At 56.1% G+C, this 67,206-nt stretch overlaps 5 protein-coding genes across 10 annotated transcripts in view; 2 read left to right on the top strand and 3 right to left on the bottom strand.

The window, feature by feature from the left end:
* Positions 1-3,054, bottom strand: part of TMEM151B (transmembrane protein 151B) — an 8,468-nt gene extending 5,414 nt beyond the window's left edge. Inside the window, exon 1 of the mRNA XM_061990766.1 lies at positions 2,962-3,054. Within this exon, the coding sequence (XP_061846750.1) occupies positions 2,962-3,054 (93 nt within the window). The remainder of the gene's footprint in view (positions 1-2,961) is intronic.
* Positions 3,055-13,176: 10,122 nt separating this feature from the next.
* On the top strand, positions 13,177-27,776 carry NFKBIE (NFKB inhibitor epsilon). The gene is made up of 6 exons (XM_061991253.1): positions 13,177-13,645; positions 24,453-24,555; positions 25,012-25,249; positions 25,389-25,477; positions 25,667-25,915; positions 26,191-27,776. Exons 1-6 carry the CDS (start codon positions 13,320-13,322, stop codon positions 26,254-26,256), a joined length of 1,071 nt encoding a protein of 356 aa, XP_061847237.1. The 5' UTR covers positions 13,177-13,319; the 3' UTR covers positions 26,257-27,776.
* Positions 27,777-28,244: 468 nt separating this feature from the next.
* Positions 28,245-34,963, top strand: SLC35B2 (solute carrier family 35 member B2). The gene is made up of 4 exons (XM_061991252.1): positions 28,245-28,328; positions 30,794-30,987; positions 31,279-31,439; positions 32,709-34,963. The coding sequence occupies exons 2-4, from the start codon at positions 30,828-30,830 to the stop codon at positions 33,645-33,647; spliced, it is 1,260 nt and encodes a 419-aa protein (XP_061847236.1). The 5' UTR covers positions 28,245-28,328; positions 30,794-30,827; the 3' UTR covers positions 33,648-34,963.
* Positions 34,964-36,820: 1,857 nt separating this feature from the next.
* HSP90AB1 (heat shock protein 90 alpha family class B member 1) lies at positions 36,821-43,079 on the bottom strand. 2 transcript variants are annotated; one of them, XM_061991242.1, is made up of 12 exons: positions 42,801-43,079; positions 42,563-42,709; positions 42,205-42,411; positions 41,768-41,927; positions 41,441-41,574; positions 40,662-40,979; positions 40,076-40,241; positions 39,689-39,879; positions 39,284-39,431; positions 38,732-39,000; positions 37,969-38,302; positions 36,821-37,414 (listed from the first exon to the last, which is right to left on the bottom strand). In XM_061991242.1, exons 1-12 carry the CDS (start codon positions 42,810-42,812, stop codon positions 37,305-37,307), a joined length of 2,196 nt encoding a protein of 731 aa, XP_061847226.1. In that variant the 5' UTR covers positions 42,813-43,079; the 3' UTR covers positions 36,821-37,304. The 2 variants fall into 2 exon arrangements, 1 of the variants encoding a protein (XP_061847226.1); XR_009818291.1 differs by lacking the exon at positions 36,821-37,414 and adding an exon at positions 38,558-38,623 and having other exon boundaries at positions 38,224-38,302.
* A 675-nt stretch (positions 43,080-43,754) lies between these two features.
* On the bottom strand, positions 43,755-66,970 carry SLC29A1 (solute carrier family 29 member 1 (Augustine blood group)). Of its 5 annotated transcripts, none has more exons than XM_061991245.1 (14): positions 66,903-66,958; positions 53,472-53,687; positions 51,768-51,850; positions 51,193-51,274; positions 50,780-50,952; positions 50,418-50,557; positions 50,075-50,209; positions 49,803-49,900; positions 49,324-49,414; positions 49,131-49,222; positions 48,878-48,986; positions 47,280-47,365; positions 45,376-45,575; positions 43,755-44,794 (listed from the first exon to the last, which is right to left on the bottom strand). In XM_061991245.1, the coding sequence occupies exons 3-14, from the start codon at positions 51,794-51,796 to the stop codon at positions 44,683-44,685; spliced, it is 1,347 nt and encodes a 448-aa protein (XP_061847229.1). In that variant the 5' UTR covers positions 51,797-51,850; positions 53,472-53,687; positions 66,903-66,958; the 3' UTR covers positions 43,755-44,682. The 5 variants fall into 5 exon arrangements, with proteins under 5 accessions (XP_061847229.1, XP_061847227.1, XP_061847228.1 ...); XM_061991243.1 differs by lacking the exon at positions 66,903-66,958 and adding an exon at positions 57,176-57,283; XM_061991244.1 differs by lacking the exon at positions 53,472-53,687 and having other exon boundaries at positions 66,903-66,970.
* Between the last annotated feature and the right edge of the window lie 236 nt (positions 66,971-67,206).

Genomic DNA, 67,206 nt, shown 5'->3' with positions numbered 1-67,206 from the left:
AGATTCATCCCTAGAATGCTAAGCTCTCACTTTATAAGAAGCCCTGGGGCTCGCAGGGTTAGGTGTCCTAGAGACAGACTTCTATGGATTCAAAAAAAGTCCCAGAGCAGCAGCCCAAGGGCCCAGGTAGCTCGCAAGGGTAAGGCTGTGGCAGCAGCTTGCAGGGCACTCCAGTGGGGCTGCTGAGCATCAGTTTCCATGGCTCTGCCTCGCCAATTTGCTTACATCATGCAACAAATTAATAAGCCCTCTTCCCTTTGACCTCAGATTCCCCAGAACAAGGCAGGCAGGGAGGATCAGGTCATTTCTAGGAACTGCCACCATCCCCCAAGGCCCTGAAAAGGCATTGGCAACTTCTGGTCAGGATGGTCCCGGCAAACACCCACATCACATCCCACAGGCCTACAGCCCAGATTAAGGAACTACCTGCCCAGAAGAGCGAGCTGGCTCAGCCCCAGCCTGGCAGGGATGCCAACTGCAGAGGAAAGGGGAAGGCTGAGCATCTAGGAGCCAGGGAACCCTGCCAGCAGCCAGCTCCTGCAATGGTACCAAGGTCTCCATTTTACACAGAAACTTGAAGGAGGACTGGTTCCTTCCATCAGATCCTACCTGAGTGGCAGAACAAGGACATTTCTCCACTTGTTCCAAGGCTGCAGAGCTTGTCCCTTGCCGTTTCCTGACCTCCAAGGTGGAAACACACTGCTAAGTGAGATTCAGCGCACCACTATTAAGTGGAGGTATATGCACATGATGCCCATAGGGAACAAGGGCTCAGCCAGCTCTGGTCAGTTGCTCTTGCTGCTTGCCTTGCTGGGACAAGCTGAGCAGCACCTGAAGCCCTGCCTGGCTCCAGTACATCAAGATGAGGCACCTTCAAACAGGACAAAGCATGTTTCCTGTTTTCCAGCCCTCCAGCTCCCTCCCAGCCCTGGCCAACGGACCCTTACAGGTGGGATTCAGCCACACTCATGGGATGCTCAGCAATGCTGGCAACAACAGTTGGTCCTGATGTAAATGAGGACGTCACACTGCCAGTACAGCCTTACATAGGCACTATGGGGGAGCAGGAACACCCTCCCCTCCACATATTTCTGAAGACTCTTAAGAGGTTTTCCCTAGGTCAGTCCATGAATCCAAGCTCCCTGCTAAGGTCTCTCCTCACTGCATCAGACGAGACACCAGCAGGCATGGCACTGTCAGAGGAGGCTGCAGCTTCCCTCTCCTCCACCAGCTGCTTCGTGCAAGTGTGTGATAGCTTCTGGCTGCGGGAAACGTGCCCTCAGTGTAAACGGTGGTGGTCATGGATTGCAACCCTTCTGCCTGCTCCCACAGGGTAAGATCATACTGACACCCTAGTTGGCAGCCACCGCGGAGCAATCAAAGCCCAGACAATCTTCTCATAATCCCTGTGAGCCAGGGGACACCGTAGGCAAGGGAACCCGGGCACTGCCCCTGCTGTGCTTCTTTCATCCAACCAGCTCTCGCTTTGGCATCTCTCAAAAGCTGCTATGCTCTCTCGAATGCAGTGGCACCAGCATTGCCAGGGCACTGGGGCAAGAGACCACATCCCTGCATGGCACAGGCATGTCCTCACAGTTAAAAAGAGGCACTTCATGGTTCAGCTACACCGCTCAGGATCTGTCTGGAGAGCCTGAGCTCAGCGCACCAGGGGCTGTTGAATGGGAGCAGGAAGAGAGGAACAGCCGCAGAGCAGAGTATACGGTATTTGTACAGCTTCCCAGTCCTTGAACTTCAGCATTCGTCTCCCACAATTATTTACATCTAAATATAAGACAGTATATATAGAATAACCGTGGACGAGCATGCACGTTCTTCCTAAGCCAAGGAGACAGAGAATACCAGGATTATGCAGCACTTGCTAACCGCAGCTCACCATGGGCAGAGGACGAGTGACGCGCCAGGTTCTGAGCACCCCCCAAGCTGCCCTTTGAGCTGTGGTCTCACCAACGAGGACATTTCACCACCCTAGGAGAACGCAGCTCTTCCTATGCTGCCTTGCTGCCCTCCAAGGGGCATAAGGTGGGTCTTGCCAGTCAGCGTGGTTGCTTTCTCTCCTCTTGAGAAGCCTAAGCTGCAAGCAGGAGCTGTGGGAAGCAAAAGGGCTCACACACCTGCTTCCCAGTGCTGCTGCCTGTGCACAGAGCACTTTGCTCCTGACCCTTTTTGGCATCTGCTGCCTGGACTCCAGGAAAGTCATCAGCCGGGGGCGGGGGGGGGGGGGGGGGTTACAGCAGCATACCTGGAGGCAAGGCTGTGCTGGTACCCGGCCTGCCCTAGTCTGCACCTTCTGCTCTGCCCTGCCAACCTCCAGCTGACAGCAGCCACCAGAAACAACCGCAGGCTTTGCCATGTCCCCGAGCCTTCTCCCTTGCTGCCCACCCCCTTTTCCCTCGCAGAGAGAACCCCAGGCAGTTGTGCTCCCTCCCGGCAGACCCCTCTCAAGCCAGAGCACAGAAAGGATTGGGGGGGTGGGGGTTCCTCCATACCCATTTCTCCCAGGCCTATCAACCTCTTCCCATTGCGGTGAGCCCAAGCAGCATCCCGCGCTTCTCTTGTGTAATTGACTGCCTCCTTCCTACACCTCAGCCACCAGAGCCCCCCGGCCTCGGCCGCTGCACCCCTTCCAGCCCCGGGGAGGCACCGCGGCGAGCCCGAGGGGCCGGGCAGGCGCCGACGAGTGGGGCCGGGGCGACGGGCACGCGGACGGCAGCGGGGTCCGACGTGCGGGTTTCCTCGCCATTCCTCCCGCCCCCGGGGTCGGAGGAGGGGAGAGGGGCTCCCGGTGAGGGGGTCCGTACCTGCGAGAGCAAAGCCCGTCCCGGCCCTCGTCGGGGCGGTCCGCGAGCGCGCCATGCAAAGCGGGAGGGCAGGGAGGGAGGGAAGGAGGGAAGGGTGGTTGGGGGCAGCCCCGGACCGGGGGGGGGCGGCCGCTCTCCTCACCTCCTCTCGGGCCCCCTCCGCCTCCTCCTCCGGAGGCACCGGCGTACTGCTGCCTCCCTCGCTGGCGGCGGCCGCCGAGGCCGGGGGGGACATGGCGGCGGCGGGGGCACCCCGTTGGCGGTGCCTGCGGGCCGGGCAGCCGCATTATCCCGCCCGCCGCCGGGCGCTGCCCCGCGGCTCTCCGGGCGGCCGGCGGGGCGGCGCGGCGGGCGGGCGGCGCGGCCGCATGGCCCCCAGCGCGACCCGGCCACGGCCGCCGCACGGCCACAGCGCTGAGGCGCCCGCCGGCCCCGGGCCCGGCCCCGCCGCAGCGCAGCCCCGCGCCCGCGCCCGAGCCCGCGCCCGGCGCGCCGGAGGGCGGGCAGAGCCGCGGTGGGAGGGCCACGGCGGAGGCGGGCGGGGACGGACGGGATGGGATGGGATGGGATGGGATGGGATGGGATGGGATGGGATGGGATGGGATGGGATGGGATGGGATGGGGTGGGATGGGATGGAGATGGGGTGGGGTGGGGTGGGGTAGAGGCGCGGCGGGATCTGCGCCCGCACGAGCGGGGCTGCGGATGACCTTGAGGAGCCGGGGAGGTGGCGGGTGGTGAGACACGGACCGGGGCGGCCGCCCCGCGGGAGCCACGCCGGGAGCGGAGTTGCCGTCCAGGTGAGGGCTCCCGCTCCCAGCGCCACCGAGGGGGCGCCGGGCTGGTCGAGGCGGCTGCCGATGGGGAGGTGAGGAGGGCCGTGGGTTTTCCTCCCCTCGAGATGAGGCGCGAGAGCTCGGAGGAGGACCAGGAGCATTTTGCGTGAGCTATCGTTGTTTTTCTGATCAGTGGGCAGCCCCAGCAGGTCTGGGGAGGGGATGAGGCTGACCGTCAGCATTAATGCCAGCACTCGAGGGAAAAACAGAGTTGAGGCAGTGTCCTATGATCTCCACCAACCGAAGGATTCTCAGCTAGCTAGCACAGAGCTGACTGCAGCATATTTCACCCATAGACCTAGCCTGATTGGTTGAAGGGACAAATGGTAAAGTCTCCTTGGACCCTCAATCTAAACTCACAGTCGCATCCTCAGTGGATACACACAAGCAGAGCTCAGGAAGGGTCCAGATCCATCGAGGTCCAGACATTGCAGGTAAAGCCCAGCTTCCTTTACAGTCTTGGAAATCAGGTGTCTCTGCAGGTACTTCCCCAGATCCAAACTGGGGAAAAGCATGAGCCCTGGAATTTGCTGGAAATTGCTTCACCTTTTCTGAGCTCTGAGGCTCAGCGTTGCTTTTGGGATGAGTGGCTTGCTCTTTCCCACTCTGTTGCCTGGGATGGAGGAGGAAGAGTACATAGGCCTGATGGTCTCACTCAGGGAGGCACATCAGAGGGGAAATGCCAGCCGCTGCTTCTTGTAGGAATAAGTGTGCTGAGGAAGGAGCTGATTTTCCAAAGAGACTGGGGATATGTTTCCTCTTGCCTTTCCCCTGTTTCCATGGGAACAGCAGCAAGCTGGAGCAGCCTGCTCTGAATTTCACTGCCTACTGCTCAGGCACCCCCTGCCCAATCCCCTAGGCAAGCTTTGGCACTCAGGGTTTCAGGCCCATCCTCACGTGATGGATCCCATGCCTCCAAGGCATGTGTGTACTATGGTGGAGAAAGGCAAAGAGGTACAAGCCCAGAGCTGCCAGCATTTCTGCAGCAGCACTCTATGCTACTGCATGCACACTACCAGATAGTAGCAAATAATTTGAGTCTGTATACACATTTCTGCTTTCCATAGTGCTAGGGACTACAGGAAGAAGCTCCCTCAGCTACACAGAATCACAGAATGGTAGGGGTTGGAAGGGACCCCCAGAGATCATCCAGTCCAACCCTCCTACAGAAGCAGGTCCACCTAGATCAGGTCGCACAGGAACATGTCCAGGCAGGTTTTGAAGACCTCTGAAGAAAGAGACTCCACAACTCGTCTGGGCAGCCTGTGCCAGGACTGCCTCACCTGAACAGTGAAATAGTTTTTCCTTATGTTTAAATAGAATTTTCTGTGCTCCATTTTTTTTCCATTACCCCTTGTCCTGTCACTGGAGTTAGACAAAAAGGTGCCTGTAGGATCATCACCCTCCAGGAACAACTCTAGTTCTCTCTCAAAGATAGGAACATCACCCAACAAGAGCGAAGTAGAATGGTGGAGGGGAAAAAAACCATTGATACGAGTTTACATCTTTGTATTTAATAGATCTCAGTGGCTTCTTCTCCAGGGAATTTGTCCATTCGCTTTTGAATTTGTGTTCACTTTGGACTTGTAGATGCTACGTGCATCCTGTGGCAAGGAGTTCCATAGCACACTCACAGACTCGAGGAGCAGCTTCTTTCAGTGTGCCCATTTTGGGCTTGCTGGCTGCCAGGACTAACCCTTGGGAAGTGGACTGCTGCCACTCCAATGGAGCCACCCACACCATGGGACCCACCTGCAATTTATCCTCCATCAGCACATTCAGTAGCTACTGGTGAGACAGAAGTAGGGGTTTTTGTATCAGACATCTTTGATAATAATCCTGGCAGCATGTGTTCTGTGTCATGGAGACAACACTGCCAAACATATCACTGGCTACATTGTTCTTGAGCTAAGGAGTCACAAAGAAATCCTGTACCCAGGTCTGCCCGAATGCAAGTTGCATAGCTTCCCAGCCATTCCAGAAACAGGCACAGGGCAAGTTTCAACCCTCGAGCCTGAGGAATCCCAGACCTTGGCTGATAATGTATTACAAAGAGCACAGGATCTCCCCCGAGGTGGGAGAAATAAATTTGTACAATGCATATGTCATTTGGAAACTGAAGCAAGATTGCGTTCTGTGTCACCATCAGAGGGAGAACCCAGAAGTCCTAATTATAACACACTGCCCTAACCACTCACCCCTCCTTCTTCCGAGGGCAAGAGACAAAAATATCTGCTCTAATATAAGAGAGTCGCCCTCTGTTATTCCTGTAGGTTTCAGGATGCTCTACTATTAGGCCATGTTGGAGAGCGGGACATTTCTGGTACAGGGACATTTCTGATGTGACAAAATGGTTGAAAGAAGCAGGAAGGCTTTTAAGAAGATGGCAAGTAAAGCAGAGGTGGTGACTTTACTGGGATATCAATAAGTTTATTCTCCAGAAACCCTGTATCTTACACCATGCAGAGGTATTCATATCTATTCCAAGCAGACATAAAGCACTAGGTCATATTAGCAGTATTCATTCACTTTCCATAATGCATCAAGCCAGAAAGAGTCTCACACTTCTGCCTCTGGTAGTTGCAGAAAATGGCCTTTTCACTCCTGGTTAAACATGGTTTTAGTTGTTACCCATGCGGTAAATTTGCATTTAATTTCTGGAAAAATTTTGCCAGCAGCTGCATTTTAAATCAGATGACCATAGATACCTATCCTTGTGCTGGTATTTGTAGCCTAAATATAAAATTGGATTTTGTAGCATCAGGTGTATATAGATATATATAAAACAGTATAAAACATTGGATTCAGCTTTATTTTGTCTAATACGCCAAGTGTGATCAAAACTGAGTGTTTTGTTCTGAAGCAATCAGTGGTTCGTAGCGGTCTGTTGCTTTTTTGTCCCTTAAGAAGATGTGTTAGGATGCAGGATTTTTCTAAGCTCAGGAACTAATGCCTATTAAATTTAGAAATTTCAAGGATATTTTACGCTGGCTGCCTGAGCCTTCCAGAAACGTGTCACTCCAATTAAATTACTCCTTAATAATGCAACAAGGGAAGCGTGGGCGAAGGAATGCGCCTCTTGCTCCAGTTAAACAACATCCCATTGCCATTGCTAGTCAGTGGTGTGGACTGTGTGGGTGCCATCTGTCTCTGCAATCACTGTCCCCAAGGAAATCTGTGCCATGACTTACATTTTCCTCAGCTGCACTCAGATTTGGTGTCTGCTGGGAGGACAGCCAGGTGTGCCCTTTTTGACTGTGGGAAGGAAGCTCATAGGGACTGGGGAACCAATTTCTGTTCGGCATCACTAGAGAGGGGCCCGCATCTCCATGGGCAAGGTGCCAGCAGTCTGCACGCGCACAGAGTCCCAAACCTCATGAAGCAGATGGGTTTGTAGCTCCTGCTCTGGGGTGCATTTCACAGATGGGAATTGCTGTTGTTGGAAACTCTTTGATCCCTGCTCCAATCCTTCCCTTTCCAACAGGCTGCTGGCATGCAGTTGGCTGATTTTCGAATCAGCTCCACGAGAGTCTATTTCTTCATCACCACAATTGTTTGTGAGGCTCCTCAGGGGCTTCTGTATCAGGTTAAATCACTTTCTTCTCTGCAGCAGATCAGCAGAATACCCAGTGGCCTCCCGCACGTGACCTCTAGGAATGAAAAGCAGATTTAGAGCTGCCCAGATGCTGTTTGATGGTCCTCAGGACATCTTGCCCAATATAACTCTGCAGCTGCAATGACCACCCCAAGTGCCTGGAAAATGGAGTCAAATCCTCTCCTAGCAGATATTTTGTTCTGCCTGAGTTTTTTGGCCCATTACCCTGAGAAAGCAATAAGCTATGGAAACTAATGGCTCAGAGCATTTAGATTACCCCTAGTTACAGTCCTGGGAGAAGCAGAAAACAGGCTTCTGTTGCCATTTGTCTTCCCCATGCTGAGTGGTTGGAGCTGACACATCCTGGTCTGGGGTAGCATCTCTTCTCCACCCAGCTGGTGGAGATCTCCATTCCTACGGACCTGGGTGGGTGGGGGAGGTGAGGCCATTCTAGGAAGGGGCTAAGAACCCACGGCTACAACTGCATTACTGAGGAGTGATTATGTGGGCTGAGGCTGGCCATGAGGCCAACATCCTGGGGCATGGCTGCCATCCCAGCTTTGGTGTGCCTTGGGCACCAGTTACCTGGGCAACACTGACTTAATCTTCAGTTATCCATGGCACAGGGGCTCCTCTGGCCACCTGCCTTCTGTGTGTCTTGCGCTACTGCTCAGCACCTGAATATTTCAAATGGCTTGCCCACCCCCACCTCTCCACTCTGCTGTCCTGAGCCAGCTGTCATGCTCACCCCCTAACTGCTGCCTGGGCTCCTCACTTGCTTACAGTAGTGTGGCTTCACCAAGCCTGTTCCCAAATTACTCTGATGCAAGCATGGAGAGACACAAGCTCTAATTCAGTCTGGCAGCTGGGAGGTTTAGCTCTCCTGAGAGCAAGGCTGAGCTTGCATGAGTAATACCTCTGGCAGCACTGCGCAGCTTGCCAGGGAACAGCAGAGGAGTCACCATTAGGAGGCAAGGACTGGGCTAGTGTGGGGCTACAGGGCTGCAGTGAGGGGCTGAGGTGAAGCAGGAAGCAACTCGAGCAGAAGCAACTCAAAAATGGAAGTTAAGCCATCCTCCTTTCTAAGGGCCATCTGGCCCAGCATGGTGATGCTGAAGCCCAGGGTGCAGTGCCTGGTAGCATCTGTCCTGCCCTCTCTGGCAAGGTGAGCCAAGGGATGGTTGAGTGAGTTGAGGCTTTAGTTCAGTCTGGGATAGTCTCTGCCAGATAAACTGTGCTTAGAGAGTCATGAATAAATGATAGCCCAGTGATGGAGCACTGTCCTCCACAGCTATTCCCTGGGCAGGGAGGAGTGCTCTTTGCTACAGCAGCATGGCAAGGCAGAGGTTATCAGAGTCACCCTCTGCAAGTGAGTCTAAAGGGAGCCCCAGGTGATGAGATTTCTCACCTAGGGCACAGTTCCACCATCTATTTAAGCATGGTTTTATTATCAGTTCTTCAAGACCATCTGCCATCTCCTCCCCATTCATAAGCACATCTGCCATCTCCTTTGGGAGAGCTCTGAGCACACCCAGCTGCACACACACACATAAATAAATACATACCGAGGCCTTATCAGCCATGCACTAACCCAGATGCGAGCAGAGCGTGTTGCTGCTGCAGCCGCTGCGCTGACAGGAGTTACACACAAAGGTTCTAATTTAGAGTTATATTTTGTTGAGATACCTGGGAGGTTTGTTCATTCTCTTTGTAAGCTCGTGAGGTTTTAGCGCATTTTTAATCAACCCCATTCTGCTTGTGGAAGTGAAAGCCAAGAGCGGGGTGAGCTGGGTGTGATCCCCATTCAAATAACAAATTAATCCTTTTTGTCTGGCTTCCTACGCATCATACACACATATAGACACAGTGAACAGCCCAAGGAGCTAGAAACTGCCATGTCCACCGCAGGACTCTGGGCAAGACTGGGAACTATGTGTCCTTCTGAGGGAGGGCATCAGCTGGCCACTTGCCAACCACCCACCACACGTAGACAAACCTGATCTGCTCCAGGCTGCATCACTATATTGGCACAATGGGTCCCGTAATGCTAGGGGAAGGCAGAGCAGAAAGGCGAGAGGCACCCAACATGGGCTGCAAGGAGGGAAACTCCCACTGCAGATAATCCCTTACTGCAAAAAGCAAGCAAGTACCCAGAGCAGTATCCTTGGGGAGATTCAAAACCACTCTGTGATTTCAGCCAGACTCACCACAGGAGGGCAGCCGGCATTTTCTAGGCTGATTTCTCCCCCCAAAGAAAACCCAAACCAGGTATTTGAGGATTATTTGTTTTGCCCTGGTCTGTTAGAAAGCTTGGCCTCACTTCTGGGCATCAAATCCTTAAAAGACATGTTCCTGCTTACTCTGTTAGCCCAGAAAGTGAAGTGACCCAGTTTGGTGCACCGTGGAGCTCACTTGCTGTCAGATATATGGAACACCAGTCAGAGGAGAGAGCCTGTCATCTTTCCTGCAGCTTTCCTTGCTCTCCCAGGGCCTCTGCTCCAAGAGCCCAGAACGTGCAGCTTTTGGGCTATGCTTCCTGAACTGGAGCTGTAACCTCAGGCAAAGGTCTAGGTTATTGCTCGGGGTTCCCAGAGTCATCTCTGGTACGGAAAATGCCATGGTAGCTTCCTCAGATGGGGACCTAGCACCTTCCCAATGGGCTCAGGGCTCTCGATGCTGGGGATGGGGAAAAGGGCTGCAGCTGAAGGAGACAGGGCAGCCCAGTGCTTGTGTGAGGCCACAGCTGTGCAGTGGATCATCTGCATGGGGGGAATCCAGCACCAGTCACATTGCCTGGCAGGAATCACTGTAGCAGCAACTGCTTTGAACAATTTCAGGTAACCTACGCTACTCAAAAGTGGCAGAGGACCATGGTCAGCAATTAAAATACCCCTATTTTTCCTCAAACCAGACACAGAGTTGACATAAACTGCCCTTCACCGTCTCTCTCAGTCACATCTCACCTCACCCGGTTAACAGCTTGAGGAACAGTGGAGAAGGTGCTGATGCCAGGCCAAGCTGCAACTGAGATGGGCAGAAGTTTGGATTCAAGAAGTTGTTTACAGAGAGCTGAGTTTCACTTAGGACATCAGAAGGCTGTGCTTGGGGACAGGACATTATCTGGGACAGTACCGAGGGTTACGGGTCGCCTGGGGAGTCCTTCCCATGGCAAGGCTCTGCCCTGGTGCTCCTGGCAACGTGGTGGGGTGGGAGAGCCTTTCTGAGCCGCTTCTTGCCAGAGAGGTTATTTTGAGTAGCGCTGGGTGCCTTTGAGTATCGTGTGTTGGCACTGACCTCTAGCGGGAACGGAGCCCTGCCTCTTTAGCTTTTCCCTGCAATTTTAACCGTTTTCAGTGACACGTCTTAAGGGGGACTGGAGAGAACCCGGGGTTCGAGCTTCTGTTTTTAAATCCTCAAAAGCCAATCAGAACATCGAGATTATTCTCCTATTGTATTTAAATGCCTTTACCAACTCTACCACTACCTGCCTATACATTTTATATAGATATTATGTACGTGGCATGTGCATACATATATGTATATCTCTGTATTTAAAGCCCCCGAAAACAATGCAAGTCCAAAACACACGTGGCCAGGCAGAAAAGCTTTCCGTTTGGAAGTCAGCATGAAATGGAGCCCAAGCCTTGGGCTTGGCAGAAGGCAAACAGCAGGGCAGAGTGGTCAAGTTCATCTCTCAGACTTTCCAGTCAAATCGTCCAAAGGGTTAATGCAAGCACACCCAGCCAACACGGAGATGGGAAGGAGGTGGTGCCTGAGCTGGGTATTACTGGGTGTAGTTGGAAGGTCAGACTAGAGACTCGCTGGACCTGAGTGCCTGGGTGGCATCGCTGCTTTTACTGGGGAGGTGTCTGGTTTCTGCAGCTCAGCTGTAGCACACTGCTGCAGCACAGCCCTGGGAGAGCACTAGACAGCTCAAGAAAGTTCAAGGCTTACCTTAGGGAAGCTGCAAGATTACTAGCTCCAGATAAACACATAATCAGCAGAGATAGGCCACCTCCAGGGTGGCAGACAGAAGCGTAGACAGCTTGCCGAGGACCCGACTGTAAAGGATCAGGTGGTGGATGTGGAGTTCCCTCCCTGTAGAGCTGGCTCAGGCTCTGTGCTTTGGCTGAACTGCTCCTAGACCTGTGCTAGCCCTGGAAGGAGGCTCCAAACCTGTGTCCCACCTGGAACAGGACATCACAAGATAATCAAAGGATGTCTGACACTTGCTGCAAAGCCAAGCAGCAACTAGTACACAGAAAAGTGAAACCTTTGTGCATCACTGCACAAGTTTGTGCTGGTTTGACCAAAGTGAGTTTCTCCCAATACCTGATTTAATCTGTGCAAAAGTGTGTAAGAAACCATTCCATTGTGGAGCTGCATCTTTAGTAACATCTAGTATGTCACTAGAGAAAAAAAGCAAAGGCGTTTTGGAAAGTACTTGATTGGTAACCTGGTAGCAGTGGGGTACAGAAAGCTGAAAGGGGGGAAATTCTGGTGGGGGTCATGAACCTCAGCAACTGATGCACATGAAGCGGTGATGCAGCCACTGCCAGGGCGTGAGAGGGAGTGACATGGATGTTCCTGATCCCTGTCCTGCATTGAACAGCTGGTAATATGTGGGAGAAGCTCCTTTCCCTTAGCAATGGCAATCTCACAGACAGGCAGTGCCAGGGACACAACTGGTGATAACTGAAACGGATAATGAGTGTGGGAGGAAAACTTGTGACTTGAAGTTATTGATGCCAACAGAGACTTCCCCTGCCTGTCTCCTGCTGCCCACACACCCCAAAACCTTTCTTCCTGCCTGGCTGAAGGCACTTTTTGTGGGCAGCTCGCCTGCAGCAGGCTGTGGTTAAAGGCCTGGTGGCCCATTGTTGGTGGGGTGACGCAAATCCCAGGCGGCAGCTGCAGCATTGGAGGGGGAAGTCATTGGCACTTTGCATGTGATTGGTGTGAGCTTGGTCTCGTAGCCACCACCAAGCTCTTTCTAAGTGAGCTCCCTTGCAGGTGTGTGGCACAAAGAGATCTTTCCCCTCCCTCCAGGCTGAACTGGAAAGATGGGTACCCTGTGGAGGCAGAGAGGCACACCGAGCACCAAAGGAAACTGATTTTAAAGTGTCACCTACATTGAGAGCTATCTAGCTTGCCTTCTAATGAAAGGCCACTGCCTGGGATGCTGGAAAGCAACTAGATAAGGAACAAAACCGGGTAGTTTTGATATTGAGAAGGGAGCACTGAAACTCTGGGCCTTCATTTGAGCTTCTGTTTTCAGCTTTGATCTCTGTGTCCTGGCTGCTCTTGTGTCAGCCTCGGCAGCCACTCTAGGCTTTCTATTTGCATCACAAGAAAGGCAGTGGTAAAACCGCTGAACCGAGTGAATTGTACAGCCAGCTCTAGTGACCACCTCGCCTCTCCCTTTGCCTGTACCGACAGGACAGACAAGAAGGTGCCTCAAGGGGCGAAACGGGTTAATCCCGGCACATGGGAAAAGCAAAATATGTCTTTCGCACCTGTCTCCACTGCCACCCGCAAGTGGCATCCACCATATCCTTTCCCACTGAGCCTGCAGCTTCAGTCAGCACCTGAGCACACAACGCCATCCTCACCCACACCCCGCCTGGTTTGACAAGGTCCCACTCCGGGAACACCTGCCTGCTATTTAAAGAACCCAGACAAACAGAGCAGGGGAGTAGGCAGGTTCAGGGTGCATCGGGACGTATTGCGCGCCGTGGGGAAGGATGGCCCCCGGCCGCCCGGGCTGCCGGGCCTCGCCCGCGGGTGGGTTTGCTCCCTCCCAGTCCTCCCGCGGCGACGTAGCGGGCGGGGAGCGGCACCCCCCGTTCCGCGGGGTGCCGGGGCGGCGGCTGGGGAATCCCGGGCGGGCGGGGCCGGGCGCGGCTGAGTCACAGCGGGCAGGGGCAGGACGAGGAGGAGGAGGAGCCGCGGCGCCTCGGCCTCCGCGCCGACCGCCGCTCGCTGGCTTTCCGGCCATGAACCCCCCGGCGCCGGAGCTGGGGTCGGGGCCGGGGCCTGGGCCGGGGCGGGCGGGTGGCTGGCGCTGAGCGATGTCGCGGGCCGGGGGCGGCGAGTGCCGCAAGGAGCCGGCGGGCTGGGAGGGCGAGGACGGGCAGTGCGACTCGGGCATCGAGTCCCTGCGCTCGCTGCCGGGCGGGAGGGAGACCCCCGCCGAGATTCCCCCCGCCGCCGCCACCGAGACCCCGGTCGATACCGTTGCCGAGGAGCGGCTGGACTCCAGCTACGGCTCCGGGGCACTTCCCGAGCCCCTGCCGGGGCTGCCGGCCGCCTGCCGCGCCGAGGAGCCGTCGTCACCCCAGGGGCTCAGCCGCCAGCAGCTGGAGGCCCTCACCTACCTTTCAGAGGACGGAGATACGTGAGTGACCGCGGCCCCTGCCCTCCCTCCATCACCTCCTCCCTCTGTCCCCGGGAACGGCCTGCGAGCTCCGGGCCCCCCCACAGCCCCGGGCTTGGCCCCTCGCAGCCGGCCGGCAGCGGGGAGCCGGTGGCTACAGATAAAACCGGGCTTTATCTGCAGCGGTCCCCGGCCCTCTTCTGCCGAGGAGCAGCCGTTCGGACGGGCTGCGAAGGGCTCCCCGAGAGCCTCTCGCCTTCTGCTGCGCCAGGGGTGCATGGCACCTTGGCATAGGTTTGGGTGGGTGACCAGAGGGGACCGGAGCCAGGTCCTGCAGTGCGAGCAGGGAGAGGCAGCCCAGGCAACGTGGCACAAAGCAGACCCGCTGTAGGAAGTCAACTTTTCACTTGCTATGAGGCTGCCAGTAACTAGAAAATGGGGGGAAACAAATCAAGTCGTCGTGTGTGTGTCCCCTCCCTGTCCCTCCCCGCTGTCCCTTGGAAGCGGGGATGGGGAAGGTTTGGCTGTGTATGCAAGACCCAAAATGAGGTTGGCTGTGCAGGGCAAGACCTTGAGATGGCTGTGTTAAGGCCACGGATGCTGCTCAGGCGAGCAGCTCAGGAACTGTTTGTTCTCAGGTGGGAACGGCCGTGCTTTGCCAGCCCGCCTGCACGCCACAGTTGTGACGCACACTCTGCCACGGGGCTGCCCTCCTCAGCCTCTGTGACGGAGGCCAGCATGTCTCTTAATGAGAGGGGGCTTTCCACATCTGTAATGCCCTCTGAGGGGCAGAGGCATCACTCTGGAGATATTTGTTTTGGCTTCTGGTAACTGCCTTCAGCTAATCACAGCGCTTTCCAGTTGTACATTCCCTCAATAGAAGTTTTTCATCATGAGTGCAAACACCGAGCATGAGCAAAGTGAGCTCGCAGCTGAGAAGGCTGAAGCTTTGCCCCAAACCTGAGCTGGAGTTCAACACTGAGTGCAAGAGGAAGAGAAACTCGGGGGCACTGCCACCGGCAAGCAAATATCTTCAATAGCAGGAGCAGCCAGGAGGCTCTGTCCTTGCCTGGCAGAGCACAGCTGGCTCTGAGGCTGAAGATGAGCTGGGAGGCAGCCCAAGTGTTTACTTCCCAGATAGGAAGGAGTCTGTGCATCTGCTAATTAGTTCATTAATGCTCACTGTGATATCTGCTCTGAGGATTGTCTGGAAGTCTCGTGGCAAGCAAGGTTAGACAAAATCCAGCCTCCCACGTTCCCCGGGCGGGTGCCTGGATAGTGCTTTCCAGACCTGCTCTTTCTTCAAGCTGACTCTGGGGCTTCTCAGCATGGAGGAGCTTTGCCACCTTTCCCAGTCACCCAGCCAAGGTGCCCACAGAGAGACCCGGGGGGGGGGGAGGGAGCGCTGTGGAAACAACACCTCAGAGCCCCCTGGGCTAGTCCTTTGCAGTGTGCCTAGGCCCCTCCCTCCTCCAGCTTGCTATTCTTTAGTGAGCGTGATGGATGCAGCTCTTTGCATCTTTGGAGATGCTTTTGTTGCTTGAGGCTGTCCTTTAAGGTGACTGAGCCCTTTGCTTGTCAGACTTGCTCAGAGAGACCTATTGCAAGCATCTCATTAACTAGGGAAACATTAATCTGTGCTGCCCTGGTTCCTGTAGATGGGAGAGGCTCTCAGAGAGCTCTCCAAACGGTTGCAGTCGCTCTTCTGTTTTCTCTCACGGTGCAGTTCAGAACAGGAAATCTGTAAAGAGCAAGGCAGGGAGGGAGGGAGCAAAAAGTCTGCCCATATTGCAGCTTACACAGCTCCAAGCTGGCCGTGTCTGCACAGCAGTCAGCCGTCCTGGGATCTGCTCCCAGCACTGAGGAAAGAACCTATTGCTGAGGTCAGACCGACGAGGCTGTGGGTTTCTGCCTGTGCTGTTCCTGTTTCTCCTGCTGACCCTGCGGCAGAGGTAGGTGGCATTTATATTTAGCAATGCTGAACATCCACTGCCTCGATCGATGTAAATGGGACCGTGAGCACCCAGCAACTCACGGAGCCGACGCCAGTTCTGTATGCAAAACCCAGTTGGGGCTGATAGCAACACAAAAGTCTGTGGAGAAATTGCTCATCTGGTGACAGAAGGTCCCCAGAGAAAAGGGATCAGGTGGCCACAGGCTGCATCCCTTTCCCTTTCATCCAGCCAGACATACCCATCGACTTCTTTTCATCTCCGTCAGCAGCGTGTTTCCTTGTCTGCCTTGCTGTAATGTCTGCCGCAAAACAGCTCCAGGCCAAGAATTAAAGTCATACTATCGTTATATTTCAGAAGGCTTGGGCAACAACACTTTCCTGTAATTGTAATTCGGAAAATACAAAACATTCACGGGTTTTGGCCCAGTAGTTCCTGTTTCCCAAGGTGCCCTGGCTGGTACCAAGCAGAGAGGAGCACCAGGCTTGCACAAAGGAAGCTGGCAAAAGCCTTGGCTCTCCATCTAACAAAAATCTTGGCTGGCTGTAGCTTCCCCCCAGGCTTGCCCACCTCTGCTGCCACAAGGGGTGCCTGCGAGGGGGCTGTGTCAGCCTGGCACTTGGGGCAGGGGGAAGTAGAGGAGGTGGAGGCAGAGGCGAGGGAGCGTGGGTGGTTGGCACGTCAGCAGGATCCTCCTTGGATACCTTCCTGCCCACCTCTGCCGGAAAGGAGATTTAAGCCAGGCAGGGTGAAGCAGTGGGGCTAAATCTGTCTCTTCCCAAGGCCAAAATTAGAAGGGGTCCCACTTCTGCAGGAAGGAAGTTGATCAACAGGAGAGATGTGGGTGTAATGGCCAGTGACATGTGTGGGTGCTGTCTTCCAGTAGTCATTTGGCCAAGCGTCTCTACTCCCCCCCCTCCAAGTGCCACTAGCAATCCCTCTGCCTCAGGAAAGTCAGAGCTGCAGTAGTTGGGCACTGGCAGATCAGTCCCAGAGAGCAACAGAACTGGTGTGACAGGGTGAGAAATGGGGCAACAGGCAGAAAATGGGTGCACTTAGAGCACTGTTACATATCCTGCTTATTCCATGGCCGTGTAGACAGCAAGTCCTGGATGCTCAAACTCAGGCAGTCTCCTCCAAGCATCTGGCTTTTCCTTGTGAACCATCTTTTCTCCTGCTGAATTGAGTCCCAGTGGGACTGCTGTGTGTTTAAGTGAAGAGAGGAGCTTTCCAGCTGCAGGCCTAGCTAGCTCTGAGCAGGCTGCAGGTGGCTTTATTGTTGTGCCCTGGCCTCCAGACAAGCTCAAGCTTTCTTAGGATTCACCTAGGAAACTCTCTCCTTCCCATCTCACCAGGCAGATGCATAAGTCCAGCACTCTGGCAAAAAAAAAAAAAAAAAGACTGCAGGACCAACTCCTTCAGGGTGGGATGGTATCACCTGTCACAGTCCAGCACAGAGGGAAAACCTTTCGCTCTGTGAAATCTGTAGAGGCAGAGTCAATGCATCAGTGTGTGAAGTTAAGCAGGGCTTCCTCTCTCTAAGACTGTCTTAAAAACATGTTTCCCATTCTGCCCGTGCTGGTCCTTGTGCCACATACCAGCTTATGCCACCTGATGGGCCCCTGGGGCAGCGGGGTAGAGGTAGAGCACATGCAGTCTCGCTGTGGCCATGCTGGCCATGCTGTGCTGCAACAGGCTGGGGGTGGCTCACAGGCCCTCTGCATGCAAAGCAGCATGGCTCCTCTCCGGGGATGAAGGCCGGGAGTCCCCAGTTCAGTCACAGGAGAGAGAGCTCGGCCTCCTTCAGACGGAAAATGAGACCCAGCGGTTTTGGTTGCCTGCGTGTTTTGGGGAGGGAGGGAGGGCAGTGGAAGAAGCCTGACTTCCTCCTTCCACCAGAGACAAGTGCTGCCCCGTCTGCTGATAAGAAATCACGTGCTGGTGACTCTGTGGGCTGAGATGCCTTCAGAAAGGTTTGTGGACAGTAGATTGAGTAAAAATGGGGCCCCATGGGAGCTGATGTTCTGAGCTCTCCTTCACGTGATGGCAGCAAAGGGGCCTTCCAGGCTGAGCCATTGCCTGCATGGATAGGCACTGGGCGCAGAGGCTCATCTCATGGGGCCAAGAGCCACTTCTAACCATTCCCTGATGTGTGTCAGTCCCAACCCTCCCATCTCATGTAGCCCTGTGCTAGAGATCTTCCCCATGCAGGGGAAAAGAGGTTGTCCCCATTCACTGGGCTGCCTCCTCAGTGCTTGCCCTGCTGAACAGGGGTGCTGCTGACCCCCAGTACCCCTGGATCCCAGCAAGATCTTGACTGGCTTGAGAGTTGGGCAGAGAGGAACTCAAGAGGTTCAACAAGGGCAAGTGCAGAATCCTGCATCTGGGAAGGAACAACCCCATGCACCAGTACAGGCTGGGGGTTGACCTGCTGGAGAGCAGCTCTGCAGAGAGAGACCTGGGAGTCCTGGTTGATGATAAACTAAACATGAGCCAGAAATGTGCCCTCATGGCCAAGAGGGCCAATGGCATCCTGAGATGCATCAAGAAGAGTGTGGCCAGCAGATCAAGGAAGGTTCTTCTCCCTCTCTACTCTGCCCTGGTGAGGCCTCATCTGGAGTCCTGTGTCCAGTTCTGGGCTCCTCAGCTCAAGAGGGACAGGGAACTTCTGGACACAGTCTAGCGCAGGGCCACCAAGATGATCAGGGGACTGGAGCATCTTCCTTGTGAGGAAAGGCTGCGGGAACTGGGGTTGTTCAGCCTGGAGGAGACTGAGGGGGGACCTGATCAATATTTGCAAGTATTTAAAAGGAGGTGTATGTCAAGAAGATGGGGCAACACTTTTTTCTGTAGTGTGCAGTAATAGGACAAGGGGTAATTGACAAAAGCTGGAACACAGAAATTTCCATTTAAACACAAGGAGAAACTTCTTTCCTGTGAGGGTGAGGGAGCCCTGGCACAGGCTGCCTGGGGAGGGTGTGGAGTCTCCTTCTCTAGGGGTTTTCAAAACCTGCCCAGACATGTTCCTGTGTGATCTGATCAAGGTGGATCTGTTTTGGCAGGGGGTTGGACTGGCTGATCTCTGGGGATCCCTTCCAACCCCTACCATTCTGTGACTCTGTCATGGGAGGTAGAGATGCTCTTGTTTTGGTTTTTTTTTTCCAGATGGAATTTGGAAAGCTCCTTGTGCAATTGAATTGCACGGAAATTCAAGTTCATCCCAGTTTTCTCCCCAAAACACTGGTGTTCTGGGGTAGAGAATAAAATGAGTCCTAAAGTGGGGCTGGCCAGAGGGAGAAGGGAACCCTCTGTGTCCAGCTTGCTGTGCCTAGACTCTCAGCTTTTTCTCTGTATGTGCTTAGGAGTTTGGTAGCATGGCAGAGCTTGTTGTCCCTCCAAGCAAGGGCAGGCATCTCTGCACGGGCTCTTTCAGGATGCTGCAGAAATTACTGGCTGCCGCGGGGGTCACAGGCTTGGCGTAAGGTGGGTAACTCCTGGCAGCCCTCTCAGATTGTGCAGGCAAAAAGACAATTATTTTGTTTTTCGCTGTTCAAATGACTTCAGCCTGGCCTGGAGGAAGCTTCTTCAGACTTTCCGCCTGCATAGGTTTGCCTCGGAGCAGGGGAGAGGCATAGGGAACTTCAACACTGGGGAAGGGAAGGAATGGAAATTTCCATGTCCTGGGATGCAGAAGCCTGATGCCTGGTGTCACAGATCAGTGTTGTTGGGGAGGGCTTTGGGTCCTTGTGCTCTGCAGGCAGGCTTGGCCAGCCTCTGCTGAGCTCAGCTAAATTAACAAAGAAAGTTTTGATTTTTGTTGGTTCAGGGTTTTTTTAATAGAATGTGGATAAAAGAGGAGTCAGACGTGACTGGGTAGGAAGAGAGGCTGTGGTGTTTGAGCTATGAGAATGGTTACCAGACACCTCTCAGTGAGCTGCCCTGGATGCTCTCTGCCTCCTGGAGATGGGAAGCCTCTCTGACTGGGGGAGATGAAGGGCTGAAGGAGGGCCCTGAGATACTCTAGACCTACGGCTGGTGCCTCTTTAAAAGAAAATCCTGAGGCAGTGAGGGTACATGTGGAGCTGTAAATGATTGCTAGGATGTGTTGTACGGGCTCTGGCAAAGTCCAGGCACTGTCCTCTTGTAAGAGACTGTTCTGACCTCGGGATATCTCTGTGGGTACAGAAACTGTGTAACATATTTGGCTCCTGATGAGGGAGAATGGGAATTTGCTGCATTTGAAATGGAGTTGCCACGGCAAATGGACCTCTTGAGATGCTTGCTGCTTTTATTGCAATTGTTCCTCTTGCTTCTCTGCCTGTGACTGGGCCCTGCTGGGGTGGGCTAACCTGCTCTTTGGCTCGGCCTATCCCCGAAGTGATAGTAGTGCAGGACAGACCCCTCATTTTCCAGGGAGCAGTATCTGCAACCCCAGACCCACCATCAGCTCAGAAACAGAGTAATTTGTTCAAATGTGTGGGTTGAGAGTCCAGAGAATATGAGGCCAGAGGTGCTGTATATGGGTGAACAAGGGCACCTTTATCACCCCACCTTCTCCCTCCCCCAGCACTGCAAAATGAGGCACCCACAGCCCTCTTACAATGCTTTCCTTTCCAGTCAGCCTCCAGCACCCCTCATCTGCCAGACTCTCTGCAGAGCCCCACAGTACAGGCAGGGGCTGTCTCCCTTGCTTGACCATTGCTCCTCACCCCTGCCTTTGGCTGCACAAGCTGCAGGCTGAGAAGCATCTGCTGCCCAGGCTGGAGATCAGGGGGACTGAACCCAACGTGGCTGAAGGGGCTCCACATTCAACTAGCCACAGTGTCCTTCCAGTCGTGCCCCTCCCCCGTCAAATTCAAACTGTGCCGTGCCCAGGGAAGGGGAGAAGAAACCAGCGGAACAGGAGACCCAGGGCAGGAGCAGAGGTTATGGGGATGAGTCTACAGCTGGCTGGGATCTGCTGCTCCCTTGGAGCTGCCAGAGGGCATTTGGAACAGCTTCATGGAGCAGGGCAGCATCGCAGTTGGTGTGCGGTGAGGAGGGGAGCTGGGCCAGGCTGTCAGGGGGCTGCAGGCCAGGCCTGAGCTGTGCTTGCTGAGCCTGTGCTGGTGGCTGAGGAAGCGGTTAGCAGTGCAGGTTACAGGGCTGGAACAGGAGAGCAGGGTGAGCGTGGAATTCCCCTGCTGTTTTCCTCCTCCCTCGCTCTCTGTTGCTGCTGGGGCCATTTCCTCCCCTGAAACAAGTTTCTCTTGTGCGAGTTGTTTGCGTGATTTCCTACCGCTCTGCTCAGCCAAAACGGAGCCGGGAGTAAACTGTTCTTGCTGCAGACAGGGGCCTTATCTAGAGAGGGAGAAAAACCTGGCAAAGCAAATTCTACTGAATGTTGAATTCCCTTCTAGTCCTAGGTGCTTCTGGGGTGAGATGGTGAAGGTAGAGGCTGCTTTGAGGTTAAGGGACGTTGTTCCACAAATGGAGTGATCAGTCCCTGGTCACCCCCTTTTCTAGAGAAGAAGAGGGAAGAAGGTAGCCACAGAACAGGTAGGACTTCATCACTTCTGCTTGTGTGTCAGAGCTGGGTGTCACCGTTACCCTTACTCCGTGCTCCAATTGCAGGCATCTTCAGACATGACACTTTTCTTACCAGGTGCTTGAGGTTTCTCAGAAGCCTGGGAGATGGACTGCACTGTGGGAATGGTTGTTCTTCTAAACTAGGACTACCTTGGGCACAGCAGTGCTGTGTGTTCAGACCCAGGGATGACCCCAGGGACGGCCCTGACCTGCCTGCTCCAGGATTGTTATCTCTCTGGTGATCGGCAGATCACCTCTTGCCAGGGATGCCCCTGGACCTTTGCAATTCACAGCATTGACTTGTGCCTGGATGGAGCTGACGAGCAAGTCGAAAAGCTGAGAACAAGCCCAGCAGTCTATCCAACTGGATTGGCCACGTTTCCCCTGCCCACACTTCCTTCATCCCCTGCCCTTTCCAAAACTCCCTGTTGCCCATTCCAAAAGTCCCCCCTGGGCATCCACACAGGCATGAGTGTGGGGAGGGAGAGCGAGCAGGCAAACAGGAAGGCAGAGGAGAGGTGTGCAGGAGACTGAGGGACAGGCAAAGATCTGAGCATGGCAGGATGGAGGACTTGTTCTGGCAAAGGCACAGGGCTGGGTGAGGAAGGGTATCTGACAGCACAGCAGGTATCTCTCCATCACTGTGCCCTGGCTCTAGGGCTCTGGAGTAAAGTGGAGAGTTGGACAGTGCCTGCACCTCAGGTGTCCCGGGCCTAGGATGTCTCCCAGGTTAGCAAGAGACAATCCTCATTCCTGGTTGGCATCCCTGCCTGTGCCTTGGTGCAGACTTGTTCTTGGTGGGCTAGTCGCTCTGCTGCAATTCCCCTGAGTAGCTCACAGGGCCGTTTCAGGAAGTTGAGGACTGGCAACGAGGAAAAAGGGCAACAAATGCAGAAATGAAAGCGCAGGAGAAGGCTGTTCCCCGGGTGGAGAAGGAAGAGGGAAGGGAGGAAGCAGTCCTTCAAAGCAGTCATGTTCCAGCTTTGAGGTGAAAGCCTGGGCCTCTGGCTGGGTGGGGACGGTCACCCCATCACATCTGCAGCACAGGCACCCAAACTGACTCAGCATGAGCTGAGTCCCGAGTGGCTCTGCGGCCTTGTTAAGCTGCAAAGCCACTCAAGCCAGGAAGAGCAAGGGCTGCCCGGGGTTTCCAGCTCCCCTGGGTGACTGCCTCGCTTGTCCCCACGTGACGGTGCAGCCACGGGCTGTGGCGGAGGAGCCGGGGGATTCCTGGGGGCTTGCTGCAGTGAGGCACAACCCCAAGCGCTGCTCTCTCCCCTGGGAGCCCAGCCTGACTCTGGAAAGTGAAAGCAGCAGAGGTTTAAAGTTCAAGCCGAATTGCCTTGGAAATTCCCCATGTGAGTGGTGTTATCTCTGCTGTACCTGGAAAAAGGCAGATTCTGTGGCCCTCTCCCGCACGTGGTGCCTGGGAGCATGGTTGGAGAAACAGGGGCTGTCCCTGCAAGCAGGCAAAGGACACCGCGCCCCAGGGACCAGGTGCAAAACCCAGCGGGGGATCTCCCTGCCTGGTTCACATCCAGGCTGGAGCCAGCCTGAGCCCACAAGGGTAGGGGTATTCTTGCAGCTGGTCCCCTAGCTGTGCTCCTGCCCCGAGCTCGCCTGGCCTGAGCCCCTTGGCCCTTGCCACGTGGCACACCAAGGGTGGTTGGCCGCAGCCCACGGGGTTGCCGTGCCCCAGGCCGCAGACCCTGGGGAGCAGCGGCAGTAAGGGGCTACCCTGTGGTGATGCAGAGGCAAAGGTGGGTGGCCTCTCCTTCCAGTGGGGACTTCCCTGCCGCTCATGACCTGGGGCTTCCCCGGGGACAGAGCTCTCCTCTTGGGCACAGCTTCTCCCCTGGCAGCAGGGCAAAGAGGAAACGGTCTTGTTCAGTCTGGCTGAGGATGCCCAGGGTCTCAGGTGCTGCCTCAACCTTGGGAGGAGGTGGACAGGGGCCATTTTGGAGGACTGACCTCAGGGCTCCTCAGCACACCCGTGTCCCCGCTGCAGCTGGCGAGAAGGCTGCCCCAGCCCTGCTGCTTTGCTGGAGTGCGTTAGGGCCAGGCCTTGCCTTCCCGCCTGTGCGGGGATGCTGTCCATACCCCATGTTGCAGGTGGCAACCCGAAGCTGGGCTATCTGGCAAGCGGGGTGTCTCGCTGGGGCTGGCACAGCTCCATCCTGCAGTCCTGCCCGCCTCCACCAAGCAGCGTGGGCAGCGAGGGCCCGCTCAGAGTCTGACCTTCACTTTGGAGCTGATCCCTGCTGGAGATAAGGCAACTCGAAGACCTCAGCACAGCAGCGAGGAGATGGCAGGAGACTCAGCTCATGCCCATCACGCTTCGCAGATCAGGAGCTGCTGCCTGCTCCTCGCTGCTGCCCACCATGGCCAGGACTGGCCCAGGGGGCTGCCCTGCAGCAGGGTGCCTGGGAGCACGGCAGGTCGGCACAGGGGACTGGAAATTCCCTCTCGGCTCTGCCCCCGTCACGTTCTCACTTCTGTTCTGACTGTACTGAGGCCAGTTTCAGACATTTCTGGAAGGAAAACCTCTCCTTGAGCTGGGGGACTCCGGGCTTCCTGCGCACCCGAATGCTGTCCTTTGGACATGGGCTCCCTTGCTGGCTTCTGGGCTCCACGGTGTCCGTCTGTGCCAGCGGGCTGTGTGCCAGCCCTGCACGGCACTGCCGAAAGGGAAGGATGTGGGGGAGAGAAGAGGAAATTGGTGTGGGCTGGTGTATCAGCTGGCATGGGGACTGTGCTGTGCAGGTGATCTTGGCCCAGCGCCGGGCTCCTGCCCAGCTTTGGCTGCCTGCCTTGGCGGAGGGGAAAGCAGAAGTGTGGTGTGCAGCCAGCAGCGAGGAATTGGAATTCCCCAGGCAGCCGCCAGAGCCCAAACCTCCTTCCGCAGGCACCAAACACGGCCCTTGGGCTCTCTGAAATGCATCCAAGGCTCTTTGGACCTTCCCCAGATGAAATCTTGGCTTTGGGCAGGGCAGTGCTGCACATGCTGTGGAGGTCTAAGGGAACACCCTGTTTAGCAGGGTCAGAAGGGTCCATTCCTCTCAGGGATCAGTGAAGGACTGCCCTGGGGAGCTTCAGGCCATGTTCCTGCTTTGTCCTGCTACTGAGCTTCCCCAGGGAGAGGGCAGGATGGAGGGGCTCTGAGCTGGTGGGAAGGGAAGGAAAGTGGACTGGGGGAGGCAAGGAGGTTATTCTTCCATGCAGCAGTGTAGAATATCTGTGCCTGAGCATGGCACTCAGGACTCATTTTTCTTATTTTTTCTCCCCTGTTCCCTTTATCCTTTCTGTAGGTTGGTTCACCTGGCCATTATCCACTGTGTTCCCACTGTGGCACTCTGCTGCATCGCTCAGCTGCCCAGGGAGGTGCTGGAGATCCAAAATGATCTTTTCCAGGTATGCAGAAGTGATAGACAGGAGATGGGAGGAAGGCAGGTGCTGCAGGCTGCTCGTTGAATAAATGCCCCATCCACCTGTCTGAGGACCTGCTTCTTCCAGAGAGTAGTGAAGATGCCATGTGAGCAGCCCCTTTTCAGGGAAGGGATTTGGGATATACCCTGAGAGAGAGGTGTGATGGCTCCCAGCACCGCAGGGTGAAGAGGTCCTTTAGGAGGCCCCAGGACACTGCAGACAGCCCTGGATCGGGTAACAGGCATGGCTTGAATATAGCAGGGCAGATAACCTGGGAGAGTGAGGTCTGCCCCCACGGCTGAAGTGCAGGGGAGCAGCGAGCCATTTGCACCCCCCTGTGTCAGCCACAGGACAGGAACAGGCTCCTGTAGGCTGATGCGGCTTGTCACACCTGGTGTCCTGACAGATCTCCCCCTCTTTCCATCCTCACCTCTTCTCTAGACCCCACTGCACCTGGCGGTGTACCTGGAGCAGCCCAGTGTGATCCAGGCGCTGATCCACAAGGGAGTGAACCCTGGGCTGCAGGACCGCAACGGCAACACCCCGCTGCACCTGGCCTGTGAGCAGCAGCGCCTGCACTGCGCCCAGCAGCTGCTGCAGGGCACAGGCATGGCTCTGGCAGATGGCACAGTGCAGTCCCATGGCCACCACCACGACCTGCAACTCCAGAACTGGCAAGGTGAGACCTAGGGGCAGCCCACCGCAAAATGGGTGGCCGGGCTGGGGCAGAGATGCAGGAGCACAGCAGAGCAGGTGCGGGGCCGAGGTTGGTGTGCCCCAGGGTGACGGTGGCTCTCTGTCCTGCCTCCCCATCCCAGGCTTGGCCTGTCTGCACATCAGCACCTTGAAGGGGAACATCCCGATGATGTCTCTGCTGCTGGAGAGCGGGGCCAACATCGACGTTCGGGTAAGGCTGGGCATGGCGCGTGGCTCCCTTGGGTGCTGCCCTTGCCTCGGGGCCAGCACTGCTGTGAGGCTTCGGAGTCACTGAAGGAAGGGTCCCTTTTGCAGCCTGTCATGGGGCTGTGTGGGTGGGTGCTACTAGGCTCATCTGAGGGAACCCAGCACCCACGCTCTTGTGGTCTGTGGGTGGCAGGAGGGCACGAGCGGGAAGACCCCACTGCACCTGGCCGTGGAGTGCCACAACCGTAAGGCTGTCCAGTTCCTGCTGCGCAACGGGGCCTACGTGGATGCCCAGATGTACAACGGGTGCACCCCACTGCACCTGGCCGTGGGCCGCAAGGACGCTGCCATTGCCGCCATCCTCTCGCACTCCGGAGCTGACACCCTGCTGAGGAACATGGAGAACGAGACAGCCCAGGACCTGGCTGACGGCAACGATGACGTGAGTCTGTGGAATGGGAGAGTGCAGGAGTCGCACGGTTTGGGGGGAGCTCCTAAGCGTTTCCAGCAGTACTTGTCCTCCTTCACGGGGCACAGGCGTTGGCTCAGGGGGTGCATGGGTGCCAGTTGCCTTGAGCCCCAGGGACAGTCCAGCTGGGAGTTTCTTGGCACTTCCCCATGGAGGTGGGAGGCTGCAGGGTAGGGGGAGATTGGGCAGGTCTGGGCCCCTACCCCAGCTCGATGAAGCCATGACATCCACACCTCTGGCCTTTGCAGCTCCTCGCCTTGCTGCCCTTCGATGACCTGAAGATCTCGGGGAAGCCTGTTGTGTGCTCCGAATGAGCGGACAGACTCCTTGGACCCGTGGGGCTGCCCCCACGCTCTGCCCTGATGCCCACCAGCCCGCCGGGACCTTGCCTGCCTCCAGTCCAGTGGGAGCAGAGACGCTTTGGGACACTTATCCTCCCGCCTTCACTGTCCTCTTTGGAAAAGCTTTGTTGGCCTCAGGCTGCCCTCCTGGAAGGAAGAAGGTGGCACAATGAGCACTACACAGGGCGGGTTTTTCTTTTAGTATTTGTGCCCAGCAGCAGGATGGAATTTCCCCTCCCTGCCATGGGTCTGACTCGTGGGGGTCTCCAGCTTACCCTGGGAAGGAGCAGGAGCAGACTCCTCTTCATACTGTATGAACGGAGCATCCTCTGGCACCCTCACATGCCACCAGAATAAGCGTGGGGCAAGGCAAGTTAACGCTCACTCTAATAAACATTTGTTCTTGCTGTGGGCACCTGAGGTCTCATGTGATGTAACCCATCCCACTGCCCACAGCAGCAGGAGGCTGAGCGTTACCCCAGGCAGGTGAGGGCTGCAGGGGCTTCCCCAGCCCGCCTGCCCACTCCCACTTCCTGGGGCAGAAGGTGAGTGGGAGCGCAGGGGCTTCCCTGCTCGCAGAGCTCGTCCAATTCTGAAGGCCAAGGCTGAGGGATGCCAGCCCGGTGCTCTGCTCCACGAGCACGTGGTGGTGGGGTTGAAGGGGGAGTGGAGGAGCCAGAAGACTAGGTTCTGGATCCCTGTTTCTCCTGTCACACCTGACACCACTCTGCCTACCTGTGCTGTGGTTTTTGCTTTCGTACAGGGCATAGAAACATCCTGCCCCATCTCTGACAGAGGGGGATGTTACAAAACATGTGTCTTCCCTGGCTTTTCAGTTCCCTCAGGATGAAAGTGGAAGAGGTAGCAGGGTTATCTCTGCTGTTCAGCTCGCCACCCTTCCCTGCCCCCTCTCCAAGCCAGAGCAGCACATGGCAGCGTGTTAAGGAACCAGGAGCCAAAGATGTTATGGGTTGCCCATCTCAGCTGGGGAAAATCCCCCCTTCCTGCCTGTGAGCAGTTGCTATTGTTTGGGGCAAATCCTGGATGGCGCAAACACCCGAGATCCTCTGGAGCATGCTGTTGTCTTTCTTCTCTCTTCTTGGGAATACTGCTACGTAAGCAGCACAAGCTTCCCCCGGGCCTCTGGAGTGTGCCTGGTCGCTTCAGCAGCCCTGGACTGGACTGCTCTGTTTCTTTTGAATCTTTGCCTTGCGCCGTCTGGCGGGGCCTCAGCCCTGTTGCAGACAAGCCATAAGCTTCTGCTTCTGGGCCTTGGCCAGCACCTGCCAGGGTGGATGTGCCGTGGGGCTGATCCGGTGCCAGCTTCACAGGGAATGACATGGGGCACTCCCAGGTATCCCAGAGCAGGAGCAAGGCAGAACAGCTCGGTGGGGTGAGGGCTGCAGCGGGGTGGGAAGGGGAGGAAAAAGGCAGAAGCGGGTGATCTGCACAATTTTTAAAAAAACAGAAATGAATAAAATACTTTTTTTTAACGAAGACGACTTGTAAAACGTTCCTGTGCGGCCACCAGCCGGCTGCAGCCGGGCCTACTGCCTCGCCGAGGGCCGGGACGGGGTGCAGCGCGGGGCCGGGCCCGGGCAAGGCCTCATCCTGGCGCGCCCGAGCTCCGGGGCAAGGACAGGCCAGGCGTGAGGACCGAGGCTTTCCACACCGCAGGCGGGTTTCCAGCCAGCGTCAGGCTCGGCTGGGTCTGAGCGGCGAGCGCGGGGGCATCATGCCCGGGGCCGAGGCGGCGGCGAGGGCCGGGCCCCGCTCGCGGGCATGGAAACCTGTGCCTGTGCCTGTCCCGGAGCCGGCGCCTCATGGGGCCGCTGATCTCCTCGCCCCGCCTCAGCGCTTTACCCGCCGGTGCAGGGGCGAAGCGATCCGAGCTCCTTCCCCTCACGCCGCAGCCTCGGCCGCCCCTCCGGAGCAGCAGGGGGCGCTGTGGGGCGGGCCCGCCGGGCGGGGGTTCCGCGGCCGCGAGCGGAGCCGCCGGGAGCCGACCGGCGCCGGCACGGGCACGGAGACGGGAGGGGCCGCAGGTGGGTAGCGGGGCCGGGGTGGGCGCGGAGGGCGAGGCGAGCCGCGCCGCGGACGGCAGCCGCCCCTCTCGGCACGGGTAGGCGAGGGCCGCCGCCGCGCTGCCGGGGCCCGCTGCCTGTGTACGTGGCCGCCGGGCGTGGGATGGCGCCGGTGCCCCGCTCTCCCCGCGCCCAGCCGGGCGCTGCCTCTCCCCGCGGGGCCGGTCCCCGCGCAGAGGCCGGCTGGCGCCCGGAGCAAGAAAGCGCTCGGGCGGGCAGCGGACTCCCCGCACGCCTCACTCCCGCCCGGGGACCCGGCGCGGCCCGCCTGGCTCTGCCCGCGGCAGGGGCTGCCCCAACGGGCGGCCGGGAGGACTCGGGAAGGACTCGGGGAGCCCGGCCGGTCCTGCAAGCAGCGCCTGGGATGAGGCAGCGCGAGCCCTGGTGGGACAATGGCAAGCTGTCCCTGCGCCTCGGCTGTGGGCCGGCCGCGGGGCGGAGGGGAGACGTAAGGTCCCCGGCTGTGGGAGGCCATGGACTTCCGAGCTCCGGGGTCGCATTTGAGCTCAGTCCTTCGAGCTGCCCGAGAAGCACCCACGAGCTGCAGCCCTGCAGGCAGGGATCTTCTTCTTCTTTTTTTTTTTCTCTAGACTTGCGGCCCAGCCTGGCCCCGAAGCGGTGCACTTGAGAGCTGCCCGTCCCGTGCCGAGGGGAACAGGAGCCGGGTCTGTTGTCTCGGCTCCCTGGCTGCTTTGCAGGCCCCAGACTGAGGCTACTTTCATGCCTTGGTGTGCCGCTTGCTTGCCCTGCGCGACCCCCCCTCTTTCTACCTGTAACACTGGTGTCCCTGTTCCTTCCCAGCCTTGGCGGGGAGGGCAGGGCCTGCCGCACTGAGTCAGCTCTCAGGGCCTGGGAATTGCTAGCGCAGGCACATAGAGAGCCATTGTCCCTCCATAGCCTCCTCTTCGCAGCCACTGTGGGAGAGCAGAGCTGGTTCTCCCCCCGTGGTGGCACAGAGGGGGCTGGCCGGGCAGCAGCAGGCACGCTGATTGGAGATGGCTGCTTTTCAGTCTCCGTGAAGTCAAAGGGAGACGTGGCCCACAAGTGTATCAACTGACCTCGCCATTTATATCTGACTTCTGCAAAAGCTAATGGTATTTCTGCACTCTTCTCAGGAAGAGTGTCATCAACAAGGGTTACTTCATACAAGCAAGCCCAGGAGCACACGGGGAGTTTCAGCCCCACGTGCCTGCAGCAAGCCCTGATCTTGCATCTCCAGCTTGTGATGACTGCCCCAGCAGCAGGAGAGGTGACAGGGTGGAGCTGTCAAACTGCCTTGTCTACGGGACAGAATAGGAAGCAGGCACAGAACCCCACCCCCAGCTGTTTGTGCTTCTCGGTGGGCTGGGAATTTCTGTGTCCTTTAACTCACAGAAGGGAGATTTCAGGGTGAAAGCCAAGCCTTGGCTTCGGTCAGGGCATTGGACTCCAGGGGCCTGGCCACAGCAACTGAGGATAAGAAAAGCCCCTCAGGCCTTTCCCAAGGGGAGAAGAGGTTGATTGGGTAGGACTTGTTCAGGAAATGACAGGGGACTTTCTTGCCTTTAAAGCCTTAAGTTTGTAAGTCTCTGAGTTTCATGTGAGGGCTACTAGAAGTCACAGCTGTATTATTTTGGGGCCAGGTACACCTCACAGGGCCTAAATTCCTGTGACCCAGAATGGCAGAGAGAAGAATTACTAGGACTCCAGTTCCTAGTATTCAAAAACTCCTTTGGGGACTATTAAAGATGTTTTAAAGCTGGCTGGGTCACCACCTGGGGCTATAGATGAAAAATATCAGCTCTATCATCTCGGATAATCCTGGTAAAGTCCCAACCAGCCAGCTGGTAGGAAAGATCCTTCCCAGCCTTGCTCATTGGCTGGGTCTTGCCAAGCGGGTGAACCCTGGTAATTTCCTCTGAGCTGTGGGGAGTGCTTTGGCATGTTCCCTGAGCCTTCCTCACCGCTCCTGCACTCACCTGGTGCAGCCCAAGGGGGCAGCTCTGAACCCGTTGCTCTCAGAGGAAGGCTGCTCTGGCCACAGGCTTGAAACAAGAGCTACTAGGTTGGAGTCCTTTTTTTTTTTTTTTCTTATTCAGTGACCTTTTTCTCCCCAGGAGGTGTGCTAAAGTTTAACCTAAAACGGCGAGGTGCTCCTTGCCTTTGGAGTAAGGGCGTTGTCAAAATACAACAGTGTTCAAACATTCTCTCCGATCCTGGATCCAGATTTCTAAATCCACATGTCTCTAAGCCAGAGCAAACACCCTTAACAGAAGCAAACAAATGTCTGGCATATGTTCTTCAACTCCAGAGGGCTTTTCCTGCTCCATGTGCTGGGGTGGGAGCTGCCTGCTGCCTGCTGCTGGGGAGCAGGCTGGGTGGCAGGTGATGCAGGCACACGGAGCAGAGCTGGCTGTGTACGTAGGCCACCCTTCCCCTCTCTGCAGGTTTTGCCTTCCCCTCGTGCTGGCTCCCTTCCCTATGATGGCTACTGGTGAAGAGATCCTCCCTGCCCTGCAGGACTCGTGGGGGGACTTCTGGCTCTTCCGTTTCTTTGTTAATGCTGCTGGCTACGCGAGTATCGTGGTGCCGGGATTCCTCCTCATCCAGTACTTCAAGAGAAGGAATTACCTGGAGACAGGTAAGGCCAGGAGTTTGCCTTCCACATCCTGTGAGCTTTCTGCATCCCTTCAGTTAACCCTGTTCAGGGCTGATGGGTTGTTTCCCCAAGCTGCTTTGTCAGGCCAGGCTTGAGCAGCTCGCAGAGCCATATCCCAGAGCTGTCTAGGTGCTACCCTGAAACACATTTCTTGGAGGCCCTCACCCCAGCAGACATGGAGGCTCAGTAAGGAGGAGAGGTTTCACCGCTGGTGTGGTTTGTGGTGTCCAGGCTGTGCTTAATTGTGTCTCTGTGTTCTCTTACCTCGTTCAGGCCGAGGCATTTGCTTCCCTGTCATCAAATCGTGCGTGTTTGGCTCTGAGGTAAAGTCTGTACACCAGGAGGATGGCTCCCTGCCACCCCGAGCGGAGCCCACAGAGACCTCTACAGCCCGACAAGTCTTCAAGCTGCTCTTCTGTGCTGCTGGCCTACAGGTAGGGGCCCCGTGTGTGTGGCCATCCCACTCTGGGAGGAGGAAGTAGGCAGGAGGCCCCTGGCCATCAGTTCCTTGAAGACCAAGGATGCAGTGCTGTCCTTGATCGGGGCAGAGTTGGAGGCTGGGACACAGCCTCTCAATGGGGACAGTCCACCAGAGCTGCTGTGTCACCTCTAATGGCTGTGGAGGTCTGTTTAGCTGGTATCATCTGGATTGGACCTCCTTTCCATCTGATCACTGTCCTCTGCAGCCATGGACAGGGAAAATCCCGTGATTCAGCACATTGTTAGGACTGCTCTTATTCTGACCCTCATGTCAGATCAGCAGATAGTTTGAGCCCTCTAATCTCCCAGGCTCTCCTGGATCACTTTCTGGGGCTCATGTGTCCTGCCTTGATGGATTTGATTGGAATGCTAGAGAGAAATACTGAATTCGGCTACAGATAAACAGAAATTTTTAATCTTTGTTTCCCTCAGTCTCAGCTGCAGCCTGAGCATCATAAAGAAGGGCAGCTTTTGGGGTCTGTGAGGACTAAAAATAGAAACGTGGGCATTGTGATAGAAAAACCCATGCATCCCATGGTCAGCAGAAAATACCCACTCTGGCTACTGTCCCAGCCCATCCAGCGTTGCTGCGGGTCACCAACAAATCCTTCCAGCTCTCTGTGCCTCAGTTTCTTGGGAGGGGATGTGTGGTGAGGGAAGGCTGTGTTGCTTCTGTGAGGGGCTTGGTACTGCTGCACCAGAGCTACTGGAGGTGACAGCAGGGCAGCGATCATCCTCAGAGGACAATTTCCTCTGCTGGGTTTGAAACTAGAATTGATCTGGGTGGAAGAATTGGGCTCAGAGAGCTGGAAGTGAAAACCAATGCAGAGGCCGACGGGAGCAGTGCCAGGACCTGCTGCAGGGAGCTGGCAGCACAACTGCAGCTGCGCATCAGTAACGCTCCCTGGCGCTGTCGCAGCGGGCAGCTCAGAGCGCAACCGCTTCCTGCCACGATGTTTGCCCTGCGGACTCCTCTCCCTTGCAGAGGCTGCAGGCCCTTGTTTGGGACAGGGTGTTCCTGGTCATGAGCCTGTGGGACAAGGGGTTCCCTCACAAGCGGTTCAGGGGTGGCCCCATTTCCCAGTGTCTGGGGGAAGCGTTGCTGTGCAGAGGACGGGGCGATGCTGGGGCAAGCCAGAGTCTCCTGAAGCCTGTTCTTCCCTTGGTGGCTTTCAGCTGCCGTCATGGGTCCTGACTCCCCCCATGCTCCTCCTGCTTTACAGGTCTCCTACCTCACCTGGGGCGTGCTCCAGGAGCGCGTCATGACAAGAACATATGGTGCCACTGAGACAGACCCTGGTGAGAAGTTCAAGGACTCACAGTTCCTGGTGTTCATGAACCGCATCCTGGCCTTCACGGTGGCCGGTCTGTACTGCGCCCTGACCAAGCAGCCGCGCCATGGGGCTCCTATGTACAAATACTCCTTTGCCTCCCTCTCCAACATCCTCAGCAGCTGGTGCCAGTATGAGGCACTCAAATATGTCAGCTTCCCCACCCAAGTGCTGGCCAAGGCCTCCAAAGTGATCCCAGTGATGATGATGGGCAAACTGGTGTCACGCAAGAGTTACGAGTACTGGGAGTACCTGACGGCTGCCCTCATTTCCGTGGGGGTCAGCATGTTCCTGCTCTCCAGCGCTCCCAACAGGCACGTGTCCACCGTCACCACCTTCTCAGGCATAGTCCTCCTAGCCGGCTACATCATCTTTGACAGCTTCACCTCCAACTGGCAGGATGCCCTCTTCACCTACAAGATGTCTCCGGTGCAGATGATGTTTGGCGTCAACGTCTTCTCCTGCCTGTTCACGGTGGGCTCGCTGCTGGAGCAGGGGGCCCTGCTGGAGTCGCTGCGCTTCATGGCCCGCCACTCGGAGTTCACAGCCCACGCTGTGCTGCTCTCCGTGTGCTCTGCCTGCGGCCAGCTCTTCATCTTCTACACCATCAACCACTTTGGGGCAGCCGTCTTCACCATCATCATGACGCTCCGCCAGGCCTTCGCCATCCTGCTCTCTTGCCTCATCTACGGGCACACTGTCACAGTGGTGGGCGGGCTGGGCGTAGCCGTTGTCTTCGTGGCCCTCTTCCTGCGCGTCTATGCCCGCAGCCGCATGAAGAAGCGCAGCAAGAAGCTCCCGCCCGGTGAGCCCCCTGTACAGAAGGTCTAAGGAGCCAGGGCCGTGGCATCGAGGCCGTGCCTGCTGTCCTGCCTCTGGGTGGGAGGACTTGCTTCATTTCTCAGAACCTGCTGAGGAGCAGGGCAGGGTATGGATAGACTGGACCAGTGACTCGCTTTTCCACCTGCTTTGCCTGGGGAATGGGCTGGAACAAGCCCAGGGCATAACCGGGGCTGCCCCACCTCCAAACCTTTCCATTTGCCTTAAAAAGGTCAAAGACTTCCAGCCAAGGCATGAGCCTGGGGGCTCCCATCCTGGGGGAGAACTAGCGTGGGGCTGCTAGTGCTCCTGCCCCACCTGTCTGTGGCTTGTCTCCAAAGTCACTGACGAACCACAGGTCTCTTCCCTGGCACTGCCTTGCCTCTGGATAATGCTCCTCCACTTCTGCCAGTACTGCAGAGTGTGAGGAGGAAAGGGCAAGCAAAACACTAGCTTTCTTTTTGAAACACTTCCATGTGAGGCAAGTCCCAAGCTGAGCCTGTCCTGAGGGGCATGAGTGCTTGTCCCCAGTCCTGAGAGGTGCTCCGGGCAGTAAGGACTCCCAGCCTGCGTGTCCCTGGCCTGGGCTCTGCTGTGGGAGGGCACGCTGCAGTGAAAGCTGCTACCTCCCCCTTTGGTTAATCAATTCCTTGCCCCTGCCCCGAGACATTTTTCTTTGCCAGGCCAAGGCTGATTTTTTTGCAGAGGCTGGCCATTGTGGTTCCCAAGACTTGCTGAGTTGTTGTAGGTTGCTTTTTGGTTACATCCGCTGCTGTCACAGGCCAAAGGCTGTGCTGCCCAGCAGCCCCAGCCTGGCCTCAGGCCATCTCAGTGCCACAGGTTCTGGGCTTTGTAGTTGCCATTCAGAGAAGCACAAACAACCCCTCTTCTTCCTGCCAACTGGAGGCCTTGGCCTTGCTTTCCTGGGGCCTGGCCAGAGCCTCCCAGTGCCTGTAGAACTGAGAGATGGGGCAGAGCTCCACAGGCAGCAGGGAGAGGAGGGAGCAGGCAGCTGTGTCCCAGGCAGCAGGGGAAGGAGCAGGGAAAGCTGCTCTTCCCCCCTCAGCCTGGGTTTTACTGGTTAACCCTTTTCTCCTCAACACAACCTGACTGACAAAGCAGCAGGTTTTGGTACTTTTGAAAGGCAACTTTTTTTCTCTCTTTTTATTTTATTAAATTAAAAACATGCTGCATATAGTGCCCTGGGGCTACTTTTTTGAGATTTGGGGGTTTTTTTCCACATACGTGGAAGGAGGAGAGAGACATCCTAAGCTTTCCTGTGTCTCTGCTCTCTACAGGACATTAAAGCTGTCTCACCTTTCCAAACACAGGTGTCTCTGCCTTTGCCCTGAGACAGACCCAAAGCTGCAAGGCCTGACATGAGGTCTTTGCACACACAGCTGGGGACCAGGGAAGCCTGGACTGCTGGTTATGCTGGTGGGCAGGTGGAGGAACCAGGAGCCTGATTCTGTTTTGGCTCCCGGGTTCTCTGCATGGTACAGCTTGGGCAGCCCTGTGGGTGTAGCTACAGCTCATAGAGCTAGAGGGGAGTAGTGCAGAGGCCTGCTGAGCACCTGCCAGCCAGGGCCACCAGTGCTGTGGCAAGGTCCTTGGAGGAGAAGCCCATCCATTATAGGGTGCATCTGCACCAACAAGAGCTGCACCGGGGAGGCTTGGGGCAGGGATGGTACATCCTACTGGTACAGATGGAGGCCTGGTGAAAAACCTTGTCTGTAGTCCTGTGCAGTCTACTCATGGTGAGGTCTGGGGTCAGAGACAGGACTTAAGCCTAAGAGAGCTGGACAAAGGGGAGACTGGGGTGAGGACTGCAAGAGAAACAGAGGAAGCAACTATGCAGAGGAGGTGCTTACACAGTGCTGAGTTAGCATAGTCCAGGCTTCAGAGCACTTGGCTCTCCATCATTTTTACCTGTGCTCCCTTCCTAACTCTGAGCTCTTCAAAGTGCCTGTGCAACCTCCCAGCCTTTCATCCTGACCCTACAAATTCCCCCAGCTGTCTCCATGAGCTGCTGACAGACTCAACATGGAATGGATTTTTTCTTTGGTCATTATGAAAAAAACATCTATCTGCCAGGTTCAGAAAGGGAGACTTTTTTCCAATGTAAATGTAGACTGAAAGACAAAAATAGTGGAAAAGAAAGCCCAAAACATTTTAAGTGAAGAATTGCCTTTACAGGAATTTACTGACCCATTCCTTGGCAAAACCTTCCCGTCCAGAGGGAAATCTCACTTTTAAACAATTTTTTTGTCTCAGAGAAGAAGATACTTTTTAAAAGCATTTGCTAGCTCAGCTGCAGCACTGCCCTTGCAGCTTGCACAGGAACAGGTGCTACAATAGCAGCACAGTGCCTCGGTTTGCAGGAAGTGACTCCAGCAGACTCTTGACCTCTCCTCCCTGCTGAAGATTGCTACAGTCCACTCCCATCGTTGCTGGCCACTAGGCAGCAAGAGAACTTGGTGTCACTTTTCCCTGACAAACCCCCAGGGCCACTGCAGACAAGGGTGACAAACCCCCATGTTCAGGGTGTATGAGCCCAGTGCAAGAGGCAGATGAAATCAGAGGTGATTCCAGGCTTCTGTCATCCGAGACCCAGGCAGAAGCTGGGGGGTGGCCAGATCCTGCCAACCTCCCCAGGGCTGCAGAAGTCCAGAAAGGGTAAGCTGAAGGCAGGAGGAAGGGAGTCAAGTACAGAGCTTAAAAGCTGATGAGAGGTGGCTCTCAGTCTTGAGCAGGCTCCCCCTACCCTGGTCTGCCCTACAAAGGAAGAGGCAGATGGCTCCTGCCACAGCTCCCTCTTGCAGGGCCGCTCAGAGCCGAGCAGAGAAGCCAGCAGCAGGGCAGGCTTGGGCCCTGGCACAGCTCACCCAGCTGACAAGTGCAGGCTGGAAAGGTTTGTTCCCAGGCTGCAGGACTCTGGGTGGGCCCTACAGCTGTAGGACTATGCTGACAGTGTTCTGGGTGCTGAGAGAATGACCCACCTGCACAGCAGGTCCTGTGTCTCACCTCACTCCGCGGTGCCTGGACAGGGAAGCGGTAGAGAAAACAAAGCAGAGCTCTGAAAACCAGCCCAGGCAAGGGAAAGACCAGCAGCACAATACCCTCAGGCCGAGGCTGAGATATTTTCCTCTGTATGACAGGCATGAAACACAAGGGACTCCACCATGTAAGTGACATTCTTCCATACTTTAATTCCAGTAGAACAAAACAACAGGAAAATAACCAAACAGAAAATAATGAAGGCAACTGAAATACAATATCCTGCCCTGGGGGTTCAGGGAGGTAGAGACTCAGAGGAGGGGCTCTCCCACCCCGATGGAATCAGGGCAGTGTTTGATGCCTACTGGGAGAACCCACGGGGGAGGGGAGAAGGAGGAAGGCCAATGCCTCACCTCTGCTCCCCATCAGCTGTTTCCACACAAGCAGAAAGACACAGAACAGGTAGGCCTCAGACTGCCTCAGTCACTCACTACTGACAAACGGGGACTCGTGCCCTCCCATACCCCACCAAAACCAACGCCAACTAAACAAATCCAAAAAAATAGCACCAATAAATCAAGTAGCAGCTGGTGGGAGCAGGCTCCCCTTTCTAAGCAGGCATGAGATAGGGCAGAGGCCTGGCAGGTGAGGGAAGAGGCTTCTTCTCCTACTTCAGTCTACCTCTTCCATGCGGGATGCATCTTCATCTCCTTCCAGGGGAGGGACTTCATCAGCGACAGCTGCACTGGGCTCCTCTGCAGGGACCTCATCTTCATCAATGCCTGAGTGAGGGGAGGAAAGGAAAGATGACGCCTCCAAGTGACACCTGATCCCAGAGGTACAGCCTCTACAAGAGCAGAGGCTGGCTCGTGCCTACAGCTTGAGGGACAGGGCTATCAGCATCCAGTAGCTATGCCACACCACAGCACCTCTTGGTTTACATTTTTAGCTAAATGGCCAATTTGGAAAAAAAACAAGTTGGGTGCAAGCACAAGCTGTTTCACCAGATGGGTCACATCTCTCATTACAAGGTTTGGACATTCACTCTGAAGAAATAAAAAGCCTCAACTTGTCACCTGAGCAGGCTGGTTGCAGCTCCTGGCCTGGTGGAGGGCTGGACAAGCCGACTCAGAGCCCTGAGCCCTCCTGATGTACCTTGTTGCAGGTTCCCATTTGCCCCATGCCACCTTATGTACACAGCCAGCCCTGCACATCACACCAGCACGGCTTGCTCACTGGCCTCCCTGTGTCCCAGGACAGTTACACACTAGCCTGACCAGTTAATAACCTGCTCTTGGGACCTGCTCCAGAGCCGAGAAGATGCACAGACACCTACCAAGCCCCAGTTTGATCATTCTGTAGATACGGTTGGAGTGAGTCTGGGGGTCTTCCAGGGAGAAACCAGAGGACAGCAGAGCAGTCTCAAAGAGCAACACCACCAGATCTTTGACAGCTTTGTCATTCTTGTCAGCATCAGCCTTCTGGCGGAGGGTTTCCACAATCGGGTGGTCAGGGTTGATCTCCAGGTGCTTCTTGGCCATCATATAGCCCATGGTAGAGTTGTCCCGCAGCGCCTGAGCTTTCATGATGCGCTCCATGTTGGCCGTCCAACCATAGGTGCTGGTGACAATGCAGCAAGGAGAGGAGACCAACCGGTTTGAGATGGTGACCTGCCAATGCAGCCAAGGGTTAGCTGAGCAAGGGCCCCACAATCCCCGAGCTGGGTCCAGTCACAGTGCACACGACACCCCAGGTCTCTGCCTCTTGTTCACCTGAGGACACCCCAAAGAGAGATCCTCTAAGCAGCTCCAGGACTGCTGCCCACACTAGTCTGGGCAGCTCAGCCAGCACCTTCAGCACCTGCTGCACGCTTCCCACATTTACCCTCTCCCCTCAATGCACGCATTTGGGTCAGTGCCCCTCACCTGCAGCCCAGCTGCTTAGAGCAAGACGGTGCATGCTGGGCCCTCCAGTCTCCTCTAGTGGCTCCTCTGCAGGAGATGAGAGGCACGCATTGAGCTGGAGCCTTGGCTGCATCACGGAGGACTCAGCCCTCCTTCCTCCGGCCCAGGACTGAGCTCCCTCCCCGCCCATCTCACCTTCTCCACCTTCTTGTCCAAGATCTCCTTCATGAGTTTGCAGAGGGTCTCAAACTTGGCCTTGCTCTCCTCCATCTTTTTTTTCTCCTCCTCATCCTCAGGCAGCTCCAGCCCCTCTTTGGTGACCGATACCAGGGTCTTGCCATCAAACTCCTTGAGCTGCTGCACGCAGTACTCATCAATGGGCTCCGTCATGTACACCACCTCAAAGCCACGCTTCCGCACGCGCTCCACAAAGGCCGAGTTGGCAACCTGCTCCTTGCTCTCCCCTGCATTTGTGGGGTTGGAAAGGAGATGTCAACCAGGTGTAAGAGCTGGTTACAGCACGACAGATAGCACCAGGCACTCGGAACCCTGAGCACAACACCGGCTGCAGCCAGAGCTCCAGGCCAGGTCCTTCCCCAGCCCCTGGGGACGGGCTGTGATTCAGCAGGGGTCACTTCAGAGCTTACTGAAGGCAGACAGACCCACTGGGAAAATTTGCTTTACATTAGGGCTGGCAGGCAGGTAGCCTGCCTGCACCTCTCTAGGGCACAGGGGGCTGTGACTCACCTGTGATATAGTAGATGCTTTTCTGGGTGTCCTTCATGCGGGACACATACTCAGAGAGTGAAGTCATCTCCTCGCCTGACTGCGAGGTGTGGTAACGCAGCAGCTCCGAGAGGCGCTTGCGGTTGGTCGAGTCCTCGTGGATGCCCAGCTGAGGGGAGAAGAGATGCATGAAGCCTCCAGGAGGGGACCCACATGCACTTGGCTACCCTGAGGCACTGCCATCTCTGCCCACTCCCTGATCCCTTGAGTGCTGGGGCTAGGGCAGAGAGACCAGCTGCCCACAGAAGCTCTCTGGGGCATTTGTGAGGTATCTCCCCCAACAGCCAAGCACAGTGACAAGACTGCAACTCAGGCTGATGTGTCACAGGCCTTTCCCTCCTCCAGGTGCAGGATGCCCAGGCTCACCTTCAGATTCTTGGAAAAGGCCTCGTAAAATTTCTTGTAGTTCTCTTTGTCCTCTGCCAGCTCAGAGAAGAGCTCCAAGCATTTCTTCACAATGTTTTTGCGGATCACCTTGAGGATCTTGCTCTGCTGGAGCATCTCACGGGAGATGTTCAGAGGCAGGTCCTCTGAGTCTACAACACCCCGAATGAAATCTGAGCAGGGGAAGTGAAAGGAGGAGGCAGGTTAAGAGCTCTGAGCTTCATTACAGAACAAAAAGTGCTAAAACATTGAGTGCTGCACACCCAACATCAGCTAGTGCCTCATCCAGCTGCCCTGTAGTGGCAGCAGTACCAGAGGCTGTGGGGGTGCCAGCTCTGCACTGGGAGGCTGACGCATGGGGTCTCTTACTGAGATACTCTGGGATGAGCTCGTCGCAGCTGTCCATGATGAAGACACGCCTCACATACAGCTTAATGTTATTCTTCTTCTTCTTGTTCTCAAAGAGGTCAAAAGGGGCACGGCGCGGGATGAAGAGCAGGGCCCTGAACTCCAGCTGTCCTTCCACGGAAAAGTGCTGTGGAGCCAGGAAGGAAAGACAGCTGCCAGGTGCTTCCCTTCTACCCTTTCCCCAAGGATGTGCTGTGAGGAGGCTGAACTGCCACTCCTCAGTGCTGGGGCTGGCAGGGCCTCTAGCATCCCAGGAGCTTGCATTTCCCCCTCCTCAACACCACTGCCATGTGCCAGAGCTCTCTGGCATCCAGCAGGCCCGTAGTGAAAGTTGTGCTTCTCTGAGGACCAACACCCTCCTATCCTGCTTCTGAGCTAGCACAACCAGCTCCTCCCCCTGCATGGGAGTCACAGCACAGTCCAGGTCACCACAAAGTGATCCGAGAGCCTTCATTCCCACTGAGGCTCAGCCATATAGTGGCTCAAGGTATGGACTGGAAAGGGGCCCTCTGTCTCTCCTTGGAAGCCTGGGTGGTCCAGCACTCACCTTGACAGCCAAGTGGTCCTCCCAGTCATTGGTGAGGCTTTTGTAGAACTCCCCATACTCCTCCTGGGTGATGTCGTCGGGGTTGCGGGTCCATATAGGCTTGGTCTTGTTCAGCTCCTCCTGGTCAATATATTTCTCTTTGATTTTCTTCGTCTTCTTTTTCTTGCCTTTGCCTCCCTCCTCCTCCTCCTCATCAGAACCAACATCCTCAATTTTGGGTTTTTCTTCATCTTTGGAGGCTGAATCTTCGTCTTCCTTCTCACTTTTCTCCTCCTCTACCTCATCATCACTGATCTCTTTCTCACGCTCCTTCTCCAGCTGTGAAGAAAGGGATAAGCAAGAGTCAGGTTTAGCCCCAGGCAACTGTTACCAGCAATCCTTTAGTTCCAGATGAGAAAAAAACGGGTGTCCTCCAAATCCCAACAAATGCAACATCTGGAACCAGGGCTTCTCCTGAAATCAGCCCTCAGAATCCCTCCACAGCTCATAAAACCAAAAGCTGCATCTCAGAATATGAGACAAAGGGCAGGAAACCCTTGTCCTTCCACGGCTGGTTTAGATGACCTTCAGCTGCACTAATCAAGTACAGCTGTATATGCAGCATCTGTACCTCCAATAAGCCCCTAGACTCAAGTCGCCTCTGGCTACAGAAGCTCTGAATACCAGTGCTGAACACCCAACAGTCAGGAGCTATGTAAGCTTTTCTGTGCTCCTGCTCCAAACACCACCCACCCATCCCCAGCTTTCCAAGGAGTCCCCATAGCACCCCCCTTACATACATAGAGTGTGATGGGGTAGCCAATGAATTGGGAGTGCTTCTTCACCACCTCTTTGACCCGCCGCTCCTCCAAGTACTCTGTCTGGTCCTCCTTCAAATAGAGGATCACTTTGGTGCCCCGTCCAATGGGCTCACCTATAGTGTGGGAAGATATCAGTGTTTCAGGTCACAGCATTAAGGGCAAAGAGCAATCAGGATCAGCTCTTTGGGTCTAAACACTACTTGATACCTAACACGAATGACTAAATGCAGCAGAGCTCTAGGGAAGACCAAGAAAAGAGATGCTTCTAAGCAGAGGAATGCACTTATTTTTTGACACGATACATACCACGGTCAATTCGGACAGTGAAGGAGCCACCAGCTGACGACTCCCACGCATACTGCTCATCGTCATTGTGCTTGGTAATGACAACCACCTTCTCAGCCACTAGATACGCAGAATAGAAACCCACACCAAACTGCCCAATCATGGAGATGTCTGCACCAGCCTGTGAAATCAGAGAATGTCTGATGTATCAGCAAAGAAAGAGGAGATACCTACAACTTATCCACAGCAACAAGGAATTGGGTCAGCATGTAGAGAAAGAGAGGCAAGTGCCAACAGGCAGCCAGCCCTGCCCTTAGCTCCTCCCTGTTGCTGGAAAGGTGGGGAAGCAAACTCCCGTATGTCACCAGCTCTCACAGCAGAAAAAGGGCTGTGGTTATACTTTAGTGAAGGTCTGGGGCCCAGGACTTACGGAACCTACGTAGCCAAAGGCAACCCACCTGAAGAGCTTCCATAAAGGCTTTGGTACCAGATTTGGCAATGGTGCCCAGGTTGTTGATGAGGTCTGCTTTTGTCATCCCAATGCCGGTATCCACCAGGGTGAGCGTGCGGTCTCTGGGGTTGGGGACTATGTCAATCTTGAGGTCTTTGCCGCTGTCGAGCTTCGAGGGGTCAGTCAGGCTCTCATAACGGATCTTGTCCAGTGCCTAGGAGAGAGGGGGATGCTCTCACCACAGCCTCCCTCCCTCCCCCCAGATGAGCACCAGGCTCTCCCTGGAGGGGACATAAGCCTCTCCTCACGCCCCTGGGCAGAGGAAGGAGACCGCCCTCTGAGAGGCGCGCAGGGCCCGAGCTCACGTCGGAGGCGTTGGAGATGAGCTCCCGCAAGAAGATTTCCTTGTTGGAGTAGAAAGTGTTGATGATCAGCGACATGAGCTGGGCGATCTCCGCCTGGAAAGCGAAGGTCTCCGCATCCTCCTCCTCGCGCTGCACTTCCTCGGGCATCTGCAAGACAAAAAGACAATCACCAGCTGCCAGCGCCAGGCAAGCGGCGGTACCAGCCCCAGCCCGGCCCGGCCCAGCGCGGCGGCCTCACCGCTGCGGGCATGAGGGACCGGCGAAAGAACTACAGCCGCCACCAGCCGAGTTTTATATCTCTGGCGTCTCACTTCCCACCGTGTCCTTCCGCCTTAAAACAGCCATGGCCCCTGACGCTCCGTCCCGGTCCCCACCACCCTTGTAAACACGCTTTCCCCTCCTTCACTGGCCCTGCCTCTCTTCTCCGACCTCTCTAAAGCCGCTGTGCGTTGGCTTCACTGTGGCTTCCCATGCCCCGGCATCGCGACAGATCTTCGGGGCGGGGGGGGGCACAGCAACTTTACCCGTTTAACAAGGGCGGCCACGGTGGAGGCAGGCGCTCAGCTCTCGGCCGCACGCCGCTCCCAGGCCTGCTCCCGCCCGGCACTCCCCGCCGCCCCTCGCCGCCGAGAGCAGCTCTCCGAGCGCGGCGGCCAGCCCCGGCGAGGGACTGCTTTTCACCCCCGGCAGCGGAGGAGCACTGCTGTGTGTAGGGAGGAGAGAAGCAGCGCAACGGCTGTTCCAGCGCAACGGCTGTTCCAGAGGTTTCCGCTGGGGTCAGGGCGCTGTCCTCAGCGCGGCTCCTTTTATTCCCTCAGGTTCGGGCGGGGAAGGGCGACTGTGCGCATCGCGGCTCCGCGTTGCGGCTTTCCCGCGCCCGCTGGCAGCGTGGTGTAGTTCCCCCCCAGGAGCAGGAGGGGGCACTCGGGCCGTTCCCAGGCACCGGGAAAGCTCCCGGGTGCGTCCAGGCTCCATAGCGGAGGTGCCGGTGGTCCCTTGGGGGTACCCGAGAGCAACACTGGCTTCCCGTGCTGGCAGCGAGAGGCGTAGAGAGCCCCTGGTTGTGCCCTTGGAGGGAATGCCGGTGTGCTTCTCCGGCTGGTGCTGGCTGCATGGGACCCCAGGGAAGGCCAGGATGTGCTCCCAGCAGCCCTCTCCCCTGGGGTGATGGAGACACACACTCACGGACAGGGATGTTTCAGTCTTTTTATAGAAAATGGCAACTGTACAGACACTTGGGTACAGAGGAGGCATGGGAAAGCCAAGGGAGAGGTCAGTCCTCCCCCTGCAGCACAGGTGGGCAGGGAAGGCAGTCAGGAGTGAGTGGGGAAGGGAGTTGTTGTCTCTCCTCTTGGCAGTCTATACACTGTGAAGCCTCCTGTCACAACCAGAAAGAAAACAATGGCAGAATCACACAATAGTAGGGAACAAGGGCCAGGAGAGAGGGCAAGGTGGAGTGTGGAGACCCCCTCATTCAGCATAGCCATGGTCTTGGCTCTTTACGTGGGTGGGACATGACTGTCTATGCCCCTAGTACACTGCTGGGCAGGAGGACGTGGCCCAGCAGAGTGGGAATGGCAATGGTGGCTGGGATTCTCCTCCCTATTTGCAAGTATCACCAGCAGAAGCTGTGTGGGATGTTTCCAGGACTCTTGGAAGGAGAGGAGAGCAAGTCCCTAGGCGCCTTGGAGACAAGGACAAGAGAGGGAATAACACTGGATATCAGCCTTCAACTCTGACAGAGAAAGAAGCTGAGAATGGCTTTTGGCCTTGAGCTGGGGAAATTACACAGCATAGGAGGCAGCTGGACCTCTGAGAGATTGCCAGGGGTCTTACACACACACACACAACACACACACAACACACACACAACACACACACACAGAGCACAGGGAAGGAAAAGGCACATAGGCCTGAAGGCATCACACAGCCGAGCATGGCAGGAGCCAGGCCAGCCCTGCAGGAGTGGAACCGTCCCTGGATGTAACGTCTGCTGTGGCAGTGTGATTTGGCAGGGGCAGGCATGAGGTGTTATCTCCCCACGGCCCTGAGGCATCCAGGGCCTCAGAGGAGGATGCGGAGCCATCTCTCGGTGTCCCTGCATCCCCTGGGTGCCTCTGCTAGATGAGAATTCGGAACAGAAAGGAGACAGCAGCTCCTAGGGCCAAGCCCAGCGACAGGAAAAAGGCCATGACGGCTCCAGCTGTCTCTGCTTCATGGGCAAGCACTTTCCTAGGGGAGAAAAAGAGTGTCAGACTTGTCCTCAGGGATGTACGCCCTGTGCCCTGCCCCAAGTTCGACAGATGGGAGGAGGCCACAGAGCTGTGCTGCTCTGCAGCACATCAACAGTAAGAGCAAATCCGCCTTGGCTTCAAGAGCCTGCCTCCATGTTATGGGCTCATAAAGCAAGATAAAGTGCATGACACCCCTCCCTGAGTCCTGCACCATGCACTGCTGCTCAGCTGCTGAGCCCCAGCAGGGCTCCTCGTGCAGGGCCGCCCGCCCCACAGTGGGTGCTGTGCCATGCTTTACTCCCTCCCAGACCCCTGTGCATCCAGCCCCTTCCCCAGCCTGGCAGGTAGGGGAAATGAGAGCCCAAACAACAGCTTCCTCATCTCTAGGCTATGGAGGCACGAGGCTGGGAGGTGCAACACTGGGATTTGTCTTCCCTGAGGTGGTGTAGTGATTCTCCTCTGTGTTTGCATCGCCTTTTCCAGATGCCAGGGCTGGGCAGAGCCAGACTCCAGAAGTCACACTGGGGCTGGCATTGCCGAGTGTAACCAACCCTGCCCCTGCCCCCAGCTCTTACTCACTTGGGCCCAAAGCACATGCAGAGGCTGGCCAAGTAGCCATTTGAGATGGAGAAGAAGATCATGAAGATGATGTACCAGGCGTCGTGAGAGAACACAACAGGCAGGTAGTTACGGGGTTGCACGTTGCACAGCATGAAAAGAGGGATAAAGACGACACGGAGAGCCACCATCACTGGCAGGAGCCAGCTGTCCTTCCCAGGCTGGGAGAAAAAACACAGGTCATTGAGCAGTGGAGAAGTGGACACCCTCTGTCCCATGGCATGCTGGCAGGGGCTATACTGTGGCTCTCCCTACTGCACCTTGGCTGCAGAGGAGCCATGGAGATGGCAAAGTTGCTGAGAGACTTTCTGTGCTGCAACAAGTTGCAGCAACACTACCTACCACAGTGAGGAGGTCCTATGAGGTATGGAAGGCCTATCCCAGCTGACTTGGAGACCAGCGGATCTAGAGCCAAAACACTGAGCTGGGCTTGTGAGTGACTGCTAAGCACTTGCTGGAAACAACAGGCAGGCAGGAGAGACTTGTGCACACTCACGCAATGTCCTTCTGCTGTGAGCCACTGTGCAGGACAAGGCTGGCCGAGGTAAATCCCCTCTGGCACCTCAGGGCCTGCAACCTGGGCTTTAAACCAGCCCTTCAGCCTCCTACGCCATCCCCCAGCCAAGTGGGGCAAGCTCTGGGAAAGGATTATGCTGGGGCTGTTTCAGACAGTGCTGGGAAAGGCATAGACTGAGTTACAGTCTCCTTGAAGAGTCTCTGGACATTGTGAGGCTGGAACAAAGAAGGGTCTCCCTGTGCCATCCCTGCAGCTGGGACAGAGGCATCCCCTGGTATGAGACATGACTAGCTGTGTCTGGGGTCCCCTCGGTGAGATGACAGGGGTGCAGATGACAGAGCTTGTTGGTCTGGGGTCAGGAGAGGCCCACAGCTGCCCTGGGAGCTCCCTGGGCTGTCGTGGCCACGGGACACTTCCTGAGCTTGGAGGGAAGCTGAGGTTAGACCAGCTGCTCTGTCTGTGGGCAAACTGGCGAGAACAGCAGCCTCCTCTGCTTGAGGAGGAGAAAAGAAGCAAGCGAGGCCCAGCCAGGGAAACAAGGCCCAAACCACAGGCAGTCAGACTTTCCAATACAGCCTTGTTTTGGAAACGTCTCCTGCTGGGTCATCCCCCCATGGAGGCTGTGGCCTGGACACCAGGCAACACGGCTCGTGGCCAAGGCCCAGGGCAGCCAGCAGCCATGGCCAGAGGAGCAGCAACCCCAGGCCATGGAGGAAGCCAGCCCTGGACAGGCCCCACTGTGCACAGTGCCGAGGAGCTGTTCTAAACAAACAGCTCAACAATCTGAGGAGAAATGGGGTGGGTGAAGGGGCAGGATTGGACAGCCCCCTTCCTCACCCACACAGCTCCCATCACTCAGCCCCAGCATCTCTGAGCCAGGCAGGAGAGAGGAGAGCAAGGGGGCACAGCGGGGGACAGCTCTGTGACCCACGTGGCATGGCTCTGCCCTGCTCCCAGGACAAGGATCTTAAGATCTTAAGCAGCTGTTGTCCTGTGCCAAGGCCAGAGGTTTTATTTTGGGCTGCCCTGTCTTTCACCCTCTTTCCCTGCCGCCCTCCTGTCTAGCTGTTTGCATAGCTGGAGTGAAGGTTTGTTTACAAAGAGGCTGAAATGGAGGAGGCAGCTTCATCCAAGCCATGCTGAAAGAGGGGTGGGAGGAAGACTGGACAACACTGTGGTTCTCGGCTCTGACCCATAAATCTCTTCTTAGAACTTAAAGCCAAGGCAGGAGTCAGCTCTGTGCCTCCTTCCTGCTCCAAGCCATGGACAGCGGCACCAGTGAGAGCTGTGGCCAAGGGGCCTGGAGACGGGAGCCTGGCTGAACATTTATTCCCTGCCCCGTTCTTACCCATGTGAAGAGGGCAGTGAGACTCCGTCCGATCCAGTCAAAGACATTGAAGAGCAGGAAGCAGGAGACAGGGAGGAAGTAGAGACCTGCAAAAGGGTAAGAAGGTCACTGAGTAGCCCAGGGTGTTACCAGGCATGCCCACCAATTGCACAGAAGCTGTCTTTCAGGTCTAGGTCCTCCTGGTTTCTCACTAAGGGCTGGAACAATCTCCCAGCCAGGCTGATGTCCACATCCAAACCACCATTTGAGCACTAGAATGGGCTGCCCAGAGAAGCTGTGGAGTCTCCTTCTCTGGAGATTTTCAAACCCTGCCTGGACATGTTTCTGTGTGACCTGATCTAGGGGGACCTGCTTTAGCAGGGGGCTTCGACTGGACGACTCTAGAGGTCCCTTCCAACCTCTACCATTCAGTGGTTCTGTGGTCGTGCACAGTGGTTTCCTCTTCCCTTCAGGCACACTGTATTGGGTTTGTGTGGCAAGGTTTTGGTAGCTGGGGGACTACAGGAGTGGCTTCTGTGAGAAGCTTCTGGAAGCTGCCTCTACAGCTGATGGAACCAATGCCCTGGGCTCCCAGCTGGACCCAGTGCTGGCCAGGGCTGAGCCCATCAGTGACAGTGGCAGCACGTCTGGGGTGATGTACTTAAGAAGGGGAAAAAAACCTGTGCAGTTGCAGCCAGAGGAGTGAGAATATGCAAGAGCAACAACCCTGCAGACACCAAGGTCAAAGAGGAAGGAGATGGGGGAAGGTGCCCCGGCAGCCCATGGTGCAGCCCATGGTGAGGCCCTGCCCCTGCAGCCATGGAGGCCATGGGGGAGCAGAAATCCACCTGCAGCCCAGGGAGCACCCCACACTGGAGCGGGTGGATGCCCAAAGGGATGGTGACCCCATAGGAAGCCCATGCTGGAGCAAGTTCCTGGCAGGACCTGTGGACTCATGGGGAGAGAGAAGCCCATGCCAGACCATGTTTGTTTTCAGGACTTGTGATTCCATGGGGAACCCACGCTGGAGCAGTCTGCTCCTAAAGGACTGCAGCCTGTTGAAGGGACCCACATTGGCGAAGTTCATGGAGAACTATCTGCTATGGGACAGACCCCACATTGGAGCAGGGTAAGTGTAAGGAGTCCTCCCTCTGAAGAGGAAGAAGCATCAGAGACATGGTGTGAACTGACCACAAACCCCATTCCCCCTCCCCCTGTGCCACTGTGAGGGAAAGAGAGAACTTAGAAGAAAAGTTGAGCCCAGGAAGAAAGGAGAGGTGGGAGGAAGGCATTTTTAAGATTTGAGTTTTATTTCTCATCACCTTTTTCTGTTCTGATTGGTAATAAATTAATCAAATGTCCCTAAGATGGATCTGTTTTGCCCATGCCTGTAACTGCTGAGTGATTTCCCTGTCCTTATCTCAACCCACGAGCTTTTTGTTATATTTTCTCTCCCCTGCCCAGCTGATGAGGGGAGTGACAGAGCAGCTTTGATGAGCACCTGCCTTCCAGCCAGAGTCAACCCAGCACACATACCTACTGCTTCAAGCCCCATTTTCTTTTTTCCCATTTACCTTGTTCCCAGTTTCCTCCCACGCCCCATCCCTGGCCACACTTACCCCACTTATTTCCCTCTCCCAGGACAGTGGACACCTTGGCAGTGACGGATGGAAAGACGCCGATGGTGACAGTGAAGACGAGGCAGACAGATAGAGCCATAACCCAGAGCTGGGCAGAAGAAAGAAAGAGGCTGGTACCAAACACAGGGCAAGAGACCATTGCAGGGCTGGTCTGCTCTCCCTATGCCTTCCCACATCCATGCCCATCGCCTGCGATGAAGGGCAGGGCAGAGGTTGCTGGCAACTCACAGACCTTTTTAAAAATAGCAACAACTGAAGGCTTCTCGTCAGGGTTGTGGATAGGGATGATCTTTGGGTTATTCTGCTCCATCCCATTGGGTTCATCTGCAGGGAGACACACAAGTAGGGCATGGCAGACCCCAGAAAGCTGTGATCTAATTATCCCATTCTTCCTCTCAGCTCTTCCTCTTTTTCCATCCTCTCACCTTTCTTAATCAGGTCCCTCTTGGTCTCCAGCTCTGCATTGTACACACAGTACTCTGTCTTGTCCTTCATAGAGTAGTATCGGAAGAAATCCTGCAGAGAGACAGCCACTGAGAACTCACTCACTCCCCAACATGACAGGAAGGAAGGCTGCCAGCAGCTGTGTGGTAATAGCAGATATGGGCAGTATGGGCAAATGCAATACAGGCAGAGTGTTCCTTCCACTTAGGTCTGATAATGATGCTTTCCTGCACGCCCAGGGGCTTGTTTCTGCAGTATCCCAAGGATATCAGGGCATGTGAGGTGAGAAGTATTTCAGAGAGCTCCCTTGGGACCGGGTGGGGGGGAGCTTGCCCTGCCCCAGGAGGTTGAGGCCGGTCAGAGCCAAGGCCGGGCTCCTGGTGGACCATGGTCCTTGTGCTGCGATGCACAAGGGGACCAGGTCCCCAGTCCTTTCCCTACCAGACTGACGAAGTCTCACCAGGCGAGGCAGAAGGATGTAGGAGAAGATTGCCAGCCCAATCGCCACACAGGCCGTGGTGAAGTAACCGATGTAGCTCTCGGGCTTCTGGGCGCCAACTAGGAGCACACGAAGAGAGGACAGGGGGGAAAAAAGGAAGAAGTTGATGACGGCTGAGAGGAGCGAGACCCTGCTGCCATCTCCCACCCGGCCCTACAGCACGATCCTTGCATATCCTGTCAACAGCAGTGCTCTGGGAAAACCCAGTCACCCAGAGAGCAGGGGTTACTCACTGGCAATACTGAAGATCATAGCCAAAGCAGCAAAGGTGCCTGCCAAGCCCTGCCCGCTCATGATGGGAGCTGTGTAGCTGGCTGGCAGGAGGCCTGCCAGCCCAAAGAGGCTGCTCTGGAGGATGGCGCCAAAGGCTGTGAAGAGGAAAGATGAGCAGAAATGAGGAACCAAAGGCAAGGATTTGCTGCGCCCCTGTGGGCAGCCAAGGCCCCTACCCTGCGAAGCACAGCAGGAGACTCTCCTCCTTGACTCTCCTGCAGTGCAGTTCATACTTTTCTCCCAGAGCGATGAGCCCTAGCCATAGGGCCCTGCCCCTTTCGTCCCCCCTCCTGCCTCACTCACAGTTAATGAAGACAATGCTGATCATGGTAAAGACGAAGAAGGGAAGAGGCTCCATGGCAACCTTCACCATGATGGCAGTGACTAAAAACACCAGCCCAATGGCCACCAGGCTGCCCAAGATGCGGATCTGCTGGGGAATCCTGCAAGAGAGGGTCTCAGTGAGGAAAACCCACCCCACGAAAGCTTGTGAATGCTGAGGCAAAGCTCTCCCACTGGAATCCCAGCCAAACCCAACACAGGAGACTGGCATTTTGCTTTTTACTTGACTGAACAAGCTGTGGCTTGGCTCAGTGCTAGGGCAGGAGGACGGGCCAGGGCTGCCCTGTGGGGATTGGCAGGGGCAAGGACAGGTCAAGGCTCACCGCTGGTGGATGAAGGAGTTGAGGCAGGTGAAGATGAGGAGGGGCACCATGGCGCAGAGAGTCATGAAGTTGTCAAACATGGACTGCAGGTAGGAGGGGGAAGAGGCAGCCTCACCAGTCTGGTTCCTGAAGTGGCTCATCTCTTCTGGTTCCACGAGGCGGCTGATGAAATACTGCAAGAGAAGGAGCCTGGTGGAACTGAGGTGCTGCGAGGCCTCCCCGCAACACACGCAGGCCACCCTTGTCCCGCCTCTGGCCCCATGCCCAGCACCAATTGTCCCAACCAGATTCTGTCTCCTATGTGCAAACACGGGGAGTCTACGCTATACCGTGCTGCCACACCTACACTGTGGTCCCTAGACATTACAGGGGATAAATAGTGTCACAAGCAGCAGTGGGAGGGACGAGCTCACCTCTCTGGCAGTCATGAAGAAATTCCATGGCAGCAGCGTTCCCAGACCAAGGATGAAAAAGATCAGCCAGACACCCTTGTACCTGTGGAGGAGACAGTGGTTTGGAGTGGGATGCTGGGCAGGGCTGGAGACAGGCACCGCTTCAGCAGCAGGCACCAGGAGGAAGAGGGAGGACAAAATGTATTGCCCCATCCCTGCCCTCACCCCACAGCCCCCGCTAGCCTGGGCTGCTGGAGGAGATGTGGCACGGCAGCAGGGCTGTGGGAGGCCCTCCCCGAGAGGGTAGGAAGGCGGGGGAAAGAACGGCTGCTCCTCAGCACATGGCACCCAGACACACAGCGGCCATTGCCAGAGCTGAGAGGGAGTCATGCTCCCAGGCATGTCCCAGCACCTGGGACTGTTTACAGCCTGTTTACTACTGAAAAACTGACAGAGAGCATCTGAGGGAAGGGACAGCTCGGCAGCCCAGTGTACATGCAGGAGAGAGTGTCTCTCAGACTTTGGATCTCCCTGTCCTCCCTCACATCCTAGGACCCTGGATGTGCCCCCACATCTACACCAGAGTCCAGCATTACCTATCTTGGGGCCCGTCTCTTGCTGTCATCTTCTGTGAAAAGAGCCAGCACAGGTCTCAGCAAGTCTCGTGGCTGTTCTCCGCCTGGAAAGCAAACAGAGGATTTTATGAGGAGTGAGGGATGCAGGCCAGGCAGGAGTAGTGCTGGTTTTAACTCCTTGTCCATGCCACTGGGAGAATGCACCACCGGGAGCCAGACACAGCAAATGGCAAGAGCACAGTGCAGCAGCTTTGGAAACCTGCATCTCAAGAGTCCTACAGCTGAGTGGCTGTGACACACAGACTTTTTCTGTTGGTACTTTCCTGAGAAGCCCAGGCTGTCCAGCTGCTCTGCAGCAGGCTCTTAAGGGATTTGTGAGCCTGCAGCTCTCTGCCCCCAATCCTGGGGCTGTGAGCGAAGCATGTGAGCAGCAGGCTGTATCCGCCCCCGCTGCCCCCCTTGCCCTCCCCGACCTCCCTCCAACGCCCAGGGCACGGCGGCACAAAAGACAGATTTAATTCAGCAGTCTGTCCAGTCAGAACCATGAAACCCCCGCATTTCCATTTCCCACCCCCCTGGGCCTCTCGCAGCACTTTCCTGGGTCACCTTGGAAAGCCAAGGGCGTCCCTGGCACGGCGCTTCCCGCCACGCTTCCGTCCCCAGCGCCTACCGCTCCTTTCCCCCGTGACCACCTGCCCAGCCCCTGCCACCGCCCCCGCCTCCCTCTCCGGAGAGATGCAGCCCTGGGACCCTCAAGAAAGAGACCTTTTCTCCCTGGTCCCCCGTTTCTTCCCGGATGGGGGGGGGGGGGGGGAATTAGCTGCCTCGGAGCAGCCACAAGCCTGCCTTGTCCTTTTCCAGCCCGGGCGGCGCAGCATGGGGTGCTCCGGCACTTGTCCCGGGGCTTCATCTGCCGCGGGGCTGCGGGCACCGAGCCCCTGGGGCATGCTCCGCCGCCGCCCTCAGCGCTGCCGGCTGCAGCATCCCTGCCTGCACCCTGCCAGGTAGGCGTGGGAGGAGGCAGCCTGACAGCAGCATGCCGGGAGCTGTAGTCCCCGCCAGCCCCCGCCGCGCCTTAAAGGCACCAGAGCCCGTCCCTCGGCCCAGGTGCCCGGTGAGGTTCCGGGCACAGCTCGCCTTCGTTCCTTCCAGTGCGGTCCTACAGCTACAGTGGAGCCGAGACACAGCCGGCTGGGTGTGGAGAAGGATTTGAGAAGCTCGCTGGCTGCTTGGAAAAGCCAGAGCAGACTGACAAGTACATGTGCATGGGAGGGAGTGCCCCACTAATCCGTGACACCCGACCCATCTGCAGTGCTGCTCCCCTGCCCTCCCACTCACACAGTGCCGAGTGTGACAGCTCCTGCCTTGCCTTTGGGAGCGACTCCTGCTTCCAGAGAAAACATCCCCAAATCCTCTCTTGGCAGCCTGCCAATGCCTCAGTGGGCAGGAGACACCCCGAACCCTGACCTGGGATTAATGGGGAACTGCAAGCACGACTGTCAACCCCTCACACACAGAAACTCCCGCCGAGCACGCTCCTTGTCTCTGAGCAAACAATCCCTCTCCCAGGCAGGCAGCAGAACCCCAGCTCCTCAAGCAGCTCCTCAGCAAGCACACAACACGCGGCCTCTTGCCCAGTGGAGCCTGTGGCCTCACTCCCAGCTGCACACTGGGTCACACTGGTGTTGCAAGAAGCCAGGGCAGGGACAGACTCCACAGACATACCTGGGGATGACCGAGCCAGGGAAAGCCACGTATTCAGAGTATTTTAAAGGCAGAGCAGTCCCCCCATCCCGTGCCACACCGCCCTGCTCCTGGGGGCGTGCGTCAGGCCCCGCTTCAAGTCACGGGGGGCTGGGGCCATGTGGATCTAGTGGCATCCGCGGAGAAGAGGTGTCAGGTACCAAGCTGGCACACGGCCCAGGTCCTGCTGCCCACTGGCTGCACACAGGGAAAGGAGGAAGGGAAGGGTGTTGTGGAGGAGGTGGCCGGGAGGGGGCAGGGGAGCTGGGGGGTGCCAGGCCAGGGTGCTGCGTGCTGCTCTGCCACGCTGCTTTCCCGGCCACCTCCTGCTTCCGTCTGGGGAGCACCCACATCCCTGTCAGGAGCCCAGCCTCCCGGCCGCAGCCTCCTGCCTGCTCTGTTTGTTTTCTGTCTCACTTCACTAAGTGCCTCCTAATTTTTTCCACAAAGCGCCAGTGCCTGCCAAGGTGCGCACAGGTCAGCACTCATTACGGCAGGAAATGCACACAGCCGCTGGCTCTTACAAACAACTCTACAACAAACAGACAAGGCCACAGAACCAGCACCAGCAACAGGTGGCAATGCTGCTCCCAGCCGGCCAGCGCAGCCTTACCGAAGGGGATCTGGTTCAGAAGCAGCCCCCACCACCTCCCTGAGGAGTCTCCTGGGGTAGGGGGGGAAGGCCTTGGAGTAGGGATATCCATTTTGTTCCTAGGCATAGAGCAATCTGTCTTATCCCCTGGGAATAAGACAGGGTGTAAACAGATGTGTAAGCAGAAAGAGCAAGATAACATTGAGTGGGCTTAAAGCACAGGTCAGCACCTCTGAGCAGGTACAAACAAGAGATGGGTCAATTTTAATTGCCTATTCATGCTGCACAAAGGCCTTTGCAGATGCTAAGCGCCACCTGCAGTGTCAGGTCACACCACAGGCAGTCCAAGCCAGCCAAGCCCTGGGAGCAGACTCGGGATGAACTGTGACCAAAACTGTCTAACCTCTGCAGAAAAACTTGCACTGCAGGACAGGCGTGCCTGCAGGCAGCCATTTGTCACCAAGCTTCAGTTTTTCCTTACCTCTCCCTTCCCACGCATCACCTTTTCTCCTGCTTCCCCTGCCTTCACCAAAGCCAAGCGGAGCACGTGGTTGGCTTTCCACTCAAAGAGCAATTTCACTGCACTGAGAAGGCCTGCTGTGGGTTTACATCCAGAAACATCAGCTCATTAAAGAAAAGCCCTTCACGCCACACCAAGCATTGCACCATCCTCAGGGTCCCTAGAAAAGGGGCTGCCAGTAGGCCCAGTGGCGAGCACCCCATGTTCTTCTGCCACCACATGTAGGGGATCGCTTTGCAGGGATAAAATTGGCACTTTCTCCAAGCACAGGCAAGCCAGGTGGCCTTCTAGGGCTTCACTCCATACCCTACACCTTGGGTGACACCAGAGCCCTTCCAGCAGGAAGGCTGATCTGAGGGCCCATCAAGGTTTACCTGTGGGCAGGCAACAAGCCCAGCATGGGTATGCTAGTCACATGAAACTCTGGTGGCCGTGACTCAACTGGAGGATGTGAAATGCTCTGAGACTTGTCTGTTTCATGAGATTTCATGTGCATACCTGAACTCTAACTAGGCTGCTCCTGGGTCCACCTACTTTGTGCTGGGGTCAGGAGAATCAGCCTCCTGGGCAGCGTCCTGCCCTGCCTGCCTCCACCTTGCCAGCTGCAAGGACACGTGCTTGCATTTCACAAGAAGTATGAGTGTGCAATTGTGCACCATTACTGTGGTGCTGGAACACAAGCCCTCCCACAGTAAGGGTAAGTGCCCTGGTTCAAATCAGAGGCCAGACTAGGCTCAAAAGCCAGACTAGGCTCAAAAGCTTGTCTCCGTGAGAGGGCAAAAGCAGATACCAAGAAAAGGTATGATTAACTCCCCTCTGCTCTTCCAGCCTCTGAGTTGCAATAGACACACTGCTCGTGTTTTGTAGCCCACAGCAGGTTTCACTACCCTGAAATCCCCACTTCTTCTCTAACTCGGGAGACTCTAAGTGAAGGCAGCATCTCTCCACACATACACTGCCTCGGCTAGGCTCCCTCACCATCAAAGGGTGGATGAACATTGGAGTGTCTTCTCCATGCCAGCCACGGCTTTATAGGCCTGGATTATAGCCACCCAACAGAGCATTTTCCAAACAGATAAATTCTAGCTCACTTAGTCATCCAGGCACAGCTCCAAGCCTTTGGTCGCTTTCCTCCCAATCTTCCACAGCTCCCTTCAACCCTTCCAGAGACCTTGGGGCTGGTGGCATACAGGGACTGCAAGGGGATGAAACACCAATATGAAGAGCAGTACAAGACTTTCCTGCTTTGTTTTTGCTTTGTCACTCAGCAAGATGATTCTATGTGTTTTTATACTCACCAAGCTATCCAAAACAGCCCTAAGCCTTACTGCCTTGCTTGCCCTAAGCTGAGCTGGCCGGCTCATTGTGTAATGTTTGCAGATTTGGGTTTCTTTTCACACCCCCCTCATCCGTCCCTTGATATTTATCTAAACTGAATTTCATCTGCCTTACCACCTGGTGTTGTAATGGTCTTCCATGCTCTTCCCAGATGGCACCTGAGTGCCAGAACCCAAGTAATCCAATTGTCTCAGCAAGCCCTGTCATCTTATTGCTCATTCCCTTTTCCAGGTCACTCATGAACACGCTGAAAAAAACATGGGACCCAAGACAGAGATCTTTTTCCACTGCTAAAACTGACCGCTGACTCCTACACTCTCCTTCCTGTTTTTGTACCAATTACGGAGCCATGTGAGGACCTTCCCTCTTGATCAGACAGTTCCTTTAAAAACTGGGCCGAAAGCCCTGATTCAATGTTTTCTTGGGAAAAGTGAAACAGTGCCCCAGCTCAGGGGCCCCCGGGCAGGAGACTCCCCACCTGCCCATAGACTGCATCCCTATGCACACACACACCCCCATGACATGCAGCAGATTCACCAGTCAGTTTTTCTCTGAAGTTCCTTCCAGCTTTTCTTGGAAATGAACGTCACATCTTTCCCCCCCTCCCAGTCCCCGGGGGCCCAGGGCAGTTGTGAATGAATGACTCTAGGCCACACGTGACAGCCAGTGGGTTCACCCTCCCTTTCCTCCTGGTGAACATCGCCTTGCCCTAACAACTTGTTGCTCTTTAGCTTTCCTTTCCTCTGTGTTTTCTCCAAGGAGCGTCCCAAAAGAAGGCAGAAGAAATTGCTCACGCTCTTCAGAGCAAACAGAAGCAAAGTCTTCATATGGTTTTTCTGCTATGGCCTTTCTTCCTCTGATCCCCCATCCCTCCAATGGACTACAGCAGTCTTCCTACCCCTGGTGCCCTTTGTGAGCAGTTTCCACCAGAGAGATGATAGCACTTCCTATTGTTATTCTTCTTGTTCTCCTTTCTGAGCCCTGCCCCTCTGCAAACAGGATTACCGTGTCATCTGCTCCCCCCAGCACTGCTCTTGTCTGCTTCTTGAGGAGAGAGCTTTCTAGGGGAGCAGGCCGGTGGCATTCCTGCCTCCTCCCTTGCCTTGCTGCTCATAGACAAACCCCTCTGCATTCCCAGGGCTTGGCAGGCAGAATAAACCTCCTGCAAGGAAGGCAGCCGACGCAGCACCCTCAGCCTGTAGTAGTCAGCGTCCCGGGGCAAGCAACATTTCTGACCTGCTTCACCTTGCTCCCTCTACTCCTCCACGGGCAAAAGGAGAGGCAGCTCCAGACCCAGTCTACCTTCAGGCTTATGGCACTCACAGCTCCCACATAACCTTCCTGCAGAGAAGGAGCTACGGAGGCTGTCCGGCCCTGCTTCCAGCACCCAGCTGCTGGCCCTTATCTCAGCTGCCTCATGGCAGCTGGGGAGGCGTGGGGGGAGCATTCAGCCCTGCGGTGTGTTTTGAACTGCAAACAGCAGCCAGCTGCAAAGTCTCTTATCTGGAGAGTTCAAGGAGCCTGGGGAGGCTCCACAGGGGCCTTCACACCCAGCCGGTAAATCAACCCAGCCCTGAGGCAAATTCCTCAGGGCTCATCAAGACTCCTCAAGGACTTCCCACCACAGAGAGGGGAGTAAGTACTGACAGGGCAGAGCCAGCCCTAAAACTACCTGTAAAACAGGTGAGACTCCTCTGACCCATCACCAAGTTTCACAAGGCCATGGGCATCCCCCTTCTTTCTCATGGGGGATGCTGAGTGTGTTTCCAACCCTGACATTTGCTGGACAAAAAACAAGGTGGCCTAAGCAGCAGCCCCACAATGAACACATCCCCCTCTCTATCAGCACACAGCAGGTGCCACCTGGTCCCCAGGCAGAGAAAATCCCTCCAGGAACCCACACAACCCCCTGGAGCAGAGATGGCTGCTCCTGCCCAGCATCTCATCAAACGCTGCAGGAAGGACATTTTAATGTCACAGCAAGAAGCTTACTAGAAGTGCAGGTTGGTCCCAGACCCTTAGTCCTGGTCACCTCAGGACACGGGACTGGGCGTACGACGCAGCTTTGGGAGAGGCAGAAGGCCCACAAATATCAGAGCAGTTGCCTGTTCCAAGGCCAGTGTTTGGGAGCGCAGGAGGAGATATGGTGCTGGGGCAGGCAGGAGCTAAGAGGAGACGTCAGCTCTTCTGAGGATGTGTCAGAAGGGGAGAGATAAGCCACTTTTGCAGAGACATGATTCATAAGGGCTCTTCTGGGGAGCTGGTTTCCCTGATGGTACCCACTTAGGCTGCTGTTCCCAGGCGAACAGAACATCTCCAAGTCACAACAACCCTGTGACTTCTTGTCAGGCTGGAGGAGGAGGCACCTTTTTCCAGGGCTGGGCTCAGGCTCCATTTTTTTGAAATTTAGAAAAATAAAGACCCTTGCTCCCAAAGGTGGAGGGTGGGATTTGCCCAGGGCTCCACTCAATGTAACTGCAGAAACCTCCAAAACCAGGCAGAAACCACCTCAGAGGGTGTCACCAGGCAGCTTTCAGCACCTCGAGAGGCTCCCTGGAGTTGGGGAGAGGTGGGGGAATGACCCACTACAGGCAGGCAGAGATGCTCACACCGCCTGGCTGTGGGTTCAGGGAGAGCCTGGGCATCCTTTGCCCCAGACCTTCATCATGACTATGGCCAGGGGTGGTGAGGATGCTGTGGACAGGGGTGCTGCCCCCGGGCTGGCCTGTGGGCCATGACAGGAAAAGACACAATGGAAGGAAGCCACATTTCCGCTTCCCAATGGGGAAAAGCCCTACAGGAGCCCTGGGGAGAACAACCGGACAGCACTAATGTAAAACTCAGCTGGGAGCACAGGGAGCAGCCTGAGGCAGTTCCAACTTGGCAATGGGTCCTCCTTGCTTGCAGAAGCTTGGGGCTTGCTGCAGTGGTGGCAGAGACCACCATGTTATCAGAAGAGGCATGCATGGAGAACAGAGGCAGCCCCAGCCATGCCACGGTGCTGGCTCCTGCCTGCCCAGTTCTCCCATAGGCAGGTAACAATCTTCATTTCCACCCAGTTGTGTGGGAAGAGGGACACTCCCTATTAAGTTGGGGCAGTGCTTAGGTAAGACCTCCTGGGTTATGGCCACCAGATGCATCTCTTCTGCTTTAGCAGCTTCCCCCTCACCCAGAGTCAGGCTCAGGCTTGCTCCAGAGGAATCCCTGTCTGTACTGATGGTATCTCGGTCAGCTGCACCTTGGGCAGTGGGCAACAGCACATTGGAGGGATAGGCTGAGCCTAGCAGACTGTGGCCCCGTTTCCTCCTCATGACTGTAGCTGAAAGGAGCAAAATTGAGATCTGTGAAGAGGAATCACGCACAGCAAGACGGGACAAGAACAAAACAGCTTATGGTCAGACATAGTCTGAAGATAAGAACTTGATGAATATATGGGAAGAAACCCAGGGAACACGGTCCCAGAGGTGGAACAAAAGAGGAGTAAGATAAGTTTTTCCATACCTAGCCTTCTCCTGGGCTTGGAAGGGCCATATCTACCAGCAACAAATGGCTACATTGAGGTCGCTGCTCAGGGAGCAGTACCAGAGGGAAAGAATAGGAATGCAGGAGGCCACTGGCTATTGGTGGCCTCCAGAGTGCTGGGATGGAGAGTGAAGAGGATTCTTCCTTCATTGCTTCATGTTCCTGGCCCCAATACTGAGCTCAGAGCTGGCAGATCAAGGAAGGAGTCAGGCCAAGAACGACACAAGGGAGCTAAGTATGGAGTAGCCTCCAGCAAGGGGCTGGGAGAGAAGGTTGGGGACAGCTTACTTGGCAGCCAGAAGGTCCTCAAAACAGCCCTGTAGCGATGGGCAAGACAGAGGGGTGCATGAAACCAATGGAAAGTTGAAAAGCCCTTCTAAATCCTTGCCCAAGCTCTGTATGGAGCCCCCTCTATGCACAGAGTTCCCAATAGAGGAGGCTTGGAGGGCTCAGCTCAGGTCCAAATATGCTCCCCCACCCCTAATGCTACTCTGCAGAGTATGGTGTCCCTTTTCCCTCAGGAGAGCCCAAGACCAGGGCTTGCTCATTCATTCCCAAAACAGGAAAGTGCAGGAAAAGCTGTCAGTCAGTCAGCCAGAAGTGGGAGCACCTTCCCTCACAGCATCCCTCTGCCACCTCCTTCACCCCAGGGCACTTTCACCTCTCAGGACACAGAAACTCTGTCCAGAGCTCTAGCTCCTTCTAGTATGGAGCCAGTGATGGCGGCAAACACACAGGGCTGGTAGCAGGCAGGACCCCCAGCTCCCATTCTGCCCCTGGGCCACACTGCCCCCCTCACCCAAACCCCCCAAGCATCCCCGGGGCTGGATGGAGCAAGCCTTACCTCTGCACCCAGAGGACTTGACAGAAGGGCTGCAGCAGGCTGCCAGCCCTGCCAAGGCTGGCACAGGGTAGTGCTCATTTTGCCCCTACTCAGCAGTTTTTTGGAGGCTGGTCCAAGCTGCACAGCTGTTTCCAATATAAAGGGAGGTGGAGGAGTGAAACCAGATCCAGAATGATACAATCTTCCCCTGGCATCACCAGTTCCCCATCTCCCCAGATCTGGAGGGGCAATTCCTCCCTGCTGACCAGCAGCCTCCTGGCAGAAGCTGAGACACATGCACAGGGGCCAACCACTGGCAGGCCCACGGCAGGGCAAGGTTATCCCTGTCCTACACATGGCAGCTGTGCCAGAAATACAAGGGCTATTTTGGGTGCCCGCAGGTCCCAGTGGCCTCTTGCTGGTAGGCCAGCACAGGAACAGGGGCTGCTTCTGGCATGAAACGTCTGCAGCCCTGCTGGGAAGGGGGATGGCAAGCACATTTTGGCACCTACCATGGTCCCTTTGCCAGCCACCTGTCCTTCCAGCATCCCGCTTGCTGCCCTGGCAGCTGCAGCGTCTCACAAACCCTAACCCACCTGCAGCTGCTAAATGCACAATGGATGGGGGTACAGCAGCTCTGCTCCAGAAGACAGGGCACATCTGCCAATCTCTTACCCCCACACTTCTTCTATCCCAGCCAAGGAGCACTCCACCACTACCAGAAAGAAAAGGAGGGAGAAGGGATGGACGCCCTGCTTGGGTCCACTCTCCTCATATGCCCAAAGCCAGTCACTTCCACAGTTGCAGCCATCTTTGAGCAGTGGGGCAAAGCCATCCCTGCACATCCTAGGGGCTGGGAGAACTCCAGCAGCTGCACACGCCTGCACGTTTCCCAGCTAACTTTAAAATGGGCTGAGGGGAAGATGCTGCCTGCTGAAAGCCGGACTTGCCGTGTCCCCGCTCTGAGGCTGCTCCAAGAGGAGCCACATGGGCAGCGCACGGAGCACTGGAAAGCCAAGGTGGCAGCAAGCCATCGGCAGTGTGGAGCAAGGACTTGGAGTAAGCATCCAGGGTAGAAACACATCTCTGGAACCTCTCCTCGCTGAACAGCTCTGCTTCCTCAAACACCCTGACAGGACTCAGGTCTCACATATGGAGCCAGGGCAAGGCGCCTTTGGAGGGAATAAGTCAAAGGCCAAAGCTCCCGCTCCCAGAACTGGCGTCAGCTAACCCATGGCAAACAGGAAAACCTTTATGTGAGTAGGATCAGACAGGGAGAGCCGACAGGAGGTGGGGAGCTCACCCCCACGTCTGCCCAAACCTCAGCAAAACAGACTTCCCCTCATGATTGACAATAATAAGTCTGGCTGCAAGTCAGGAAAGAGCAAGTCACGTCCCTTCCCAATCCCAACCTGCAGATGCTGCCACAGCCACGCAACCAGCCAACGTAGGGTGTGCCACAGCCACTGGGTTCCTGGCTGCTTGGGGCTGTGAGCATCCTGGGTGAGGCCTCAGGTGGGCACAGATAGTCCCCGCTGAAAGCCTCCTCATGCTCTACTCCCGCTGAAACGCTGCTTTGGAGAGGCTGGTGTTGGTTTGCAGGCTCTGCCGGCATCCCAGTCTCCTCCACGTTAATTTGGGGAGCAGAGCAGACAAGGGCAGCTCTGAGACTCCCCGCTGGAAAACCCAAAGTACCGTAGCCTCTGTCAGAGTGGGCTGGTCACTTGGCATGGGGTCCTGCTGGAGCTTGCCCGAATGCCTGGGCACGCTGGGATGTCAATGCGCTCCCACAGCGATGCTGGGCGATAGGGAGCTGAGTGAGCCCTGCTGAAGCAATCGCTTCCTGGCACACCACACCCCCTTCACAGTCCTGAGGGAACAAAGGGAGGCGCAGCTGGTGGTGGGCAACTTGTGTTTGTTTGTCAGTGCCCAGACTTTTTACTGCTGTTGGGTTTCATTTCTGGTTGGAATCTCCTCTTCTGGAGCAACCCCAGCTAGGAGGCCCAGACAGGGAGAGTGTGGGGTCCTGAAACAGCTCCCTCAGTCCCCCATGAGGCATGACTCCTGTCCTGCATCACCCAGGCACCCCGTGCCCAGAACCCTCAGGGTAACAGCCCTGTCCAGGCACACGCTGGCACATGGCTTCCCTGGTGTGGTTCACCAGGCGGTCACATCAACCCTGCACTGCCTTGAGGAGTAGGTGTGAAGACGGGAAGGCAAAGCTGCAGGGGAGGGTGGATTGGTGCTTAATAGCTCGGTTTCGTTGCCTCCTCCTGCGGTTAATGGATAAAGCTCCCGCTCTAGCAGGAACATGATGCAGTCCTGCCTGCCTCAGCCACAGCCCAACACCTACAAACATGTGCTGAAAGCATCACACTCCCCACATGAACCCCGCAGCACCAGGCTCCCTGAGGGAGCAGAGGTTCTAACAGGAGCAAATACCACCAGGTGCACAGCACCAAGGGAGGACATCCTAGGCAAAAAGATGGAATTGCCTCCAATTTAGTCCAGGGGCCAGGAAAAGACAAGGCCTGTGGAAGGCAGGGCAGGCAGCTCCTTCAGCCCTGAGTCCCTGGCCAGGATCAAGAAGGGAGCTGTGCTACCAGTCCCTCCTGCCTCCGTGAGCTGTTCTCCAGGGGTAATCCCCAAGCCTAAAAGGAGGGAGCTGCTCTCACGAGGGCTTCTCAGAAGCAAACCTGATGTAAAACTCAAATGTGGCTACCTGCACCAAAGCCCTCACCATCTGTCCTCAGCTGCAGATGGGAACTGCATCCCTGTGCCCGCGTGGCACCAGGAAGCTGGCTGTGCCAGGCCTGATGAACCAGGCAGCATCAAGGACTGCGCTCAGAGACACAACACAGGCAGCGGCAGGAGAAGCCAAGCAGGGTGGCCCAGCAGGCCACTCCTCTCCCCAGCAGCTCTGCAGGAGAATGCTGGTGTGCATTCAGGTTGATGGCCTGCCCTCGGCACAGTGAGGCTGATGGCAGGAGTCTGGGAGGAGACCCAGTCCCACAGCCATGACTCAACCTTGGTACGTGACCGGAGCGGGCTGCTTGCTGGATAGAAGACTGACTGCATGCCCCTCCAATCCCACCACTGCTCCTCACTCAGCCATATCCCTCCCAGACTTGCCCATCTGCCCCTCCAGTCCCTGCCTGCCTCCTCCCGTGCTTGCAGCCTCCTGGACGACTCACTCCAGGAATTTCCAGATGGAAATTTCACAGTGAGGTGCCTTCCCATCAGACACGTCCTAAAGGAAGTGAACTAAAGCAGATCCCACTGGCAGTGCTGTGGTGGGAAGAATGCGAGAGGCTCCGAGGAAATCTGCCTGATTTCCTGCTGGCTTCTTCTGCATGAGCTGGCAAGCAGGCAATAGGTCTCCTGCTCCCCTTTGGCCTCCAAAAAAAAAAGCTGGTTTGGAGACAAAGCCTGACTGTGCTAACCCACAGCTTAACTCAGAGGCTGACAGAGAGCCTCAAGCATTGAACCCAGAACATCAGGCTCACCGGTTTGCGTCACAGACAGTGCATGGCAGCCACGCATACTCAGTGCTTTGGGCCTCCTTTTTCTCAAGGATTGATCCAAGCCAGAGCAGGACCAAAATGCCACACCACCAGCATCAGCAATGAAGTTATAAAAGGGCTATCACTATCCCTGTGCAACATCTTCCCTTGTCCTGTAGCAGCGACAACTCTGGCAGATGTTCCTCACGCAGCACCATGGCTTCTCTCCCATGCGGGGAATGCAGAGCCCTAATACAGCCAATTGCCTGACCAGGTCTGGGGGTCTGGAATGGGACATGAGGTGCAGTCTTTGCACTACAACCTCAGCTGAGGGCAGTACGGTCTCTCCAGGTCCCACATCCTGATGTAACCCAGCCTACAACATCTCCCCTTACTTTGCATGCTTCTTTCTCCAACCCATGTCTTGCACAGTGTTAACTTAGAAAGCACTTAGGATCTGATGAAATGACAAAGGCAACTAATAGCTTTGTGGCTGCCAAACCCCTGACTCCTGCCCATCTGCAAATGCCCATTAGCTCACTCTGCATAGTGATTTGAGCACTGACTTAGCACGGAGATGTGACCCCAAAAGCTCACAGTTCTGCAGCCCCAGTTAGAGCTAGGTGCTGGGGGAGCTCAGGAAGGCAGAGGGAGGTGAGCAGAGTTTGCACTGTGGGGTTGGAACCAAGCTGACAAGGACCGCAAGCAAACAGTTCACTGCTGATAAGAGAGGGTGTTGCAGCTTCCTTAACACTTGCCAGGGACCTGGACGTTACACCAGACAAAAACAACCGAGATCCACATCCATCTAACCGCTTTCTCTAGAGTGCCAGAGGCTGCTTGTTGGCTTCCCAAAGCCCCCGCCTGGCACCTTCCCCTCTGGACAGGGCAGGCAGGTGCTCCTGGGCTGCCTCTGGCCCGCTGGTGCCCAGCCCCGTGTCTGCCAACAGAGCTGGGAGCGGAGCCAGGCAGAGTGAGGAAGGTGCAGCACAGGAGCGAGTGAACGGGTGCCTTGTCCTCTGTGCCCTGGCTTACCCCCAGCCCACAACAAGAAGGGCAAAAGGGCAGGGCAGGGCAACAAAGCCCATGGCTCATCTTCAAAGAGGACGAGGCTCATTAATACCTCCCAGCCCAAAATAATGAGAGTGGGGATGCCATGATGGGGAATGATGCCAGTAGTTAATGACGAAGCTCAGGGAGGATGGAGGTGCCACATTGCCCCATGTGCTGACACTATGTTTACTGGTTCAGATAGGAGTGAATTTCCCTCTGCTCTTCACTCCAGGCACCTGGTACAGTGTAGGCCTTCACCTCTCATGTGTGCTAGCTGGGGGGAAAATGGCCACTCTGCAAACCATCTTCTGGGGCCCACATTACTGCCTTTGATGTCGTACAGAAGGCACCCCTGCTCTGTGAAGACCTCAGTGAGCCAAGAGCAAGTCTACCTATCTTTTCCAGGAGCAAAAGGGAGTGGCAGGAGCCATGAGGCTCCCTGGGACAACCAGGGAGCCCCAAAGAATAGTGTCCATGGCTAGTCCCATCTGAGAGGGCTCTGTAGGGAAGGCATGCTCGAGAGAGCCTGGGGCTGCCTAGCCGCTCGCAGGGGCTGGCGAGCGGAAACGATGCTGCCAAACCGGGATGCGGGACAGGAGGGGAGTGGGATTTCCCGTGGCGGCTTTCACAGAAGTCCCTCAATTGTGTCAGCTCACAACAGGCAACTGAGGGGCCATCGGGCAGCTTCCTGCTTCAGAGTAGCCGGGAAGCGCATCCAGCTGTGGCCAACAGCTGCACAAATTCCTCCTGCAGCCCCTAGCCCTAGGGAATGTGCTGGGCTCAAGGATACATGCTCACTTGTCTTGGATCCCACAGCCCCAGGGCTTGGCTGCTGCTGCCTTCCCACGCAGCCCACAGATCCGCAGCCCATTCCCAAGAGGCGGGTGGGAGCGCTACTGAGCACAGGCAGGGACTGTGTTGGTCTGGCAGCCTTAGCACCTAGCATGGGCACAAGTCTCAGATTTAACTAGAGGCTCAGATTTTACAGGGGTGGGAAGGACAGCACAAAAGGGCTCCACAGCAGCTCTTGGCGCTCCTGCCTCAACCACTTTGGCCAGTTACACAGCTGGGTTGTTCAGGAACAGAAAAAGGAACACTTATTGAAATCTTCCACAGCATCCCACAGGCAAGTGGGAGCATTTTTTCCTGGAGCAGGACCTGAAGCAACCCCGACCCAGCACCTTTGCTGCCAGCCAAGAGAGGCCTCTGCCCCACTGCTTCCTCAGCAGCACATGGTGCTCAGCTCATGCGCCTTCCAGACAGTCCTTGCAACGCGTGCCCGGCTGCACTGTCATGCACAAGCAAACACACACACAGAGCAGAGAGATGCACATCCTTGCAGCTGAACGAGTGCCACACAAACCACTCGCTGAAGTCCTGCATGAGAGCATTGCTGCGCTTTGCATGCCCCCCCCAAAACCACACGCTGACTGCTCTGCTCCGCATTCCCCCCGCAAAAAACATACGCTTTCCCCTCCCTGTTCCCCAACCCCGGCAGTTAACTTCAAAAGGGGATTTGGAGTTGCGTGTGAGACAGAGCATAAAAACACCCCACCTCAAAAGGCAGCATCTATGCATCACCACCACCCCTTCCCTCCTCCGCTGCCGGATCCGGAGCTTGCAACCCCACTCCCCGGCTCCCACCGAGGCTCCTAGAAGCGTTTCAAAGCTGGTGGATGCGTGGGTTCCCCACGTACCCGGCAGCTTTGAAACGCTTCTAGGAGCCTCAGTAGGTGGGAGCCTTTGGGCGGGGGAGAGGTTGCAAGATCAGCGACTTTGAGCCAATACCCTAAGTACGGTGGTGCCACCGCTCGCCGCCCCCTTCGTTCCCTCCCCACGCTCCTTGCCGGCTCCAGCGCTCTCTGTCCCCGATGCGTATAGGAAACCATCGCCTCCTTCCCCGCTCTTCGCAAACTCCTCCTCCTCTTTTTGCCGCCTTCGGCGCCACGCGGTTCCCGCGTGGGGGGAGACGGCAGGACACCCCCCACCTCACCGAGGGAGAGAAGGGGGAACAGGCGCAGAGAAAGAGCAGCAGCAGCACCCACCCCACGGCTGAACCCACCTGCGCCGCGTTCTTCCCGCCGCGCCTCTCACAAGATCCTGATCCCAGCCCTCCCTCCGGCTTTTGCCCGCCCCTGGCTCCCCCCACTTGCCGCGCCTCTCCGCATCCCCACGCCCCCAAAGCCGGCAGGGAAACCCCCGGGGCCGGGCTGCTTCAGCAATGCGGGGGCCATGCTTGCATAATGCCCCTCTTTCAGCTGCACCCAGCTCCGAGTCTGCGTTCATACCCATATATTAGTAAATACCGTAGCTCCAAAGGGAGCTGTACGTTATATTATGGTTTTATACAGAGGGTGAAGTGTACC

The sequence above is a fragment of the Colius striatus genome, chromosome 2 (assembly GCF_028858725.1).
Source record: "Colius striatus isolate bColStr4 chromosome 2, bColStr4.1.hap1, whole genome shotgun sequence".
In the NCBI taxonomy this organism is placed as follows: Eukaryota; Metazoa; Chordata; class Aves; order Coliiformes; family Coliidae; genus Colius; species Colius striatus.
The sequence above is the reverse complement of the archived record's forward strand: the minus strand, read 5'-3'. Positions and strand labels throughout refer to the sequence as shown.

Coding starts and splice junctions, on each gene's coding strand:
- NFKBIE (XM_061991253.1), top strand. CDS start 13,320: ATGTCGCGGGCCGGGGGCGGCGAGTGCCGCAAGGAGCCGGCGGGCTGG. Junction 25,250..25,388: donor GCAACTCCAGAACTGGCAAG/GTGAGACCTAGG, acceptor TCCCCATCCCAG/GCTTGGCCTGTCTGCACATC. Junction 25,916..26,190: donor TGGCTGACGGCAACGATGAC/GTGAGTCTGTGG, acceptor TGGCCTTTGCAG/CTCCTCGCCTTGCTGCCCTT.
- SLC35B2 (XM_061991252.1), top strand. CDS start 30,828: ATGATGGCTACTGGTGAAGAGATCCTCCCTGCCCTGCAGGACTCGTGG. Junction 30,988..31,278: donor AAGGAATTACCTGGAGACAG/GTAAGGCCAGGA, acceptor TACCTCGTTCAG/GCCGAGGCATTTGCTTCCCT. Junction 31,440..32,708: donor TCTGTGCTGCTGGCCTACAG/GTAGGGGCCCCG, acceptor CCTGCTTTACAG/GTCTCCTACCTCACCTGGGG.
- HSP90AB1 (XM_061991242.1), bottom strand. Junction 42,412..42,562: donor TCATCTCCAACGCCTCCGAC/GTGAGCTCGGGC, acceptor CCTCTCTCCTAG/GCACTGGACAAGATCCGTTA. Junction 39,001..39,283: donor AAGCATCTACTATATCACAG/GTGAGTCACAGC, acceptor CCACAAATGCAG/GGGAGAGCAAGGAGCAGGTT.
- SLC29A1 (XM_061991244.1), bottom strand. CDS start 51,796: ATGACAGCAAGAGACGGGCCCCAAGATAG. Junction 51,275..51,767: donor AGAGACGGGCCCCAAGATAG/GTAATGCTGGAC, acceptor TCTCCTCCACAG/GTACAAGGGTGTCTGGCTGA. Junction 50,558..50,779: donor AACTCCTTCATCCACCAGCG/GTGAGCCTTGAC, acceptor CCTCTCTTGCAG/GATTCCCCAGCAGATCCGCA.